The 72,089-nt window shown below is 35.4% G+C and overlaps 3 protein-coding genes across 3 annotated transcripts; all 3 read left to right on the top strand.

Moving 5' to 3' along the window:
- The first annotated feature begins 29,295 nt into the window (after window positions 1-29,295).
- LOC145009461 (uncharacterized) lies at window positions 29,296-29,796 on the top strand. The gene has a single exon (XM_078968152.1). The coding sequence runs from the start codon at window positions 29,296-29,298 to the stop codon at window positions 29,794-29,796; it is 501 nt and encodes a 166-aa protein (XP_078824278.1).
- A 1,900-nt stretch (window positions 29,797-31,696) lies between these two features.
- LOC145009460 (uncharacterized) lies at window positions 31,697-32,161 on the top strand. The gene has a single exon (XM_078968151.1). It carries the CDS (start codon window positions 31,697-31,699, stop codon window positions 32,159-32,161), a length of 465 nt encoding a protein of 154 aa, XP_078824277.1.
- A 3,720-nt stretch (window positions 32,162-35,881) lies between these two features.
- LOC145008857 (aquaporin PIP2-1-like) lies at window positions 35,882-37,599 on the top strand. Its single transcript, XM_078967483.1, has 4 exons — window positions 35,882-36,254; window positions 36,629-36,924; window positions 37,019-37,159; window positions 37,247-37,599. Exons 1-4 carry the CDS (start codon window positions 35,960-35,962, stop codon window positions 37,364-37,366), a joined length of 852 nt encoding a protein of 283 aa, XP_078823609.1. The 5' UTR covers window positions 35,882-35,959; the 3' UTR covers window positions 37,367-37,599.
- Window positions 37,600-72,089: the final 34,490 nt, after the last annotated feature.

The raw sequence follows: 72,089 nt of genomic DNA, 5'->3' as shown, positions 1-72,089 counted from the left end.
CAACGTCTTAATACATAAAGTCACTGACTTGGTGACTTTGCATGACACTAATAAGCCCAAACTCGAAAATAGCATTCCATTCTCATAGAAATAATCTTAACTCATGAATAAATCCAACAAGACATTCAAGATGGCAACTTTTTGCCTTAGGGACTCATTTTGAACTGAGAGTGGCAACTCTAAGTCTAGAAATCGCATTTAAACCACAAAGTTTTATATTTGGGACCAAAATGACTTCAAAATCAAACCAAACTAGATCTAAGCATTATTGAGGAAAGTTATGAGCTTTATACCTCCAAAGAGTCCTAAATAATGATGTTATTCCAGATCTATGAGCTCCAACTTCCCAAGTTCTTCCTTGTCAATTTCTTCTTTCCTCTTCCAAGCTTAAAAATCACCAAAATGGGCTTCTCAAGGTTAAAATCACCCAAAAATGAGGGGATGAGACGTTCTAGGATTTTCTGAGGCTGGGGAGGCTGATAATGGGCTAAGGTTCCAGTCCTCATGTTCTTTATAAAGTGTTTTTCCCTAAAATTAGGGTTTTGTGCCACTGAGCATACGTTGGGCGTACGTCTTCCAACCCTACGACCATTTAACCTCCTACGCTGGGTGTACCCCAACTTATGATGGGCGTACACACCCAGCTGCCACATTTGCATGCATGGTTCTTTCTTGCCACTTCCTTCCAACCAAGGGCCAAAGATGACATAATTAAAACCCGAGGGATGAGTTTGAAGCTACTTGAAAAAAATGGGATGTTACAAGTTGTTAGATGCTTTAAACGGTAAATTTAATAAATGAGGCGATGTGATGATTAAATTTGTAATATTTTCAAATACAGGACATAAGCTCCTTCTCCCTACCCATTTAAGAGAGAAAAACATTTTGAGTGATATTGTAGAGTTAGCGATGGCAATTTGTAGCTAATATATATTTTATATGTGAGATTGAAGTGAATTGGAAGAGCAAGAGCTAGATTGAAACATTTGAGCATTATACGGTAGAATCATCACTTGTATATCTCATAGAATAAACATAAGTTTGGAGAATTATCCAAATCCAAAAATAAAATATAGTATGAATGTAGTAATGATGTTTCAAGTTAGTCTTGGTCATTATGTTAATATACTTTTATTATTCTTAAACATCCCTTGATTTGAAGTTTAAATGGTTTTTGAAAGCTTCCAAGCTCCAATAATGGTGGAATCTGATTTTGATTTGTATATCATGAAATATATAATATTTTTAAGTTTAATTTGATGTTTAAAACTTTAACTGAATTGATGAATCCACCATTGTTTAATGATTACACTAATGGATATGATTTTGGGATTCACTTTGACTTAGGGATTTAATGGTTTTTCAAGCTTTCTTATGACAGAATCTAAGTTTTGATATACTAAAACTTGTTGAAACAGTATACTTAAGATTGATAGATCCTTTAACAGTAAAGTGAATCAAAACAAGAAGAACAATTGATCAAAAAAGGTGTTGAATGATTATATTATCAAAGCCTTAGAAGAGTTCTGTGCGAACTTCTCCGTAAAGGCAATGTAGGGCGCTACAACCGATTACCCTAAAAATGTTGCGTGCATGCACTATTAATATTCTAACCCTAATATCACTAAGTTCCGGGTGGATAGGCCCATCCCGTTACATTATGGACTATTCTTAGTACAAAACAATATTTACACAACACAATAAACACCCCAACAATCTCCCCCTTTGTGTCAATAAGGAATAGACATTCTTCATTGTTGTTGATGTTTCTCAACTTTAAACAAATTTGGCATCATTCAGAGCAAAGTATGTCGAACATCAATGTACCACTTCAGCATATCCGAAAAGCATTTCTTATCTGAGGCTTTATTTGCTTTGCATGCTTCGGTTATCTCTGCAATGTAGTTCAGGCACTTCATAGAGTACAAGTGTTTGTCTAACAGAAAGAACGAACAATTACTTACACTTTCTCATTCTTTTTGTTGAAATGCCATGCTCCAATTATCCTTTCTTATTATTTCCAGATTCATCTTGTCAACATCTTTTGGTTCAGTTTCGAACTTCAGAACGGGCTTCTTCCTCAAAAATGTTGCTATCTCTGCATCCATTTTTCCAAACTCCTATATGTAGCAGACTACAATCCTCTTCAGATTAGCCACAATTGGTTTATATTTTTTTTCATCCTTGGATAAAAGAGAGAACAAGGAAATCTAATCATATGGATTTAAACAAGGTAAGTCTGCAAGAGAAAACTCAAAAACCGAATTTCCTGCTCCTCATAACACTTTTAAACAAATATTGATGAAGCTTTTTGTTTCAACTGGGCCAAAAACCTTTATAGCAACAATCTTCTTTGAACTCCAGGTTTTGTATTGAGGCCTACCGTACTTTAGATAAAAGGTGAAAAGCATGTGATTGACATCATAATCCGAAATCGGCGCTTTCTCAACCTTTTCAAAACACCTGAACAATGCCCTCGAAGTGATTGGTAAATCAAGTTGAGACTCCGATGTATTCTCCAGCTAAAATGAGATAGTTGGTTCCAACCAATGAGTACTTAGGTTTTTAACAACTTAATTTAAAATTATTTCCATCGACCAAGCAGGAAGGAGATTCTTTTGGGTGACCAAAGTTACTTGCTCACCACGAGCTTCAACCTCTTGATTGACTCGCATGAGCTCATCAGGCTCTATATCACGTTTATTCCTTTTGAGCTGTACACCTTCAGACACATCTTCCTCTTCTTCATCATCAATTATTTTCTCTTTACCTTTTGACACAGAAGATTCACTACCCTTTTGGTAGCTTTTTGGTTTTTCTTCATGTGATGCTCGTCAGATTTTTCGTTTGGATTTGGTTGGGGTGGATCCTCGTGAAGATTTTCTTGAGTCTACTCTCCCCCTTGTTTCGGAAAAGCACTACTTCGCGAAACACCCTGTAACTGATAAACCAATTTGAACACAGGTTTGAGCTTTTCTGAAAGATGATGTTGGACTGAAATGGTAAGAATTGAATCACGAGTTTCTAGCAAGCTTTGTAGATACTCAGATACATCAGATATGCAGCTTCGGAAGACAACTTTTCAGATTCAAGAGAATCCAGGCGCATAGTTGTAGAATTTGACTTGGCAGAAATAACTTTAAATTTCTCAGTTTTTTGTGCGAGTTTGTCCATGACGACATTTTCGGTGGTAAGATCCTCCTGAAGCTTTTCAATTTTGGAAACAATTGAGCTTGTTATCTCAACATTATCCACTTTAAGTGTAACTCGAAAATTAAAAAAGCTTCACGCGCAAATTGAAGAGAGGTTTCGAGACCTTCTATTGCTTTGTTCGCAGCTTCTATGTTCTTGTCTGAGGAACTCCGAAAATCCTCCATAAATGGAGTAACATCAGCAGGTAGTTTTTCAACTTTTTTGGTTGTTTCCCTAACTATCTTCTCAGAGTTCTCAAATGCTTTTGTGGATGCATCAAGGCTTTTGGCATGCTCTTTGGTGAGAGTCTCAATTAGCACTTTCTGAGCCTCAAATGAATACTTACTAATGTATGAAGATTTAAAAGAGTCGAATAGAATGTCTAAATTTTAATTTAGAGTCTTGAACTACCCTTTCGTCATTGGTATAGTATCATCGTCACTTTCCTATTAAACGGTGAAGGGACTGATGTTCAAAGCTTGAAAATAATCTTAAGAATCACCGAAGATTGTATCAGGATCATCATTTCACAAAGGTGAGACTGGAGAGAAGCTGAAACCAAATGTAGCACCAAAAGCACTTGCCCCCGTATCAGATATGTTGACAGTTACATGAGGTGAACTGGTTGTAGTTGTTGTGGTAGATTCGGCGTAAAGTGGAGTGGATTGGGCAATAAATATATGAGGTTGCGAAATACCAACATAATGTCTGGACGACTAGCAGTTAGATACATTAATGAACCAATCATTTGTTGATAGAGAGTCATATCAGCTGCTGGTTTGTCCAAGGAAGGTGAAAGCTCTGTTCCTAATGTCATTGGAACCTTGACCTTTAAGCCACCCACCATTCTGAATTTTGAAAGAAGACACTTTATATAGGCTTCTTGATTTATGAATACTCCCTCCGAACGCTGTCTAATATTCAATCCAAGGAAAAAGTTATTAGGACCCATTGCGCTCACTTCAAATTTAGCCTCCATCAAGTTTTGGAATTCATCAGTTAATCTATGATTCGTAGATCCAAAAATGATATCATCAACATAAATTTGAGTGATCATAAAGTAGTCACCATCTTTCTTTTGAAAGAAGGTTGGGTCGACCGATCCTTGTTTAAACTTATATTGCTTTAATAAAATGAGTTAAAGTTTCATACCATGCTCGAGGAGCTTGTTTCAAACCGTACATATCCTTATCCAAAATATAACAGTGATTTGGATACTTCTCATTTACAAAACCTGGTGACTACTCCACATAGACCGTCACTTCTAATTCATCATTAAGAAACACACACTTCATGCCCATTTGATAGACTTTGAAATTCTAGTGAGCTGCGTAGGCAATGAAAATGCAAACAGAGTCTACCCTTGCAACAGGTGTGAATGTTTCTTCATAGTCTATGCCTTCCTCCTGACATTATCCCTTCATAAATTAATCTTGCTTTATTTCTGATTACGTTGCCTTCTTTTTCAAGCTTATTGCGAAAGACTCATTTCAAACCTACAACCGATGCATCCTTCTGAGTTGGAATTAGCCTCCAAACTTTGTTGCGCTCAAACTCATTGAGCTCTTCCTAAATTTCTTGCACCCAATTGAAATGATCGAGAGCAATCTTAATTGTTTTTTACGTAATCTTGGAAATGAACGAGTTAAACATAAAAAATTCCATTTTGGAAAATAATGTAGTATGATTCACTTTTTGCTGAGCTCTAGCGAGAACACCAGGAGAATTTGAACCAATCACTTGCGATTTGGGATGATCTCTGGTCCACTTTTCCAAAGGAGGGTAGTTTAGATCATAGGATGGATCTAATTCGACATTTATATCTTCGAATTCCGACTGAGCATCTAATTCATTATGTTCACCTTCATCGCCCCTGGAATCGTGCATGCAGCTCAAAATTTGGAATCGGGTTCTCCCCCTGGATTGGAGTGTCAAGGCTGACTTCAGGGTCTGCATTCTCCTCCTGAATAGGTGAATAAGATGTTGAGGTTGAAGTTGAACCCTCCCCCTAAACAGGTGCATCTGTAGCTTGTCACGAAGGTGAAGTTTCGGAGGTGTTTGGAATTTGAGGTTCTTTTTCAAGGTCTTTGTCAGCATCATCAATGATCTTTTTCAGTTCATCATCCTTGTTATCTCTGCTTTTGATTCCAAATAGATCACATGTTCTGGCTCATCAAATATATTCATGAATTCCTCGTAGAGATTGGAAAGAGGAATTGTCATTGGATTTGTCGGTGGAAAAATCTCCTCTGATTGACAATCAACCTTCTGATACTTCTTTAGATAATTGTCATCAAACGTGACACAATAGGTTTCTTCTATATTTTTTGACTTGTGTTCAGAAACCTATATGCCTTCGAAGTAAGAGAATACCACAAAAGATCCTTTCGTCTTCTTTCACTTCAAACTTGTTCCACTGATCTTTAGAATTAAGATGAAGCACCTGGAACCAAAGACATGAAAGAACTTGACATTAGGTTTTTGTTTATTTAGAATCTCATAAGGAATGATTGAAAATTGTTTATTAATGAGATATCGATTCTAAGGGAACTATGCAGTTCCAATAGCCTCACCCCAAAATTAAAGTGGCAGGTTCACAAAAGACAACATAGTCCTCGTAGCTTCACACAGAGACCGGTTTCGTCTTTCAACGACTCCGTTCTGCTAAGGAGTGTAAGAAATAGAAAAGTTATGAGCAACTCCTTTTTCTTTCAGGAATTCTCCTAACACTTGTTCTTAATTTCTAAACTGCTACCACTACGAATGTTCCAAACCAGCTTTCGCAATTGAAGCTCGATCTGCTTGATAAAGTCCTTGAGCTTGGAGGTGGCTTCTGATTTATGGTTAAGAAAATAAACCCAGGTAAATCTGGAAGAGTCATCAACAATAACTAGAATGTATTTTTTATCACCAATACTCTCGATGACGAAAGGACCATAAAGATTTGTATATAATAATTCAAGTTGTTCAATCACTTTAGTGTTGATGATAGTCAAATGACTCTTCCGACTTTTCTTTCCCAGCTCGCAAGCAGCACATAGATGTTTCTTCTCGAACTTTAGAAGTGGAAGTCCTTGCACATGATTACCAAGTACAAGTTTGTTGATGTCCTTTAAGTTGCGATGTGAGAGCCTTCAGTGCCATAACCATCTATCATCCGAAGATGCTTTCATAAGAAGGCATATTCAAGGCTTTTCTGTGATCGAATTTATATCCAACGGAAACATCTCTCCCTTTCTTTTGGATTTCAGAAGTAATACCTTTGTTTTCATTTCTATAATTTTAGATCCCTCATCATCGAATGATACTTTTATTCCTATACCTACAACCAATTGAGAAACACTTATTAGGTTATGTTACAGGCCTTCCACATATGCTACCTTGCGAATGGAGGATTCTCCATTTGTGATCATTCCATATCCTTTGATTTCTCCCGTGGCGTTATTTCCATTCTTCACTTTGCCTCCATCCTTCAGTGATCGGAATTCCCTCAGCTCTTCTCTCCTTCCAGTCATGTGACACGAACTAGGGATGAAAGTAGGTCCAAACCCGGACCGGATGGACCCGGACCCGAAAAACCCGGAGCCGTTTAACGAGATTTTTTAGAACCGAAAACAGGACCGGTATATAGGAACCGGTTCCGGGTAAAGTGGGCTAGAACCGAAAAACCCAGAAATAGGAAAGTGGGTAAGGTGGAACCGGGTAAAATGAGTTTAGAACCAGAAAACCCGGATTTTTATTTTATATTATTATTATTTTTTGTAATTACCTCAATCACATAATCTTTCAACCGTTATAAAAAAAATTAATAAACAAAAAATTACATTTAGGTTGTTGACGACATTGATTTTTTTTTTTTTAAAAGTAACGTAGTCTAACAAAGTTGGTTTAATATTACTGTGAAATATGAACTTTTACTTATGTGATTGTAATATATACTATACGTTCATAGGGATGAGTTAATTGTAACATGATTATAGTTTCTAATTAAAAAAAATAGTTAGAATAATTAAACAACAAAATGAATATATAACCTTTTGTAAAAGATTCACTGTAAATAAGCTAAAAGCTTATAGAACTTTAACCCATTAAGCCAACAAAACAAGTTGATACTAAAATTAATAAAACTTTCAATTTCACTTTTTTGATCAAATACACTATTATATAGTCGAATTCACTCAAATAAAACACCATAAGCAAAATTTTCAAAATTTCCTACAAATGAAGAAATCACCCTTGTTAATTAAACCATTGTTTAACATATAAAACCAAACTTATAACCATTTATCTAATATTAATATTACATATAAATTATGGTTCTTACAAATAAAGTTCACTAGAGAGGAGAATGAGAGATAGACTGAGACTTTGTTAGATGAATATCATGTTTCATATCTGCAGTGAGTTTTTCATTACTTCACTTTTTTCTCTTTTATTATTATTATTATTATTATTATTATTATTATTATTATTATGAGAGCCCATATGCAAATTGAGATTATGATAAATACCCATCTCCAATCCAACATCCATTTTCTTTATATCAAAAAATGTATAAATAATATTTCATCTTTAATCGACACTATTTTTTATACAAATTTCTATACAAAAAATATGGTCCTAATATATTCATTTTTTAAAACTTATATAGATTACGCTAAAATATCCATCAACTTATAATCTTTTTTACATATTTATTTATCTTTCCTATATAAAAACTTTATAAAATGTACAAAAATCAGTTCCGGACCATTAAACTCGGTTCCAATTTTTTTACTTATCCGGTTCCAAAAACCGGTTCCGGTTTTTTTACTCGGAATACCCAAACCCGTTGGACCCGTACCCGAAATACCCAGAACCCGGATAAGACTAAATTTGGAACCCAATGCTCGGACCGTTTAAACATTTTCCGATTATACCGGTTCCGGTTCTGGTCCGATTCCGGTTCCAGTCCGGTTTTTTGGTTTTATAACTCATTCCTAACACGAACAGTCACTATCAATATACCATTCCGAGTCATACTGTTCGTCACAAATCACCTACAAAATTTAGAGAGATTTAGGAACCTAAAGTTGTTTGGGTCCTCGTAAGGTTTTCTTAGCAACAGGAAAAGTTATAGATTCATCAACCAAATAAGATCTTTTTTATCAAAATTGAATTCTTTCCTTTTGTTATTTTGAAAACAACACTTCTATTATTTTTGGGATTCTTTTTATTAAAAGAATTTTGTTTTCGTTTTGCTTCAATTTGCTGCTTGGAAACCCTTTTCATGAACCTATTTTCCTTTTTTTGCGAGTTTGCTTTGGATTCCTTAAATGAAATTTCAGGTTCCAGAACAACTTTTCCTTTGTTGTTAACATCTTTGGATGTGTTGAGAGTTTTTGAATCATTTGTTTTAGGAGAAAAATATGGTTTAGTCTTTTCCAAAGGTTTCGTTTGTTTTGAAAATAATGGTTTCTGAAAGACGTTTGGTTTTGAAACCTGTGGAGTTGAAGATTGTGGATTTGAAGACGAATTAGGTTTCGGATTTGGAGAGAATTTCAAATTTTGATATGCAAATCTTTCTGGGTTAACAGAATTGGAATTTTTGGATTTCCAAAATCGCTTTCTTTCTTTTAGATTTATTTGATATCTAGCATTTAGTTGTCTTTTCTTGGCTATATGTTCCTCAACTGATTTATGAATTTTAGCACTAGGCTTTGGTTTTCTAACAGGTAAGCCAGTCTCTTTGGAAGATGTTTTACTAGGGACATCTTTGGTTCCACTCGGACCAACTTTATCAAAACACGAGTTAACACAGTTCAGTGGTTTTGCGACGTATCTCCATTTGGTTTTCCAAGAGGTCATTTCAGAAAGACCTTTGGTTTCATCAGAGTTATTAATTGGTTCTGACTAAAAGAATTCATCACCACTTTCTATATTATCATCATCTACTAAGGACGTTAGTTCAGAAGTTTGATTTTTGTCCAATCTAGTTTTTACAAAAACTTGTTTAGGGACAATTTGAACTTTCGAAAATACAATAACTTTTTCTTTTAAAACATCCGAACCCTTATTTTCAACGGTGCGAACATATTCAACTGAGTTTTTGGGAATCAACTTTTTCTTTGGTGCATCCTCATTTTGCACAAATGACAAGCAATAAATCTCATCCTCTACATAGATCTCACTCATGTCTCTTTCGTCAAATTCGGAATCATTCTCAGTATCGAAAGTGTTTTCCAAACTCAATTTTGTGCATAAGGAGTGAAATTTCTGTATAGTATCAGATTTAGTATTTTCTTCATCATTTTCATCCAACATTTGTTTTAGCATGCTTTTATGATCTTTGGATTGAATATAAGTTTCAATTTTGTCAAGTCCGACTTTATAAGATTAAGAAACATCATCCGAGGAGACTATGGATTCGCACTTGTAACACTCTCCATCGATTTCATCCTCTTTCAATTCCAGAAAGGGTAAAATCATTTTGTATATCTTTTCTCTATTTTACAATCATGATGTAGTTGGGAAATATTAAAATATAATCTCTTTACAATCAAACACAAATATTTCTTTGTTTTAAAAGCGCTAAATTGTATCTTCTCAAATAAACGATGTCATCCCTAGACCTATTAAGCTCTAACTCCAATTTCTCTATCCACATCCGTCTCTCTTCACTCTTGTTTGTTAACCTGCTGATTTGATCAGTTAGGTTAGAATTGTTTACACGTGTTCTTTTTAAACTATCACTAAAACTGGAGACAGTAAAATTCAAACCATTTAATTCAGATCCATAACGAGAGAATGGAGAATAGATTGTACCTTACTGATGACCTACTTACATTCATTGAGCTGTTCCAAAATAGGTCTTACAACAAAACAGTTTTTAAAGGCATGCATGCTATCAGTAGCGTAACCTCTCTGCTCCGAAACATCACCACAGACCATCAAAAATGTTCCCTCGTACTCAGGGGCTCCAGACTTCATAACGAAGCATCCACCATGCAGGGGCTTCCAAACTTCCTCGTCTTCCAAATCTGTTGACCAAGCTTCAACACGTCCAAACTCATCAACATCCTCCTGCACAATCAAAGCAGGCTTAGCACTATCAACCATCTTTTTCTTTCAAATCGGTTCTAACTTTTGAAGATAATAAGCTTCATCATCTTCTTCCTCCTTCTTCTTACTCATTCTTCTTAACATACACTCCTTGGATAAATGATTATTGCCATGACAATAGTTGTAGTCATATTCTGAATCTCCTATCAACTTCTTTTCCTTCATCACCTCATCCTTTTGAAAGTTGTTGTGGCTCTCATACTTTTCTTTATCCGAACTGTATTTCCCTTGCCAATTCCTGTTTTTGAGGCGTCCAAAATTCTTTTTGGCTAACTTTCTGGGATTTGACACCATCAAAGCGTATTCTTCTTTTGTAAGCTCACAATCAGAGAGATGAAACTCCAAGTCTTCTTCTGCTACCTTTTTGCCCTTCGCAACTAGGGCCAACAAACCCATACCAAAAACAAACTTAGCATCTTTTGTCACTTCATCTTCGTGCGATCTCAGAATTCCCACCAGCTTCACCAAGGTGTAGCTCTTAAATTTTTCATGAGCTTTAACGGTTGACACTACTGCTTTCCATTCCGATCTCAAACCATTCATGAACGTCACCTTTTGCTCTATCGGTTCTCGCCTGATCTTGGGTTTTAAAATGTTGCTTAAAAGATGATTAAAACGATTAAAAGTTTGATCAAGTTTCTCATCTGGATTTTGAGAAAAAGCACCAAACTCCAAAAGAAGTAGTGTTTGAACTGAATGTTCAAGATCTGCATCACTCGAGTAGATTTCTTCAACCTTTCCCATATCTCCTTCCTATTTCACAAGAACTCACCAAACGAAATGTGTCTGGATGAAGAGTGAATATGATAATCCTCATTGCCTTGTTGTTACTCATTAACCTCTCATTTTCATCTTAAGTAATCTTCGTTTGTTCAATGAGAAGAGCATTGCATTTTGCTTGAGTTTAATGACTTTCCTTGTGGCAATGTAAGCAAACGTCTGTTGGGTTATTCATTCCCATATCAATGAACCACGTTCTTCAAGACCTTACACGTAGTCATCGAAGTGCAGTGCCCATACTTCGTAATATTGTGGAAACAAAATAAGGATCTTGGTGGTCGATCCGATGCTACTTGATAGATTAAAGTATAGAGAGTGTGGATCTTCTGGTTGCATGATGTCAATTCACAAAAATCTGTTAAGAATCAGATGTATAATATAATAATCGAGTTTAGGGCTCAAAAGAAACTAGATGTATCGTTTGCAATCGATGAAAACGACAAGAACAAATCTTACAAAAACTTAAAAACCCTAACAAGCTCGACAGAAGATATGCATATGAAATTACACAATCTCCTGCTCTGATACCAATTATTCAAACGATAAACTTAATACCGATAGATCCTTTAACAGAAAACTGAATCAAAACAAGAAGAACAATTGAACGAAAAGGTGATGAATGATTATATTATCAAAGCCTTAGAAGAGTTCTGTGTGAACTTCTCTGTAAAGACAATCTAGGGAAATACAAACGATTACCCTACGTTGCATGCATGCACTATTAATAGTCTAACCGTAATATCATTAAATTCTGGGTGGACAGGCCCAACCCGTTACATTATACACTATTCTAGTACAAAACAATATTGACACAACACAATAAACACCCCAACAAAACTCTTTAAAATTTCATAAGTCTAACTCATTATGCCAAATTAAAGCTCAATTGATGATGATCTAGAATCGTTAAAAGATTTGTGAGAATTTGATACTTATAAGACTTATATGAATTTTATACATGTTTTATTGTTCAAATCATTAAATCATCACATTTAAGTCATAAATTCTTGTGTAAATATGTTTTCAAAATATTTAGAACATGTTTAAATCTTCATTTACCTAAAAGAATCCATTTTGAAACAATATTGATAATCTATTAAGACAAATGTAGCTTAGGACTTGTAGATTTGATGTCTTTCAGTGTGTTTAATCAGCTCCCTAAGGCATTAAGCCATTTAGATCATTAGGGTGCGTATGAGTTAAGTTATGTTAAGGTATTAAAACAAATTACTTAGTCTTAAGAACCTCCATGGAAACTAATTGGGAGCTAATTTGAGAAGTAGAAGCCATTTAAATCAATGTACAATGCTCGAAATGAAATAAAACATTATAATGATGTGCAATGTTTATTACATAGTCGTATAATTAGCCAAGCCAATGTTATAAGGACTATGTAATGGCCACGTCACCTAAAATAACTTTTTGTTTAATTTTTTTCGATGTATTTGACCTCTAATTGCATATATTTGACATCTTTTATTTAAGGCTAGCTTAGTATTTATATGTGAAATATATTTGACATCTTTTACTTAAGGCTAGCTTAGTATTCATATGTGAAATATAAGTTTCTTGTTATTCTAATGTGGTACATGTCTTTTATTTCAAGCATCTATTTCAGGAAAGAGACAAAAAGGGAAATGTAAGTATATTCATGTCATGAGAATATAACTAAAAGTGAATCCATATTATGTGTATAAAATTAAAGGCATGTCGTTGTTATATGTATCAGACCACATTTTTCTAAGGATTTGATTCATATAATGTTAAATATCATGTTATTAAAACCAATGTTGCAAAATCGGCCAACTCAGTGGGTACTTAAGAATTGGCCTTGGACTGAGACTAGTTAAAACAATTCGGCCAAAATTACTTAGACTTGGAGCAACTTGGTCATAATCGGGACAACACGGGCCAACTCAATGACTTGGCCAAACTTGGACAAAATGTCAAAATTTAATTAGAATGAAAAAAGTTCAAGAATTACAAGACTAATATTTATATTTTATATATTATATAACATTCTAACCTTAAAACTAAAGTAAAGTATTTAATTAACATATCTTATATGCTTTCCCTTTCTCCCACCTCATATTCAAGAATTTTAAAATTAATATTTATTATTTGAATTAATTTAACGTTCGAACATATATAGTTGTATTATTATTTGTCTATTTTATTATGAGATCACCTTAGTTATGATATTTTAATATATAAATTTCTTTAAAATTAGTTTTCTTTAGACTTTATCCTAGTGGAGTCCTTCCGCCATTGTCGAGTACTTGCTACTCTCAGTTGACCGATTGAGTAGCACCCAATGAGTTTTGCAACATGGATTGAAACAATGTAATTTAATAGTTGTATGGAATTAAGTTCTTTGTTACGCAACATGGATTGAAACAATGTAATTTAATAGTTGTATGGAATTAAGTTCTTTGTTACGACTAGTAAAGAGTGATATATGGTTTATAAATGTTTTAATATATGCAATTCTAACCCTAAACCTAACGTAAAGTATTGAATTAGCGTATCATATATCCTTTCCCTTTCTCTCATCTCATTTCAAGAATTAATCTCTATTATTTGAACTAGTTTAACATTGTATATTATTATTATTATTATTATTTGTCTATTTTTTGTGAATTTAAGCACTTTAATTATGATATTTTAATATATAAAATTTCTCAAAAATTAGTTTTCTTAATAATTTATCATAGTCGAGTACTTCGTGCCCATGTTGAGTACACGTTACTCTGGACGACCGGTTTATTAGAACCCAATAAATTTTGCAACATTGATTGAAACAATGTCATTTAATAGTTGTATGTAATTAAGTTTTATGTTACAACTAGTAAACAATGGTATAAGTTGGGGCTAGCCACTCGACTAACAATTTGTTCAAGAAGGTATTTCTATAAAGAAGGTTATCGGCTTAATCTCCGAGATATAGTAACTTTCCGTTCTAAAAAAATAAAAATGGTATTTGTTGTATAGATGTTTTAGTATATAATGTTCTAATCCTAAAACTAAAGTAAAGTATGGAATTAACATATCATGTTTCCCCTTTCTCTCACCTCATCTTCAAAAAATTTAAAATTAATGTTTCTTCTTTGAATTAATATAACAATCGAACATGTATATTATTATTATTATTTTTCAATTTTGTTATGAACTAGATCACGTTAATTATGATACTTTAATATATAATAATTCTTCAAAAATTATTTTCTTTACAATTTACCCAAGTCAAGTACTTCGTGTCCACGATGAGTAGTTATTACTCACAGTCGACTGATTTAGTAGCAACCTAATGAGTTTTGGAACATTGATTGAAGCAATATCATTTAATAATCGAATGAAACTAAGTTTTTTTTTATGAGAATATATAACATTCTAAGGCTAGATTATAATGTGGATGAACATCTATTGTGCGGACGTTTGCACAATGTTATTTTATGAGAATGACTAATAGAATATGTTGTTTACTATTGTGAATACATTAAACTTTACACAAATATCGTCATTATGATGCATTCTTAGTAATTCTTACTCATTTTTGTTTTCACATATCGTTTGTAACGACCCGACTCTGGTATGTTGCTTTTATATTATTTATTTTAGAAGTTTGCAGAGGGACTCGACGAGTCAATAGCCCGACTCGCCGAGTAGAGTCATGAACTTGAGCAGCGTATAGATCGGCGACTCGGCGAGTCCATATTCGGGACTCGGCGAGTCGGCCTGCCAGGTAGAAACCCTAAATCCCTGGGTTTGCACCCTATTTAGACCATCTTATGAGCCCCCAAACTCGTCTCCTTCACCCTCAAAGCATTATTTAGCAAACCCTAACCATTCCATTGAGTATTTGAGCATTTCTTGAGTAAATCTTGAAGTTTTGAAGAGAAGAAGGAGGTAAGATCCAAAGGAGAAGAAGAAGATCCAAGTTCTTGCACCCATTTCAAAGTTTATTGAGGTAATAATCGGATTCCTCCTGTTTTTATGATTGATTCTCCTTTATAAGCATATTTTGCCCATTTTATCCATTCCTTAGCTTGTTCATAGTAGAGAAATCATATTAGATTGATTAGCTTTCGGATCTAGCCATGTTTCAGTTCCAAAAACGTAGATTTATCAACATTATGGAGCCATTTTGCATGATAGCCCTAGATCTACTCTTCCAAGTGCCTTTTTAGCCTTTATATCCTTTTGTATGCATATATACACGTAAAGTTGGGAACTTTACGTGGTAAACCAGCCTTAGGAACTCAGATCTATATATTGTATGCAGTGGTTTTGAGCAGAATCGAGTTTTTAGTAATTGCATGCATGTGACTCGGCGAGTCATTCTTCGGACTCGGCGAGTCGAGTCGCGAGTCCCCGATCCTTCCCCTTTGAGTGATTCCGAGTGGGGACCAGTGAGTAGTAGAATGGACTCAGTGAGTCGGAGGTTAGACTCAGTAATGGAGGGACTTGACGAGTTGTTCGTACAACTCGGCGAGTCTAAGACAATCTTCATAGATTCAAGAACAACTTGTCGAGTTGTTCATACAACTCGGCGAGTCGGATGCAGATAGTCTGAGTTTTAGAATCAAATGGGAACTCGTCGAGTTTATGCCATACTCGACGAGTAGCAGCGAGCAGGGTTGAGAAATGAGAGTAGAGACTCGGCGAGTTGGTGGCCCAACTCGGCGAGTCAGGTCAACTGTAAGTTGACTTTGACCAGAAGAGTTAACCTTGACAAGGAGGGTTGACTTTAGCCAGGGGTAAAAGAGTCATTTTACCCCAATGTAGTTATTAGTATTTTGATTGAGTGTATTTGTGGAATTGTAGTCGGAGAGATACCGGAGCAGCATCAGATAGCTTCCAGAGCGATACACTCAGCAGCCAGATCACGAGGTGAGTTTCCTTCCAGTAGGAATGGGTCTAAGGCCACAATGCTGACCCGTTTAACTAGTAGTAGTTTCCGGACTTAGGTCCGATGCAGATTCTAGTATGTTTGATGCCTTCGTGGCTCAGACAGGATTTATGTGTTATGTGTTCCGGGTTACAGCCCGATGCAGTATGCAGTTTATGTGTTCATGCTAGTTGATATGTTTATGCTACGCTATGTTCAGTAGTTCCGGACTTCTGTCCGATGCAGTTAGTTCCGGACTTCAGTCCGATGCAGTTAGTTCCGGATTTCGATCCGATGGAGGAGGCAAGGCCTCAGTAGTTCCGGACTTCGGTCCGATGCAGAGGGCAAGACCTTGGTTAGTTCCGGACTGCGGTCCGATGCAGTTTCCGAACTTCGGTCCGATGCAGTGGGCAAGGCCCAGTATATGTTTATATGTATTGTATGGTATGTGGTAGTTTGGGGGAGCTCACTAAGCTTCGTGCTTACAGTTTCAGTTTTGGTTTCAGGTACTTCCGCAAGCAAAGGGAAGAGCTCGGGTTGATGGCATCGCATACACCACAGTTTCAGTTGTCCTGGGAGATGTTTTAGTTTTTCATAAATGTGATTTGATACAGTTTGACACAGTCTACATAACACTTTGCTATTGTTTTGAGATATTGACGTATGAGTTTTATTTTATGATATTATCTTAGTATTTTTAGTAATTGTTAAACAAAATTTTTTGGGTCTTATTTTGGGGATGTTTCAAGTTGGTATCAGAGCCTTGGTTTGAGGGATTCAGATACACTTTCGGGTGTGTCTTAACTCAAACTAAGGAAACGATAATGATTTTCAAAAGAAAAACGTTTTGAAAATGATTTTTGGAAAAAGAACTTAAAAAGAAGAAGAGTTTTTATAAAAGGAAAATGGTGTAGCGTATGCGATCAACCGAGCTCAAGTAAGTACTCCCAAATTACCCATACAAGTTATGTTATGATTACCAGTTGTAATTTCAGTAGAACAGCATGCTAGAATAGGACTAAGGATCTAGGAGGATGAGTAGACAATAGTAGGATAGCCTGTTAGGGTTATGCCTGACAGTATGAGCTTAGCATTGTATGCTAGTACAGTATCTTGTTATGAGAATAGAATTGCTTGAATAGTATTCCTGTATCCGAATGCTGTTTGCTTTGTGCTTTGTGGGATTCTGAGTAACGGGAGTTAGCCATTAGGTGAATACGTCACATCACATGTAATCGTGGTTGGATAATCTCAGAGTGTTGGATTTGGCCCTATTACGCAGCTCTTGTTTGAGTCTAACCGTTGTAGGGACGAGTCTTTTACTCGAAGGATAATCTGAGCCTCATTACATGTGATGGTGTTCAGGTAATGACTAATTAGCATTACAAGGAGGCCTTCAGCAGCTGAGGATTGTTTTGAATGGAGTTAGAGATTTCCTCTAGAGCAAGCCTAGGATAAGAGTAGCGGAGATCAATAGTAGTAGAAGTGACTTGGTGGAGTCAAGGCAGTTCTTGAGGAAAGTACGGATAGATGTGGAAGGTAGTATGGGCCCGTACTACTGAAAGTAGAGGATCCGTACTTGAATCAAGGAAGGCTGAGACAAGATCAGGAAACTAGTATTGGTATCAGTGATCCCTTGAGATATTTCAGTTTTCTGATGTTGCTATGATTTGTTTCAGAATGGTAGTTTTGCGTTCGAGGCCAGCAGTCGGTAGTTTAGGTGCCGGAGGGGGATCAGGATCAGGCCCGGAGGCCGGCCAGTTAGATTAGCAAACCAGAGAGTTTCTTTCTTATGAGGTTACTCGTATCATACTGGAGCAGACTCGTGTGATCTTCGGTTCGATCAAGGAGGGTATTCTAGAGCTGATGGATAAGAGATTGGGCACCTTCCGTGCTGAGGTGGCGCCCATGATGGGGTCGCGCACACTTACGTTCAGGGAGTTCAGGGCATGTGGAGCTCCAGATTACCACGGGGTGCGGGACCCCATAGCGAGTACTAGGTGGTTGGCAGATGTGGAAACGCTTTACGCACGAGCAGGTGTCCCGAGGGGGACAAGGTTAGATTGGCATCCTGTCTTCTGAAGGACAGAGCACGGGATTGGTGGGAGGAGGTCGGACATACCATTGGAGATGGTGCATCGTTAGATGCCATGACCTGGGCTGATTTCTCCACCAGGTTCAGGGCGGAGTTTGCACCGGTTATCGAGGTGCAGCAGTTAGCCCGGAAGTTTCAAAACCTCACCCAGACTACGGAGACCGTGGCGGAGATCACCGCCAAGTTCAGGGAGAGGGCTCTTCTCGTTCCTCAGTTTGCAGCCGATGAGGAAATGAAGAAGGCCTGTTATCATGAGATGATGTGGAGCGATATCCGCAAGTTTGTGAGCTGGTACAACTGTAAAACGCTGAATGACATGATTGCTAGGGCTCGGGAGAGGGAGATTGACCTTGAGATGGAGAAGAAGAGGAACCGGAGGCGGTTTCGGGTTCAGGCAGTTCGGGAAAAAAGCCCAAGGTTTCAAATCACAGATCTAGGAGCCAGCAGAGCCACAATCGATGTGGCAAGTGTGGGAGATTGCACGACGGGGTGTGCAAGGCAGGGAGTTCTGGCTGCTACAAGTGCAGTCAGACTGGGCATTTGAGCAGGGATTGTACGGCTCCTGCTACCGCTATTGCAGCAACAGATCTGATTTGCTTTCAGTGCAATCAGAGGGGACATAAAAAGTCCCAATTTCCAAGTTTAGCTGCAGCAGGGAAGGTGGTTGCACCTGCCCCTGCTACTTTGAGGATTACAGATGGCCGGCAGGGCCAAGCAGAGGCACCAGTGGCAAAGAGTAGAGCTTTTCAGATGACAGCAGAGGAGGCGCGAACGACTCTTGATGTGGTGATCGGTATGTATCTTCCCTTTATCTCTATATTATTATTGATTATTGCTTATGGTTATATGTTTTGTATAGGGTCGTTCTCTGTAAACGGCATTTCTGCTACAATATTATTTGATTCGGGGGCTACCAGATCGTTTGTATCGCTAGCGCTTAGCAAGAGATTTAGTAGAGGTCCAGGGGAGCTGGATTGTCCACTAGAGGTCGAGATAGCAGATGACAGGACCGTGAGGGTCGCCAGAGTGCATAGAGGATGTTCTCTTCAGTTGTTCGACGAGCAGTTCTCGGTGGATTTGGTCCCTATTCCCCTGCGAGGGAATAAGGTTATAGTAGGCATGGACTGGTTGAGTCCAAACGGGGCAATGATTGATTGCGAGTTACAGCTAGTGAGGGTTCGCACTCCCAGTGGGGGAGAGTTAGTGATTCAGGGCGTGAGGCCACAACGTGGACCATCTTTTTGTTTAGCCGCGAGGGCGAGGCGCTATTTTCAGCAGGGTTGCGCCGATTATGTAGCTTATGTCTTGGATGCCCGGGAAAAGGGCAAGGCGACGGTTGACGATGTTCCGGTAGTGCGAGACTTTCCGAATGTATTCCCGGAGGATTTACCGGGAATACCTCCTGAGAGACAGGTCGATTTCGGGATCAACCTAATTCCTGGTGCAGCTCCGATAGCCAAGGCACCGTACCGGTTAGCTCCCCTTGAGATGCAGGAGTTGTCTACGCAGCTACAGGAGTTGCTAGACAAGGGTTTTATTCGGCCGAGTAGTTCACCTTGGGGAGCGCCGATCCTGTTTGTGAAGAAGAAGGATGGGTCATACCGTATGTGCATTAACTACCGGGAGTTGAATAAGGTAACGCTGAAGAACCGTTACCCCCTCCCGAGGATAGATGATTTGTTTGATCAGCTTCAGGGGCGTCTTGGTTCTCCAAGATCGATTTACGCTCCGGATATCACTAGATGCGAGTTAGAGGCAAAGATGTGCAAAAGACTGCTTTCAGGACCCGATATGGTCATTATGAGTTTGTGGTGATGCCTTTTGGGCTCACTAATGCTCCAGCCGCATTCATGGATCTCATGAATCACGTATGCAGACCGATGCTGGATCGGTCTGTGATAGTATTCATAGATGATATCTTGGTGTATTCCAAGACTCAGGAGCAGCATGAGGAGCACATGAGGGAGGTGCTAGAAGTTTTAAGAAGGGAGAGACTTTTCACAAAGTTCTCCAAGTGCGAGTTCTGGTTGCGTGAGGTGCAGTTCCTTGGTCACCTCATCAACCAGAAGGGTATCTTGGTAGATCCGGCCAAGATAGAGGCCGTGATGCAGTGGGAGGTCCCGAAGTCTCCATTCGAGATTCGGAGCTTCCTAGTTTTGGTAGGGTACTACAGAAGATTCATTTAGGATTTCTCCAAGATAGCAGTACCGCTCACCCGACTGACTAAGAAGTCGGTGGTGTTTCGTTGGGGGCCTGAGCAGCAGGCGGCATTTGAGACCCTCAGGCAGAGGTTATGCGAGGCTCCGAACCTTTCCCTGCCAGAAAGAATAGAGGATTTTGTAGTCTACTGTGATGCCTCAATCACAGGTATGGGAGCGGTATTGATGCAGCGGGGGCATGTGATAGCTTATGCCTCGAGACAGTTGAAGCCTCACGAGGCTAACTATCCTACCCATGATTTAGAGTTGGGGGCAGTGGTGTTTGCCCTTAAGATTTGGAGATATTACCTTTATGGGGTCCGTTGTACCATCTATGCGGATCACAAGAGTTTGAGATACCTTATGGATCAGCCGAGTCTAAACATGAGGCAGAGGAGATGGTTGGATGTGCTGACGGATTATGATTGTGAAATCCTTTACCATCCAGGGAAGGCCAACGTAGTGGCCGACGCCTTGAGCCGAAAGGTGACAGCAGCCCCTATCAGAGACTTATGTGTGAGGATGACAGTGATTACTCCGTTGTTGGAACGGATCAAGGAGGCTCAGGTTGAGGGCCTCAAGGAGGAGAGGTAGAAGTGTGAGAGGATAGTGGGCCGAGTAGCTTCGTTTGATTATGATAGTCGGGGGTTGTTGACCCTTCATGGGAGGGTGTGGGTACTGTACGGGGGCGGAGTACGGCAGGTGTTGATGGACGAGGCTCATAAGTCTCGATTTTCCATCCACCCAGGGGCGACGAAGCTGTATAGAGATCTTCGACCCAATTATTGGTGGCCCTGCATGAAGCGGGATGTTGCTTGGTATGTAGAGAGGTGCCTGACCTGCAGAAAGGTCAAGGTAGAACACCAGAGGCCTCACGGCAAGATGCAGCCATTAGACATTCCCGTGTGGAAATGGGAGGACATCACCATGGACTTTATCACCAAGCTTCCCAGGACCGCACGTGGGGTAGATTCGATTTGGGTGGTAGTGGATCGGTTGACGAAGAGTGCTCATTTCATACCATTCCAAGAGAGCGTATCGGCGGAAAAGTTAGCCGATATCTATGTGCGGGAGATAGTTGCACGTCATGGAGTGCCGGTATCGGTGGTGTCAGATCGAGACGTCCGTTTTACATCCAGATTCTGGAAGCAGTTTCATGATGAGATGGGTATTCGTCTCCATTTCAGCACCGCTTTCCACCCTCATACGGACGGGCAGAGTGAGAGGACGCTTCAGACTCTTGAGGACATGCTCCGGGCATGTGTCCTAGACTTCGGTGGCAGTTGGGATACGTCTCTTCCGTTAGTGGAATTTTCGTATAACAAGAGTTATCATGCGAGCATTGATCGACCTCCCTTTGAGATGCTTTGTGGGAGGAAGTGCACGACCCCGATTTGTTGGGGCGAGGTTGGTCCGCGAGTCATTGGGAGCACGGAGGTGGTGCTTAAGACGACCGAGTTGATTCAGCAGGTTCGTAGTAGACTACAGACCACGCAGAGTCGGCAGAAGAGCTACGCCGACAGGAGGCGTTCATACTTGGAGTTCCGGGTAGGCGATATGGTCCTTCTGAAGGTCTCACCTTGGAAGGGTGTCATCAGGTTTCGGAAGAGGGGCAAGCTGGGACCCAGGTTCATTGGTCCTTTCAGGGTTTTGGCCCGGGTGGGTCGGGTGGCTTATCGGTTGGATCTTCCGGCAGAGCTTAGCTAGATCCACAACACTTTCCATGTGTCTCAGTTGAGGAAATGTTTGGTGGATGAGTCAGCAGTTGTTCCCTTAGAAGATATTCAGGTTGATAGCAGCTTGAATTATATTGAGAGGCCGGTCGCGATTCTGGACCGGAAGATAAAGACCTTGAGGAACAAGGTAATTCAGCTAGTGAAGGTGCAGTAGGAGCACCGGAAGGGGTCTGAGTGGACGTGGGAGGCTGAAGATGAGATGAAAGAGCACTACCTAGAGTTATTTGCAGATTCAGCCGTAGCAGACTTTGAGGATGAAGTTTGAGTCAAGTGGGGGAGAATTGTAACGACCCGTCTCTGGTATGTTGCTTTTATATAATTTATTTTAGAAGTTTGCAGAGGGACTCGACGAGTCTATGGCCCGACTAGTCGAGTAGAGTCGTGATCTTGAGCAGCGTATAGATTGGCAACTCGGCGAGTCCATATTCGGGACTCGGCGAGTCGGCCTGCCAGGTAGAAACCCTAAATCCCTGGGTTTGCACCCTATTTAGACCATCTTATGAGCCCCCAAACTCGTCTCCTTCACCCTCAAAGCATTATTTAGCAAACCCTAACCATTCCATTGAGTATTTGAGCATTTCTTGTGTAAATCTTGAAGTTTTGAAGAGAAGAAGGAGGTTAGATCCAAAGGAGAAGAAGAAGATCCAAGTTCTTGCACCCATTTCAAAGTGTATTGAGGTAATAATCGGATTCCTCCTGTTTTTATGATTGATTCTCCTTTATAAGCATATTTTGCCCATTTTATCCATTCCTTAGCTTGTTCATAGTAGATAAATCATATTAGATTGATTAGTTTTCGGATCTAGCCATGTTTCAGTTCCAAAAACGTAGATCTATAAACTTTATGGAGCCATTTTGCATGATAGCCCTAGATCTACTCTTCCAAGTGCCTGTTTAGCCTTTATATCCTTTTTGTATGCATATGTACACGTAAAGTTGGGAACTTTACGTGGTAAACCAGCCTTAGGAACTCAGATCTATATATTGTATGCAGTGGTTTTGAGCAGAATCGAGTTTTTAGTAATTGCATGCATGTGACTCGGCGAGTCGTTCTTTGGACTCGGCGAGTCGAGTCACGAGTCCCCGATCCTTCCCCTTTGAGTGATTCCGAGTGGGGACCAGTGAGTAGTAGAATGGGCTCAGTGAGTCGGAGGTTAGACTCAGTAATGGAGGGACTCAACGAGTTGTTCGTACAACTCGGCGAGTCTAAGTCAATCTTCATAGATTCAAGAACAACTCGTCGAGTTGTTCATACAACTCGGCGAGTCGGATACAGATAGTCTGAGTTTTAGAATCAAATGGGAACTCGTCGAGTTTATGCCATACTCGACGAGTAGCAGCAAGCAGGGTTGAGAAATGAGAGTAGGGACTCGGCGAGTTGGCGGCCCAACTCGGCGAGTCAGGTCAACTGTAAGTTGACTTTGACCAGAAGAGTTGACCTTGACAAGGAGAGTTGACTTTAGCCAGGGATAAAAGAGTTATTTTACCCCAATGCAGTTATTAGTATTTTGATTGAGTGTATTTGTGGAATTGTAGCCGGGGAGATACCGGAGCAGCAGCAGATAGCTTCCAGAGCCAGATCACGAGGTGAGTTTCCTTCCAGTAGGAACGGGTCTAAGGCCACAATGCCGACCCGTTTAACTAGTAGGAGTTTCCGGACTTAGGTCCGATGCAGATTCTAGTATGTTTGATGCCTTCGTGGCTCAGACAGGATTTATGTGTTATGTGTTCCGGGTTACAGCTCGATGCAGTATGCAGTTTATGTGTTCATGCTAGTTGATATGTTTATGGTATGCTATGTTCAGTAGTTCCGGACTTCTGTCCGATGCAGTTAGTTCTGGACTTCGGTCCGATGTAGTTAGTTCCGGATTTCGGTCCGATGCAGGAGGCAAGGCCTCAGTAGTTCCGGACTTTGGTCCGATGCAGAGGGCAAGAGCCTGGTTAGTTCCGGACTTCGGTCCGATGTAGTGGGCAAGGCCCAGTATATGTTTATATGTATTGTATGGTATGTGGTAGTTTGGGGGAGCTCACTAAGCTTCGTGCTTACAGTTTCAGTTTTGGTTTCAGGTACTTCCGCAAGCAAAGGGAAGAGCTCGGGTTGATGGCATCGCATACACCACAATTTCAGTTGTCCTGGGAGATGTTTTAGTTTTTCATAAATGTGATTTGATACAGTTTGACACAGTCTACATAACATTTTGCTATTGTTTTGAGATATTGACATATGAGTTTTATTTTATGATATTATCTTAGTATTTTTAGTAATTGTTAAACAAAAATTTTTGGGTCTTATTTTGGGGATGTTTCATCGTTTTTCACTCATTTTCGTTCTTATAGAATACGACTCAATAAACATTCTGACAACATTTTAACAGAATGAAAATCATAAAAAAATCTATAATAACCTTATACACGATTTAATTAGTGAGAATGTGCGATAATGACAACAGTTATATAAGATTGAACGTATTCACATTAACAAATAACATATTTTCTTTGTGATTCTCACAGAATAGCACTGTCCGCACAATAAATACTCATCAACATTTGAACCTAGCCACTCGACTAACAAGGTGTTTAAGAAGGTGTTTCTAAGAAGAAGGTTATCGGCTTCATCTCATAGATATAGAAGCTTGTCATTCTAAAAAAAATAAAAATTATATTTTTTGTATAGATGTTTTAGTATATAATATTCTAATCTTAAAACATCTTAAAACTAAAGTAAAATATTGAATTAACATATCATTTATGATTCCCCCTTTTCTCACCTCATCTTGAAAAAATTTAAAATTAATGTTTTTTCTTTGATTTAGTTTGACATCGAACACGTATATTATTATTATTATTTATTAATTTTGTTATGAACTTGATCACCTTATCTATGATATTTTAATATATAAAATTTTTCCAAAAATTATTTTCTTTACAATTCACCTAAGTCAAGTAGTTCTTGTCCACGTTGAGTACTCGTTACTCTCAGTCGATCGATTTAGTAGGAACCTAATGAGTTTTTGAACATTGATTGAAACATTGTCATTTAATAATCGAATGAAATTAAGTTTTTTTATTATAACTTGTAAACAATGATATTTGTTGTATAGATGTTTTAATATATAATATTCTAGGGCTAGGTTATAATGTGGATGAACATCTATTGTACGGACGTGTGGACAATACTATTCTATGAGAATGACTAACAAAATATGTTGTTTACTATGGTGAATACATTCAACATTATACAACTATCGTTATTATGAGGCATTCTTACTAATTTTATTCATTTTTGTTTTCAAGCATCGTTTTCACTCATTTTCATTCTTATGGAATTAAGATTCAATAAGCATATTGACAGAATGTGAATCATTAAAAAATCTATAATAACCTTATACACGATTTAATTAGTGAGAATGCGCGATAATGACAACAATTATATAAGATTAAACTTATTCAGATTAGCAAATAACATATTTTCTTTGTCATTCTCACAGAATAACATTGTCCGCACAATAAATATCCATCTACATTTGAAGCTAGCCCTAACATTCTAACCCTAAAACTAAAGTAAAGTATTAATTAACATATCACATATGCTTTCTCCTTCTCTCAACTCATCTTCAAGAATTTCAAAATTATTGTTTATTATTTGAACTAATTTAACATTCAAACATGTATATACTATATTATTATCTGTCTATTTTGTTATGAACTTGATCACCTTAATTATGATATTTTAATATATTAAATTTCTGCAAAATTAGTTTTCTTTATATTTTACTGTAGTCGAGTATTTCCCACCCATGTCTAGTACTCGTTACTCTTAGTTGACCGATTTAGTAGCACATAATGAGTTTTACAACATTTATTGAAACAATGTCATTTAATCGTTGTATGAATTTAAGTTTTTTATGCTACAAATGTTTCGGACGTGTATTACCCAGGCAGAAAGGGGAAAAACGGACAATTCTATCTTTTCATCAGGTTTCTAGATGTGGAGGATAAACTTGCTTTAGAAAATAAGATTGATGGTGTAACACACAGAGGGAGAAGACTCACGATCAATCTCGAAAAGCATCGTCGAGGGACTATGGCCTCGAAAAACAGTAAGGGAATTTATGGGACTTAATATGTAAGGGAATTTCCACGGACTGGGTTAAAAAGGTAATTATCGGATTAAATTGAAGAAGATTTTCAAATCCAGGGTAAAAGGGTAAATATTAGATTAAATATGAAGAAATCTTATGGGGAGGGACCAATTCTGCCATTATGGAAACTTGGTTATGGAGTCGGGTATATAAGTGTAAGGAACCCTAACCCTAAAGAAAAGATTCAGCCGTCACCCTCCTTATGCATTCCTTGCCGGCCGCCACTCCCATTTCTTTACCTCCAGTCGCAGCCACCTCCCGTTCCCATCCTCCCTTCGCCACAGCAACCCAATCGTTGCTAGGTGCCGCCACATCGCTCTTGCTGGAAGCGAATGAGAAGCCGGAAAGTCGCTGAGAGAGGCCGAGATCGTCGCAGTCGCCGCCCATGGCCGCCGGATCCTTCTATCGCTACTCCTTCGTCACCGAGGAACCACGACATTGCTGCTGTTGGGTTTTAGTCAGAGGCAAGGCGCATTTTGCTGTCATCGTTCGTTGCTGTCGTTCGCAAATCACTACACCCCGCCGATGCCTGCATAAGCCACCTGCCACCGTGAAATGGTGGCTGGGTTGGTGGTCTCGTGAAGCTGTGTGTGTGTTGCGATGTTGTGCACGAGTATTGGGATGGTTTAGAGCTACATAAACGTTTTCTGGTCGGAGATCCGAAGAAAACCCCACCGCCACCACCATGAGGTGGTGGCTGCCACTCGCTACCGCCACCTGCCGCCTCAAGGTGGTTGCATGTGTCTATTTTATTTGTCGTGTGTAATTTCTGCGATGTAAGGTTGGGTTTGTGTGGCTAGAAAACCAAGAAGGCCATCACCACCACCGTGAGGTGGTGGCTACCACCATTCGCCGCTGCCGGCCACCATAGGGTGGTTGTGCATGTTTAATTAGTGTAGTGTGTGTGTTTATTTGTGGGTTCATTGTAAATTGTAAAGCAATTGGAAAATGAAAGGAAAAATCAAACCACCACCATAGGGTGGTGGCTGCCGCCTTCCGCCGCCACCGGCCGCCGTGTCGGGTGGCGGTGTGCCTTGTCTCGATTGTGTTGATTCGTTTGGGGTGCTTGAAACCCTAGTGGGCCTTGTAAGCCCTAATGGGCCCAATAAAGCTTAATGGACCCTAATTGACCCAAATAAAACCCTAATGGGCTTAATGATATTCTAGTGGGCTTAATAGGCCCAATAAAGCCCTAATGGACCTAAAAGCCCAACAAATTGATAAATGGACTAATATTTGGGTTGGGAAAACCATAATGCAAATAAAACCCTAATTTGTGGAAATTGCTTGGGGCACACGAGAATTAATTATTAAATCTTAAATAATTATTAATCATTGGCAAACTAGCGTAAGGCATAATGGACTTAATGGATTAAGTTCTTAATGGGTTAAGAAAGAAACACTAAACCTTAATCATCATTGCATGTGAAAACTCTAATTTGGGATTATGGGCTTGGACTTATCGAGGCCCATATTTGGGCCATTGGAATGGAATTGTGTGATTAAGCCCAATCACATCATATGACTTATTTAGAAGAATGATGGACTTAATGGATTAAGTCCTTAAAGAAATAATTCCTTAATGGGTTAAGTAGGAAACTTAACCCTAATCGACATTTTATGTGAAACCCTAACTTCACTTGGGTTTATTGTTGGGCCTTTCTATTGGGCCTTGATGATTGGATTATTAATGGGCCATCCAAGAATAATTATATGGACTAAAATAATTTAATGGGCCTTGGGTAAGTCCCATATAAGAGGTTGGGCCTAATTTTCCAAATTGGGCCATAGATGGACTATAGTTGGGCCTTAATGATTGTATAATGTTGGGCCTTAGAATAAGACCACATATAGGCTTGGGCCCAATTTGGAAAATTGGGCCATATGCTAGGCTTTGATTCCTAGTTCGCTTTGGGCCTATGGATCGGGCCTTGGACTTATATAAGCCAAGCCTGGGGTAATGTAGTAATTATCCAAGTATGAATTTATGGTTATGTGTTGGGACCCAATTATTAATTGGGTGTTATTTTGGTGTTGACAGTTCGGGAATCTGTCCTCCAGCAGCTGGGGTTGAGTCTGCGGGACTTCAGCAGTGTGGGGTTGTGTCTACGGGACTTCATCAGTATGAGGTGAGTTTCCTTCCAGTAGTAACGGGTCTAAGGCACCAAGGCCGGCGCGTATAGACGAGACGTTAGTATTAGAGTGTGGGCCGAGCCCGTATCTCTTAGTTGAGTTGATTATGATATATGCCAGTATAATAGAATTATTTACACTTGTTGTCTGTGCGATACTTGTATGATATGAGTTGGCGGTTGAGTGTGGGCAAGGCCCGTATCTCTCCGAGAGTGGAGTGTGGGCTAGGCCCGTATCTCCCAGATAGCAAAGTATGGGCAGGGCCTGTATCTTCACGAGTGTGGGCGAGGCCCGCACCTCCCAGAAAGCGAAGTGTGGGCGGGGCCCGTATCTTCACGAGTGTGGGCGAGGCCCGTATCTCCCAGAAAGCGAAGTGTGGGCGGGGCCCGTATCTTCACGAGTGTGGGCGTGGCCCGTATCTATTAATTGAATATTGTTTGTTATATGCTTGCATGGTATGAGGTATTATGGGGGAACTCACTAAGCTTTGTGCTTACGGTTTACAGTTTTGGTTTCAGGTACTCGTTTTCAAAGGAAAGGAGCCGGCTTGATCGCAGCGCATCACACTATGGTTTTCCGCACATGAGATCCTTGGGATTACACTATGATATTATTTTATGATAATATGTTTGATTATTTCTACTTTGGTTTTGACATGACATGATATTATAGATGTTTTATTACAATGTTGGTTTTATCATGACGTATTTAAAAATGAAATTTTTGGCCTGTATTTTTGGGATGTTACAGTTATAAAAAATAGGTACTTACTAATCACAATTGGCCAATGGAAGGGCACACAAGGAAAAACTATTTTTGCCAACGTTTATGGGCCTCACTCTAATCCAGAAAAAAGAAGACTTTGGGAGAATATAAGCAGGCTAAAAATGATAAACATGGAACTTGGATAATATTTGGAGACTTCAACGTGGTGAGGTACCCGGAGGAACGAATAAACTCGCAATTCTGTCAATCCAGTGCTAGAAGCTTCAATCAATTTATTCTCGAAGCAGACCTCCATGAAGTCAAGATGGGTGGTCACAGATTTACTTATTTTAGTCGACATGAGTTAAAATTAAGCAAATTAGATAGATTTCTAGTTTGCTCAAACTTCACTGATAAATTCCCCAATACATGTGTCACTGCCCTGCCAAAAGAGTTATCTGATCACTGCCCATTACTGCTTTCCACTGATCTCGCTGATTTTGGGCCCAGGCCATTCCGATTATTTAATGGTTGGATGCAAAGAGCAGATTTCAATTCGGTCGTAGACAATGCTTTGCAATGTTTCAGGGGATATGGTACTCCTGATTTATATTTGGCTGCCAAACTCAAACATCTCAAAGAATGCTTGAAGAAATGGAGACTCACCTCATTGTCAAAAGAAAAAATAGAGTTAGATCAGATTAAAAAGCTTGTTGACTCGTTGGACATGGCAGCTGAATCAAGAACCTTGACGTTTGTAGAGACGAATCAACGCAAGGACGGGAACCAAAAAATTATTGAGTTGGAGAAATGGGGCAGCCCTTGATCTCAAAAAAAAATCATGTGTTCGATGGACAGTTGATGGGGATGAGAATACCCGATTCTTTCACGATCACGTGAAAAATAAGAACAGGAAAAATACCATATATTACCTAACAATCAACGGTGCTTGGTCGACAGATGTGAAGGAAATCAGGGATGAAGCATTTAGATTCTATGAACAAAAATTCAAGGAACGTTGGCCCGAAAGACCTAAACTAATCAGTCTCAGTTTATGACCCTTTCTGAAGAGGATAGTGGGAACCTGGAGAAACCTTTCACACTTGAAGAGATCAAGGCAGCCATATGGGCTTATGGAAATGAAAAAGCCCCAGGTCCGGATGGTTTTACTTTCAAGTTCATCAAAAATCAGTGGGAAAGGCTTAAAGATGATATCTTCGCTTTTGTCAAATATTTTGAACACAGTGGCAAATTATCAAGAGGGTGTAACTCCTCATTTATAACACTGGCGGCTAAGATCAAAGATCCTTTATCCCTAGGGGACTTTCATCCTATAAGCCTCATTGGATGTCTTTATAAGATCATTGCCAAGGTATTAACCTGTAGACTCAAGAAGGTGGTGGGACTCACTGTAGATGAAGTTCAATCTGCGTATGTAGACGGAAGAAGCATTCTTGATGGTCCTCTGATTGTAAATGAAATTTGCTCCTGGTCAAAGAAGATATTACTCTTCAAGGTTGACTTTGATAAGGCGTTTGACTCCGTTTACTGGAGTTTTCTTGACTCAAATATGAAGCAAATGGGGTATGGTATGAAATGGTGTAATTGGATTCGTGGCTGCCTGAATTCATCCAGGTCATCGTTTCTTGTAAATGGCTCTTCCACAAAGGAATTCTCACTTGAGAAAGGGGTAAGGCAGGGAGATCCCCTATCCTCATTTCTGTTTATAATTGCTATGGAGGGTCTCAATATAGCAATGAAAGCTGCCTGCAACAAAGGGATATTCCAAGGTCTTAAAATCCTAAAGTCAAATAAAACGATCTCACATCTGTTTTACGCAGACGATGCCCTCTTCATAGGGGAATGGAATGAAAACAACATCAAAAACTTGGCACGGATACTTCGTTGTTTCCATATCTCATCGGGACTTAAAGTGAATTTCCATAAATCGAGGGTGTTTGGGGTTGGCTCAGAGCTACGTGAGATATCTCGAATGGCAGACCCACTTGGATGTTAGCCTGCATCTCTCCCGTTTACGTACCTTAGAGTTCCGGTAGGCGCCAACATGAACCTTCAGAAAAATTGGCCACCCGTAATTGACAGGTTTAACGGAAAATTAACATCCTGGAAGGCAAAATTACTGTCGTTTGGTGGAAGGTTAACTTTAACCAAATCAGTACTTGGGAGCTTCCCTACTTATTTTTTCTCCCTCTTCATGGCACTAATGGGTGTCATTAATTCACTTGAACGAATGCGTATGAAATTCTTGTGGGGAGAAATGGGAAACAACAAAAAGATAAATTGGGTGGCATGGGAGAAAATTATTCAACATAAAGAAGTAGGAGGACTCGGACTTGGCTCTCTTCGGGCCTTTAACATAGCTCTTATTGCGAAATGGTGGTGGTGATTTAGAGTAGATTGAAACACACTATGGAGACAGGTCATCAAAGGAATTCACAAAACAAACTCAAAGGAAGACTCACGCCTAGCCAACCGATCGATTACCGGAGTATGGAAGAATATTGCGTCGGTTGATAAAGAACTAGAAAAGGTAGGCGTATCCATGGAGATTATAATGAAGAAAAAGGTAAACAAGGGTGATAAGACATTATTTTGGATAAATATATGGGCAGGTAACGAAACACTAAAGGAAAAAGTTCCCGAATCTATATGAATTGGAAAGGAAAAAAAGATGTTCTGTGGAGGATAGAGCGAAGATTACTGGAATGGAATGGAATTGGAAAAATAGCCCAAACATCACTGACCTTGCAGCTCTCTACTCTTCCCTCGGACAATTCCAACCATCAACAGCTGAAGATAAATGGAGTTGTGAATTATCAAGCGACGGCATTAATCATGTTGATATGGTCAGACATTTGATTGATTGGCCTACAAATCTGGTACCTCAAGTTAAAGTGGAATGGTTGAAAGAAATTCCTATTAAGGTTCTCTGCTTTATATGGAGAGTAAATTTAGGAAGGATACCGGAAACCACTGAACTAACCAAGAGAGACATAACCGTAGAATCAACACAATGTGGGTATTACAAGGCAATGGATGAAAGCCCAAACCATATCCTGCTTAACTGCAGCTTTGCAAAAACTGTTTGGGAATGGGTCTGGAAGTGGTGCAACATGCCTCAAGTTCAACTTAACACAGTGGGAGAGCTGATCGAATATGCAGCAAAATAGGGCACATGTAAGAAGAAGAGGAAGGTCATAATCGGCATATGCTACGGTACAATTTGGGGGATTTGGAAGGCTAGGAATGAAAGGATATTCAAAAGACTTATCACTAACCCCACACGAGTAGCTAATAACATCCAAATGATGGTATACACTTGGATGAAATATAGGAGCTCGGCAATAGTTCATGACTGGGCCACTTGGTGCTCATGTCCTTTTATTTAACTTTTCTAATTGTTGCGCAATTTGATACAAGAATTATGTAAACAAAAATGTACCGCTCCTTCTAGCTCCTTGCTAGTTGGGACTTTCTTTATTTTATTATAATATATTTGCCGGTTCCAAAAAAAAAAAAAAAAAAAAAAAAAAAAAAAAAAAAAAAAAAAAAAAAAAAAAGAGGTATTTATTGTATATAAATAAAGTAAAATATTAAATTAACATATCATATATGTTTTCCCCTTCTGCCTTCTCCCTCCTCATCTTCAAGATTTTAAAATTAATGTTTGTTATTTGAACTAGTTTACCGTTTCAACATGTATATTATTATTATTATTATTATGTGTTTATTTTGTTATGAACTTGATGATCTTAATTATGATATTTTAATATATAAAATTTCTCCAAAATTAGTTTCTTTATAATTTACCTTAGTTGAGTACTTTCTGTTCATGTCGAATACTCTTATTCCCAGCCGACCGATTTAGTGCATCCAACGAGTTTTGCTACCTATATTTAAACAATGTCATTTAACGATTGTATGGAATTAAGTTATTTATTTATTTATTTTATAGCTAGTAAATAGTGGTATTTGTTGTATAGATGTTTCAATTTAGTGGTCATATAAATTTTTTAAAAACAAATTTAATTATGCTAGAAAGTTTTCCTGTTTAAATCATTGAACTTCTGATTTTGTTATAACAAAAAATTTTCGTAGAATATAAAATTCTATAAAAGAAAATACAATAATTTTTAATTTGCCTAATTTAATCATATGAACTTTTTCCTTTTTAAAATCCAATCATATAATTTTGAACTTTTATTTAAAAAACTTTAACCAATAAAAAAAAATTCGATGGCTTTTTGAAATTCATTATCAGATTTATGTTTTAATTTTAAATAAAGTATTAATGAGAAATTTCCAATGGTTAAATGGAAAATGCAAAGTTTGGTATTTGTTGTATAGATGTTTCAATTTAGTGGTCATATAAATTTTTAAAAACAAATTTAATTATGCTAGAAAGTTTTCCTGTTTAAATCATTGAACTTTTGATTTTGTTATAACAAAAAAATTCGTAGAATATTAAATTCTATAAAAGAAAATACAATAATTTTTAATTTGCCTAATTTAATCATATGAACTTTTTCCTTTTTAAAATCTAATCATATAATTTTGAACTTTTATTTAAAAAAACTTTAACCAATAAAAAAAAATTCGATGGCTTTTTGAAATTCATTATCAGATTTATGTTTTAATTTTAAATAAAGTATTAATGAGAAATTTCCAATGGTTAAATGGAAAATGCAAAGTTTGGTATTTGGTGTATAGATGTTTCAATTTAGTGGTCATATAAATTTTTAAAAACAAATTTAATTATGCTAGAAAGTTTTCCTGTTTAAATCATTGAACTTTTGATTTTGTTATAACAAAAAAATTTCGTAGAATATTAAATTCTATAAAAGAAAATACAATAATTTTTAATTTGCCTAATTTAATCATATGAACTTTTTCCTTTTTAAAATCTAATCATATAATTTTGAACTTTTATTTAAAAAAAACTTTAACCAATAAAAAAAAATTCGATGGCTTTTTGAAATTCATTATCAGATTTATGTTTTAATTTTAAATAAAGTATTAATGAGAAATTTCCAATGGTTAAATGGAAAATGCAAAGTTTGGTATTTGGTGTATAGATGTTTCAATTTAGTGGTCATATAAATTTTTAAAAACAAATTTAATTATGCTAGAAAGTTTTCCTGTTTAAATCATTGAACTTTTGATTTTGTTATAACAAAAAAATTTCGTAGAATATTAAATTCTATAAAAGAAAATACAATAATTTTTAATTTGCCTAATTTAATCATATGAACTTTTTCCTTTTTAAAATCTAATCATATAATTTTGAACTTTTATTTAAAAAAACTTTAACCAATAAAAAAAAATTCGATGGCTTTTTGAAATTCATTATCAGATTTATGTTTTAATTTTAAATAAAGTATTAATGAGAAATTTCCAATGGTTAAATGGAAAATGCAAAGTTTGGTATTTGGTGTATAGATGTTTCAATTTAGTGGTCATATAAATTTTTAAAAACAAATTTAATTATGCTAGAAAGTTTTCCTGTTTAAATCATTGAACTTTTGATTTTGTTATAACAAAAAAATTTCGTAGAATATTAAATTCTATAAAAGAAAATACAATAATTTTTAATTTGCCTAATTTAATCATATGAACTTTTTCCTTTTTAAAATCTAATCATATAATTTTGAACTTTTATTTAAAAAAACTTTAACCAATAAAAAAAAATTCGATGGCTTTTTGAAATTCATTATCAGATTTATGTTTTAATTTTAAATAAAGTATTAATGAGAAATTTCCAATGGTTAAATGGAAAATGCAAAGTTTGGTATTTGGTGTATAGATGTTTCAATTTAGTGGTCATATAAATTTTTAAAAACAAATTTAATTATGCTAGAAAGTTTTCCTGTTTAAATCATTGAACTTTTGATTTTGTTATAACAAAAAAATTTCGTAGAATATTAAATTCTATAAAAGAAAATACAATAATTTTTAATTTGCCTAATTTAATCATATGAACTTTTTCCTTTTTAAAAATCTAATCATATAATTTTGAACTTTTATTTAAAAAACTTTAACCAATAAAAAAAAATTCGATGGCTTTTTGAAATTCATTATCAGATTTATGTTTTAATTTCAAATAAAGTATTAATGAGAAATTTCCAGTTTGGTAGGGTTTATGGAATTTGATCATCTAAAATAGAGGGGCCAACTTTTTATTTTGCCTGGACCCCAAATATATGTGGACCAGCTTGAATGTATGTTACTAACTTCGAACTATGTCATTTAACTTGTTCTCGAACCCTTCTCGAAAACAAGTCAGGCTGTATAACTTGTTACCATATGTGGTTGGTAGATGGGAATGTGTCATCTACTTCTTGGTATACACCTTTAATTGGTTACTATTATGCAGTTATATAATCATTATTAAGCACAGTTTTACTACAAGCACAATATCATGTTGGTGTTATCAGATGCTGTTGTAAACCGAGTCATATAAAGGGCTCATATTCATTTATGCATATTTGACATGATTATGAAATTAGGTTCTATATTTTATTCTTCCCGGGTTAATTATGCAAACATGTGATGTAGTACACATTTTTATTTGTATATAGTTATATATAAAGAATATGATAAATTTAATAATAGTTCTGAGTTTGTTTTCATGTACAAGTACTATACAACTATCACTATAACTTGCTGTTCTTCCAATAATAACAAACGATAAAATAGAAGAAATATAGGGGCGAAAAAACGATAAAACATGAGAAGGTGGTGGGGTAATAACGTAAATAGGGTCCTTCAAAACGATTTTTTTTTTTCAACCCCATCATCTTCCTCGTAAATTACATTTCTCCGCTGCTAGATATAGTCTTTGTACACCTCACCCCCTTCTATCCCCACCTTCCCTTGCCTTTATATACACCGCCCTCTACACCAATTTTATCACTCCTTTACTATCTCACCACCACCACCGCCGTCTCTCTCTCTCTCTCTCTCTCAACATGACAAAAGACGTGGCGGAGGAGGGGTCCTTCTCGGCGAAGGACTACCACGACCCACCACCGGCGAAGTTCATAGACCCGAAGGAGCTGACGAGGTGGGCTTTCTACAGAGCTCTGATAGCGGAGTTCGTTGCCACCCTTCTCTTCCTTTACATTACTGTCTTGACAGTTATCGGTTACAAGAGCCAGATCGACAAGGGCTCCGACGCCTGCGGCGGCGTTGGTGTCTTGGGTATTGCGTGGGCCTTCGGTGGCATGATCTTCGTTCTTGTTTACTGCACCGCCGGCATCTCCGGTCAGTTTCCACTTCCTCTTTCCTTTTCTTTCAAGTGATAAACGATCTCCTTAAGATACTTAACCAAATATAAATATATATTTTTTTAAAGAAAAGCCTGCACAAAAATACGTAAACCATAAATAACCCAGCTAGCCTTGATTTTTGGAATTTTACTACTTATTTTTACGTTTGTTTCTAAAAGTGAAGGTTAAAAAAAAACTCACTACTTAATTTTTTTTATATCTTCTTTTTATATCATTACCATAATTAAACGTTCTAGAGTTGTGTGGTCACAAAACAATTATTGCATAGTGCATATATACTTCTTTTGGTCTAAATTTCCAGACAAATTAAAAAGGGCAGAAATTAATATTTGTGTGAGTTTAATGCAGGAGGTCACATCAACCCAGCCGTGACTTTCGGTCTCTTTCTGGCTCGTAAGGTCTCACTACCTCGAGCCATCATGTACATGGTGGCTCAGTGCTTAGGAGCCATTTGTGGTGTGGGTTTAGTCAAAGCCTTCCACAAGACTTACTACACCAACTACGGTGGTGGTGCCAACGAGCTAGCCGACGGCTACAGCAAAGGCACCGGCTTGGGTGCGGAGATCATCGGCACCTTCGTTCTTGTTTACACCGTCTTCTCCGCCACCGATCCCAAGAGAAATGCTCGTGACTCCCATGTTCCTGTACGTACACCCTCTTATTCTTTAGTTAATAAACTTTATGAACGTATGTGTCTATATTTCATCATGTTGTTTTGTGTGATGTGCATATATGTAGGTGTTAGCACCTTTACCCATTGGGTTTGCTGTGTTCATGGTTCACTTAGCCACGATTCCCATCACCGGAACTGGTATTAATCCGGCGAGGAGTTTTGGAGCGGCGGTTATTTACAACAAGGAGAAAGCTTGGGATGATCAAGTGAGTTTAATTTAGTTATTCTTCCTATTGGTTTTTGAGAAAAAGATTTGGCTTCTTATAAACTTGTTTTCTGAATCGATTTTGCAGTGGATATTCTGGGTTGGACCCTTCATCGGAGCAGCCATCGCCGCCTTCTACCACCAGTTTATCTTGAGAGCAGGCGCAGCCAAGGCCCTTGGATCTTTCAGGAGCAGTGGCCATGTTTGAGATACGGATGCATTGTTCGAAAAAAGATTGGGGAAAAATTGTTTAACTGTGGATGAAAGTATGTGGTGTTTTGGTGTTACGAGTGTCTGTATGTATTGTTTAAGGTTTTATTGCGAACCATGGAAATGCAATGTAAATTCTTTTTTAGGGGTACCCCTGCCCCTCGTGTTATTCTTGCCACTTCAGAAACTTTGTATTTACTCAAATTATTTCCAAGTTTTTTTTATGTGTTATTGAGAATGTTGTCTTATGTAAGAATTAAAAGTTTAATTCTGAGAATGTTACTTATTACAATATAATATGATATTAACCTATAAAGTGTAAATAAAATAAAACTATAACTAAAGAAAAACATGTAATGTTTAAAATGTCTTCATCTTGCACATGATTATGTTTCTTTATGGATCAAAATTTTTAATTCATATCCTTGTTTATAAATGCATAACACTTTGTGACCTAATAATTAATATTGGATTGAATGGAGTATTTTGTGTCAAAATGCGACCTCACAAAATATATTAAACTTTGTATTGTAAAAATATTAAATATTGACCTATTTATTTTGTTAAAAATAATTAAATAGTTGAAATAATAATATTTATATTTATAAAATATTAAGTATTGACATATATATTTTTTAAGTAATTAATTATTAAACAATTATAATATTAACTTTTTTTTTTTGGTTGGCTAAAAAGATACCTTATTTTTACCATTTAGACAACTCTAAATATGTTATTATAAACTTAAGATTTTGTTATGGGGTTGGCTAAAAAGGCATCCTATTTTACCATTTAGACAACCCTAATTAATGTTTGAAATATTTTTATTGGTTGAAATTTCATTGTTTTCCGATAAAAATGATTACAAGAAGTTGATTATATGTTGAATTTTGTTATATTTATCTTTAAAAATAAACTGAGAAGTTATAATAACGAGGACCTTGAAAAATTTATAGGTTGAACATGTTTATTGACATTTACCCCCTTTAATTGCAAAAAAGTAATCTTTTTTTGGTTTTGGTGTCATGTTTGAAGAAGTTGAGGAAACACCTTAATTTGGTGAACTGTAAAGGGGATAAATCCCCTTTTGATTACATCAGTCTTTCAGTGGGGTTGAACATGTCGAAGATGGGTAATGGAGAATTGTAATTGATTGATTTTTCAATAAACACTCGTCGTGAAAGGTGAAAGTGTTACTCATTAGTAGTCGTCTTAAGTTTTAAAAATATGTTTTTAGAAGTTTTAGCATTTATTTCTTTTTTATTTTTCAGGCTTCAATATTAGTTCTGAATTTTCTTGAATCGTCTTGTGCGTGCAATGTTCTTTCTGGGAAGTAAGATTCATGACAGAAATATTAGTTGGATCAAACAGAGGAAGGTGTTCGTTTCAAACGTTGAGGGTGGATTAAGTATACGTAGATCACATGCATTAAACAATGTGTTGCTTTTGAAATATCCTTGTAGGTTTTTAAATGGACCAAATCATTTGTGCGTCAAGGCCATTTCGGCTTATTCACGAACTTAAAGGTGGATTTGAAGTGAATGGTTTCGTAAGTACAGATCAACGTCTGGAAAAACATTGGTGATTTTTTGCGAAACCACGAATCAAAGACATTGATTAAGAGGTATTCTAAAAAGAAAACAATTTACTACTTTTTTTAAAAGATGATCGAAGTGGGTGTAGAGGTGTCAAATGGTCAACCATATCATGTTATTATCTGACATGAGACAATAAGAATATGACTGAAAAACAACTCTGACTTCGGTCCAAAGATCTAAGAATATGACTGAAAAAGTGAAGTTCGAAATCACTCGAAGGATCCAGTGGCTACGTGAAGTAAGGAAATTTTGGTGGCTAATTATCGTTTTCCGGAAGCTCAACAAATGAAGAAAAATTGAAGATGTCACTTTGAGGGAAATTGTTAAAGCAAAAAGTGACCCTTTTAAACTTAACGATCCGCAATCCATTTTGCTACCATATCTCTTTTGGCTACCGTAATTAGTTTTGCCACCACAACGGATGTTTATCTATCACAATTGAAGATCTTGTTTGGATCCGGAGTTGAAGCGCAACCTCTATACCGTAGTGAAGACTTATTGGTTCCATCAACTGACTTAGCGTGTTTGCATTACATTGTCTAGTGAACCTTGCATGGTCACTTAGAGTTGGTAGTTTGTTATTGTTTATTCAAGATGTAACTTTATGGAAATTAATCTCTAGTCTCCATCTTTATGTATTAGACACCTCTTTACTACTACTTCTTATCATATCACTTAAACGATATTTCTGAACTTTCACTCTGAAATACTAAGATCATTCTCTCATCTCTATATTACTTATTATATTCGAAGATACACTTCACTTTAACCTGATCACACATATTAACTTGGGTTTGAATGCAAACCTCTTTATGAATCCGTTTGGTGTATACTTGATATAACTTGTTGTCATTTAAATTTCCTTTACTTTTTAGCACTTTATAATACCGCAACTAACCATCTAACAAATCTAACTTATTATTGTTGAGCTTGTATGATCCTTTGAGATTAACTTATTCCGCAACTATTATATTGTACTAACGTTTATCAAGTGTTTCTCAAAAGTTTTTCTCTACACAGATTTTGTTAACGATTTTTTGTGAAATTATTTTTCAAAATACACTGTTTTTACAAATTTAATTCGGAGTAAAATTATTTGCTCAAGCTTTGTTTGACATATAATATGAATTTTGAATCTGCAATAAAAGTATCGACACTGTTATCTAGGTAGTGATTTCATTGGAGCTTCCTTCGGTGTGAAATATGATTATGTGCGAAAAAAAGAGTGAAATATTTTTAATTCAAGTTTTTAAGTTTTCTTTCATTTATTTGAGTTTTTATTCTAAATGCTTTTTAGTTCATCTACACATTTCCATTTGTTCATAATGTTTTAATCTTTTTATTACTTGAGGGCAACTAATGTTTAAGCTTGGGGAGATTTGATAGATGTCATTTTATACATCTTTTAGGGTAGTTTTTATTAGCATTTTGCATCATTTTTTTTTATGTTTTTTCATGTGCATTAGTTTAAATAATGTTCAGCTCATGTATTTCGTAAGAATTCTCGTACAACTCATGTTTTAGTGTATTTTTCAGGTGATTTGAAGTGGAGTGGTAGTTTGATAGTCTTTGAAGCATATCTGGAGCATAACAAGAGCTTATCTGGATCTAAAACGCTAAAGAAGACCAAATACATGCTATTTCTCAAGAAAAACAGGTTGTTCTTCACTTACGAAACATAACCGGAGGATTTCTGATTTTTTTTAGGCATTTGAAAATTTCATCCCTGAAGCACAGGCCGTGCCTCCTAAGCACGGGTTCTGCCTACCTCCTAATGCCATTATTTTGGGTATTTTAACCTGTGAAGCCCAAGCCCGGGCCGTGCTTCCATGATTTTGATTTTTTCTGATTTACTTTGGATTTTAAAGTGGCAATGATGTGGCATGGGTCGTACCCCCTAATCATGGGTCTTGCTTACCGCTTGAACCCTTATTCTCTGTCCAGACTGGTTTATAAATACCATATACCCTCTAGTTCGATTCTAGAGACAGTTCCACACAACGAAAAATCCTTTTGAAGACGATTTTATGCACTTTTCATCACTTTATGAAGATCTAAAGGTTGTGGATCATCTCGCACGTTCAATTTAGTAAGATTTAGTACTTTAATGTTTCTTTTTATTGTTCTAGATTAGACTAATGTGATTAGTTTTCATATATGGTTTTTGTTTTTTTGTTTTTATCTAGATTTTTCAGTTTTGAGATTAATGTTTGATCATTGTTAGTTTGATCACTTAGCTAGGGTTTAATCATTCTAGTTAATCAGTTTACAGAATCTGTAATTGTTCTTGTCAACTGGTAATAAGTAACAAGTATCAGATTGGTTCCGTGTTTGAGATTTAAGTCCGATATTAACTACAAAAATCATATTGTTATGCCTTTGAACTTGTGAGAAGTATTGGGTATTGCTGGGAATTTTACACAGATCATAAAGATGCTTTTCTAGTTTAATTAAGAGTTTGTTTAATTGAACAGTAAAATGTTAGGGTTAACTCAAAGAGTTTTTTTTTATTAACTAATTTAGGTTAAAAAGATTGTACCAGAGCTTGTTAGTTTTTCTTAGTATCAGCTTAGATATAACGCATTATGAATAACAAGATTTGAATTGATTGCATGATTAGGAAAATCACAACAGAATGAAATCGTCTTTATTATTGAGTTTTATTTTCACTGCAATTTTTAGTTTAGTTATTAATTAAAAATACCCCTTTTATTTTCTGTTTAAATGACTAGAATTTGCTTGAGGCAAAAATGCATTAACCATTAGGTTGTGTCGTTGAGGATTCGACCCTGGTTCCCTGTGATATCCATTAGTGTAACCAGCCGTGAAATTTTATTTTCTTAAATCGTGTGCAAAAAAGTTGTTAACATGCCCTGACCTTGACATGCGATGTAGTCATCTACCAGAGTATAGATAGCAACCACTGACTAATCTAAACAAGTCACGTGGAAACAATGGCAGTCTCATAACTTGTAGGTGATGATATACGATTTCAGGTGATGTCGTAACTATTTATTCTTGCGATGATACTCTAACCCTTACTGGACACATAGTGGGGGAGTAATTCCCGAAACAATATTGTATATGCGATGTACGCGATGATCCATAGGAAAAGTCCTTAGACACAAACATATAAGGAAATGCGATGTAGGCGATGATAGGTAAACGCGATGTAGATGATGGCCCTTAGGATGACACCTTAGGGGATAATAAATAAGAAAATGGAGATGGGTTGATTAAACACATTAACTATATTGATGTGGGTAGAAAACCTTGTATAGTCACCAGGTTTCCCCACCTGACCTACTCAGCTTCTTTGCATCACAAGTAACAATACAAAGTTGCATGTATGATGGGAGACTCAAGGAGATGTAGTCTATTAGCCTAAGGTAATTTAAGGCTCATTTATACTTATGTTTCTATATTGACGATGACATCTTGAGTTTTATAAATAAAACAAATTTCTTTGAAAATTTTTTGATAACATTATTATCATGTTTTTGGGAAGGATTCCACATAATCAATCTTTTTTAAAAGAATACACTGATTTAAAAATCATAAACAAATCGGCCTTTTCTGGCCGTAAAAATGGGAACGTCACAGTCTAAACTTTAGAAACCATTCCTCAAGACTGATGATTATCCATTTATCGTACCTACCACTAGTTCCCTAACTAGGAACACCACCAAACATTTGTGACATCCCCATTTTCACGGCCAGAAAAGACCGATTTTGTTTGTGCTTTATGAATATCAGAGTGCCTCTTTTAATAAAAATGTTGCAGAATTTGTTCCCTAGTAAAACATGATAAATACGTTATCAAAGCATTTCCGAAGAAAAGTATTTTTAATTCGTTTTAAAACATTTGGGATGTCAATACAGAAACATAAGCATAAACAGAACTTACATTCATTATCACTAGTGATCTATATCTCCTTAATCTCTCAGTGTAAGGTATCTTCACATCGTCACCTGTGATATAAATAAACAGAGTGGGTCAGGTTGGGAAACCTGGTGAGTACATAGGGTTTTCAACCCACAATAGTATAATTATTATGTTTAAACAATCAAACAATCAACCCAATTACCCATCCCCATTGTATTCTTTACTCTTAAGGATCTATTCTAAGAGTCACTTTTCCTGCATTCGTTTATTCCGAAGTCCCTTGCTTCCAGGGTTATAGGACTGACACTAAATCCATAGCTGCCAATGTTCATTCATAAAGCACTAATTCTATAGCTACTATAGTCTATTCATCGGGTACTAAATCCATAGCTACCAGTGTTTATCTAATAGGTACTAAGTCCATAGCTGCCAATTCCTTAACAAGTACTAAATCCATAGCTACCGGTGTTTGTCCAATAGGCACTAAGTCCATAGCTGCCGATGTTTATTAGTTAGGCAATAAGTCTATAGCTTCCAATGTTTACTCACATCATCTTTTATCTCTCATCATTCATCTACCTATATCATACCCAATATATTCGTGTATATATAATACGTATACAATTTAAATCATCTAAAACATGTATAAAAACGTTCATCCAATATAGACAGCAAGTATACAGATAATATGCACACATAGCACGTAGTTTATATAAAATACTTCATATCTATGTGTAAGATGAAAGTAACTATGCACTCACCTGAGAAGGTGGTGACTCGGTACTCGGACAACGCTTCGTTTACTTTAAAATAATTTCCTTCGACGAAACCTAGTATTATCACCAATAGATTTTAGTCTAATATTTATCGTGACTAATTATTAGTCTAACTATTATTACTATTATATAAGCGTTAAAAAAACACTTATATAACCCATAATAATAGCCCAAGTATTTATTATAAGTTCCTAATAACGTTACTATATCTAAATAAAAGCTATATTAAAAATAGCGTAAGCGTAGCTCACTTACAGCGGGTTTTATAGAAAACCAGGCTTTGCTTGGAGCAGCGTTTCCGAGCTGAAAAGCTCTTCTTCTCGGAGCCTTCGAGCACTCCGGGGCTTCCGCCTCATGCTAGGGAGGTTCCCTAGGCTTTTCGGGGGGTTTCGGGGCTAGAGAGAGGTTCTAGAGAGAGAGAGTAAATAGAAGAAAGAATGAGAAAGGTGTGAAGAAAATGAGGGTGGGAGAGGTTCTATTTATAGGGTGAAAATGGCTGAACTTGGTGCCACATGTCACCATCTAGTGGCAAGACTTGGGGAGAAAGCAATGGCCAAGATTGTACCACATCACCCATTTTCGCACAACACACTTCCGACTTCTAAAATCCGTAACTTTCACATACAACCTCCGTTTTTGACGTTGTTTATATCCACGCGTAGGTAAAAATAATATATACAACTTTCATTTTGATTCTTTCGGCTAATTCTCGACCGATCTTGAATTTAACAGTACGAGGCGTTTAGACTGTTAAATGACCGCGAAGAATTCGTAACTCCTTCATACGGACTCTGTTTTCGTCTGTCTTTTTACTGTTAAGTTCCTATTAATGAGATATTAAACTCTCATTTAAGTCACGTAAGCCAAAAACCGCTTGAACTAAAATTCGAGTTTCGGGTCGTGCACTACTAAGCCGAATCTTAGAAAAATCATAACTTCTTCATACGAAGTCAGATTTGGGCGTTCTTTTTATGGATTTTCTAGGTTTAACATATTATACTAATTTCTTTTAGATCACTAAGGCTAAAAAGTCCTCCATCGTAAAATCACTATTTACGCTTCCTGGTGTCGTGTAGGTTCCGTCGCGAAACTTCGACGGGTCATAACTTCTTCGTTATAACTTGGATTTCGACGCTCTTTATATGTACAGAAACCTTGTGACATATTCTACAACTTGGTTAAGATTATTTATTCTAAATAATCTTTTGTCGAAAAGTCATTTTCGACCCCTATTACCTCTAAATTGACTAGCCCGGATCTACGGGCGTTACAATTATCTCCCCCTTAGGATGATTACGTTCCGGAATCATCAACGAAACAATGCTCGTATAATGACTCCATATGTCATCTCTTCATCCTAGGTAATAATTGTAACTTCTATATTCCTTCAAGTCTATCTCTTAGACTCATTGACTGTAAGCGGTACTCGATCGTGCACCTGCTGTCTACCTCAGGCGAGACTCCAAATTATGACCTTCAAGTCACAATCGCGATCCTTACTAGATACGAACTTAAGATAAGTTCTTTTATTACTACTATGGATCTATGTGTCATATTCTAATGACCTATCATCGTATGTTGCAACGCTTTAGACTTAGGTCTCTTAGAGTCAAACTCCAAAACAGAGTATACTTTCCTTCATGTTCTAATGTGATACAATCACATTTCAATATTTAGCATTTCTACCTACCAACTTCTTTAACAATCATCACGATACTTCTACTGATCGCCCTGGGTTAGCTTTCATTTCAATCTTTTGGTTTAAGTTAGATGCTACATCGAACTTGGTTCTCTGAATCACGTAACATACTCATCGTATTCTGACTCAATTTGATATGACCACTAGGGTCGGAATAACAACAATCTTCTTAGTTATTACCGAAACGATGGTAACGACATGCTTGAATAAAACAGACTCAATTATTGGCTTCTTGGTAACATTGTGACTTTCCCTGATCCAAGCGTGAGTCATGTGCTTCCGGTAGTATATGCATCTACTACCTTTCACACCTACTCATACTCGTCCCAAGTATTGTCTTGTAGTTTTCCAAGTCACCATACAGGAAAAATCACATAACAGTTTAACACATCAGATAACAAAATAAGGGCTTTATTATTTCTCGAAACTATTACATAGGTGTTCAAGTTCACCCTAGACTATGCCTCTAAGAGGCTACCTCATGTGGTTTTATCTATTAGGCTACCTCGTAACTCGATCTTCGGGTATAGATTCCTTATCCTTGGTTTCTTGCATTGTTTTCCGCTTCGTCGAGGATCATGTGGAATGCCCTTGGCCTTGGTGGCGTTTCTGGTCTTGCTGCTTTATTTTTCCTCGGGCATTCTATGGACATGTTCCCCTTGCCTCCACATCCGTAGCATACTTTATCATTATGTATGCAATCCTTGGAATAGTGACCAGTCCTTCCACGCTTGTAACAAGTTACTTCTTCGTTGCACTTCCCACAATGCTTCTTCTTGCATTTATCACACCATCTCGCTTCACCTCCATTTCCTCCTCCAAGCTTTGAGAATTTGGTTTCCTTGTCGGACCTTGAAGGTCCTTCAAACTTCCGCTTCTCTCCTACCTTATCTTTTTCTAGACCCTTTTCTCTTATCTGGGCCTCTACGTTCTTAGCTGCCCTAACAACTGTTTTCAAAGTAGTTGCTGTTTTGACCATTGGGCCAAAGTCTGTGGGTAATCTGTTAGCAAACCTATCAATCTTGGAGAGTTCATTAGGCACCAAGTAGGGGAATAGCTTCATCCTCTTGGTGAATGCGGTGGCATACTCATCAACACTCATCTTCCCTTTCTTCAGGTTCTGAAACTCAATGTTTAGGTCTATCAGATCTATCTCCGAGCAATACTGCATTTTCAACTATTCCAATAACTCTTCCCATGACATCCTTAAGGCTTCTCCTCATGGCATCGTATCTGCCAATAGCTTCCACCAGCTCAAGACTCCAGTTTTTAGTTGTCTTACAGCGAAGACGGTTTTCTGTTTCTCGCTACAGTCGCAGCTCTCAAACACCATCTCCATCTCAGAGATCCAATCCATAATCTCAACCAGCTTTAGGCTTCCTAAGAGACTCAGTGGTTTCGCACCCAGGAAATTCTTGTACATTCGCCCATCCTTGTCGTTTCTCCCCTCCGGGCCTTCCCTTCGTTCGCCTTGAGTCCCCACTTGACTCGCTTGGCGGCTGTAGTTCCCTTCCTCAGATTGTTCGGGAATTGGCTCGGTCGGCTCAACATGTATGGTAGGTTCGTCCCTATTTTCGTGGAACATCTGTCTCATTTCTTCCCTTTGTTCAGCTAGCATAGCCCGAATCATGGCTTGAACTCCAGCCATGGTGACTGGCTCAGGTGCAACTTCTTCTACAATAGGTATTTGCTGAACCACTAGGGGTTGAGGGGGTTGGTTCCTATTTCCATTTACGTTTACGTTTCCACTACGGGTCCTTGCCATCTTGATCTATACACCGAATAAGGTGAATCTAGATCTTTATTTAGGATTGACGTTTAAATCATCCTTATCACTCTGAAACGTTTATATGCTAGTTCTAATATCGTATTCGTACGTTTAGAATCCTAAACACATAACGTTTCTAGATCCGGTCGACAATAGACCATAGATCCGATCAAACTATAGCATAACAAATCATTTAGCACATAAAAGCAATTTAGGCATCATTCCTAAATTAAGCTAGTGCTCACACCTCACAATCATCGCTTAGCATTCTAAGTTTAAGTCTAGAAATAAATCCATATTCCTAGTTCGCTTAAACTAATGCTCTGATACCAACTGTGACATCCCCATTGTCACGGCAAGAAAAGACCGATTTTGTTTATGCTTTCTGAAAATCAGAGTGCCTCTTTTAATAAAAATGTTGCGGAATTTGTTTCCTAGTAAAACATGATAAATACATTATCAAAGCATTTCCGAAGAAAAGTATTTTTAATTCGTTTTAAAACATTTGGGATGTCATCGTCAATACAGAAACATAAGCATAAACAGAACTTACATTCATTATCACTAGTGATCTATATCTCCTTAATCTCTCAGTGTAAGGTAACTTCACATCGTCACCTGTGATATAAATATACTGAGTGGGCCAGGTTGGGAAACCTGGTGAGTACATAGGGTTTTCAACCTACAATAATATAATTATTATGTTTAAACAATCAAATAATCAACCCAATTACCCATCCATATTGTATTCTTTACTCTTAAGGATCTATCCTAAGAGTCATTTATCCTGCATTCGTGTAATCAAAATATATTTTTATATATTAGTAGTCAAACAAAGCATGAAGCTTTAGGATAATATACCCATACATACTCTGCCTAGTTGTAAGCTATGATATTATGCCTAAAAGGTATAATGTCTGATATTCTAGGAAGAGATTTTACCTAGAGGTTATACTGGGCAATTTACTAGGATAATATAGTACCTAGAAGTAATGATGTTCAATTACATGGATATGCACTATACTTAGTTGTTATTCTGACCTAATATCCTATTTTCCAAATTAATCATAATTAGTGTATAAATATTGTAAAAGAATATATATATATATATATATATATATATACACACACACACACACACATACACACACACACACACACACACATATATATATATATATATATATATGGGGGGAGAGAGAGAGAAAGATAAAAGTCCTAAGGTAAATGTGTTAGTGAGCTTTTATTATTCATATTTTGCTTGTTTAAATTCGGCTACCCCAAACCAATAATCGTTAATCTTAAGAGAGTCATATATATATATATATATATATATATATATATATATATATATATATATATATATATATATATATATATATATATATATATATATATCTTTACTATTATATAAAGCATTTTAGATATTTCTTGAAATTTAAGAGGTACCATACCTACTACATCATGTACAATCAATTTATACTTACCCTTTAATACATTAGGTTTTAGAAATTAATCACATTAAACATTAATGCTTCATAAATTAAATCAAACCATACTCCTCCATTAATTAAATGACTTTCCTTCTTTATTTTCCCAATCACGCACTGTTATCTCTAACATTCCCCATTAAAACATAAATTAAATCTATCAATTAAATTAAATCAAAACATACTCTTCCACTAATTAAATGACTTTCCTTCTTTATTCCCCCAATCACACATTGTTATCTCCGACCTTCCCCCACTAAAACATAAATTAAATCTATCAATTAAATGATCTCCATTTTATTATAAACAATTTTTTTTTGAAGAAAACGAAGCATTTTAAAATCAATAATTAGTATCAGACCTATAATCATTGTATCATGGTGTTTGTATATTTAGTAGGTTGAAAAACTTAAATATGGGTGAAATACGTTTTTAGTGGTTGTTATCACAACATAACATTTTCCAGAGAGGTAATCATAAATTTTTTTTTGAAAAACACATTGATAATAAAATGAAAGTAAAATATTATAATAAAGAAATAAATGGATAAACATTTACGTTAACTTTATAAATTAAAATGGTTTCAAGATTACAAAAACAATTTAAAATAGATTGAAAATAAAATCGGATTTAATTATTGCAACCCACCAAACCGGTCAAAGTTCTGAAACAAATTAAAATGTTACCGTTATTAGAAATTAACATTATGAATAAGTGATTCATTGCAATTTGCAAGAAAGTGATGCATAAATGGATTTATCAACGTTTGAGGATTGTATAAAATGAAAGAATTATAAATATTGTAACTTGATTATACTTAAAGGTTTTATGGTTTGATCTGATAACCGCAAAAAAACTATTCACCGAAATAAATTAATCAACATTTGGAAACTATTTTTTCGCCGCCGCTTTGCGCGGGCACACCACTAGTATATATATATATATATATATATATATATATATATATATATATATGTATGTATATATATATATATGTATGTATGTATGTATGTATGTATGTATATATATATATATATATGTATGTATGTATGTATGTATGTATGTATGTATGTATACGGGGCTGAAACCCCCGCTTGCAATTGCTAGCTAAAATCCCTGCAGGATAACTTTCTTTCTATACAAGATTTATTTGAAGTCCGATGAAGCGTTGTGCAAGGAAAATATCAGTCCATATCGTCGATTGTAGGGGCTCATGGTAGTACAAACCCGAAAACCTTAAGGAATTGAACTGCCTAACGGGACACCTTTCAAGTATTGAATTTTATAATAGATTTGGTTTGGTAAATATTCTAAGACATTTAAATTAGGATTGGTAAAATATCCTATAAAGTATTTAAGTTAGGATTGGCAGACTAAACTAGAAATATATTGATAAGTTAGGATTGGTAAAATATCCTAGAAGTATATTAAAATAAGTTGGGATTGGTAAAATATCCTAATAGTTTAAGAAGAAAGATATAGAATATTACGATTGACTATACATCCTAAAAGATAAGTTTTAAGAAATAAAAGGATTTCCATGCAATGAAATGGAAAACCTAGGAATAGATAAATGAAAAATACTCTTATTCATAAAGAAAGATACTAAAAAGTTTTCAAAAAGAGTTTTATCGATATCTGTTAAACCTATGAACTCTCCAACATCAAGTTGACATTTTCGAAATCTCATGTATTCCTAAAGGAGAAGAAATCAATGCAAGGAAGGACAAGCAGCTCGATGATAGATAGGTTTTTATTCATCCCATGTAATAGACATCATTTATTAATAAAATGTATTTATAGTTTATACTCTATCATCTAGGTAATCTACGTACCGTCATCACCCCTTGGCACTTCCACCGTCGGCCGAGGGTATGATACAAGGACTTCTTTCAAACTCGAGCCTAATACGAAAAATATTTCTACAACCAAAAATTAAGGGTACCCATACCCAGAAACCAAAATGTATAATGTACATATTTTGATGATAAGTTGACGCTTCCATTGAACATCAAGTGATAAAGTTTGAAACTGCGAAGAACCTCACCTATTGACGATGAATGAAATGGCCAATGATCGGGAATGAATTGAAAACTTATCCAATGATAGAATACATCACTAAACATACCCAATGTGGAACTAAACATACCAACCTCTGAAGTTGAATTCCTGATCAGAATTGTCCATCCTTGATTGTAGATAATAATTTATACAACAATCTGAGACATCCCTCAACAACTGATACTCAACCTGAGCGACCCAAACTCCTCTTAATATATTCATCTGCATGCCGAAAGGAACCACTAGATAAAATGAGCTCTTTGTCCAACAGCTTCCTACCTCGATGAAAACTCATTCATTCCTGAGCACATACATATGATGGGAAATTGCTCTGCACCCCCGACTTGAGACAAATTGGAACCAAAGTGTCGCATACCCATACCGCAAATCCCTATGATCCATTCTTCTGAAACCATAAACTCGAACATACTGATGATCCTCCAAGTAGAATACCGAGTTCTCCCCCACTTAGGGTTCGAACCACTACCAACTGACATTGCAAACAAACCAAAACTCAAACCGGCTCAACCATATACCTAGCATCCCTGACCCTGGGAATGTATAAAACCACGCAAGATGATCTTCCAGATAGAGGCTAAGCAAACACAAAGAGATGATGAAACTAAAATGGAGACCTTGGAAACTCTGAATCATAACCACCTCTAACATCAAAAATCCCATGCAGATGCACAAGCAATAATTCTAACAGTCCATTCATAGCACTCATTCTCTATCTAGAAACAAATGGTCTACCACACACATCGCCTACAAATTCCCAACCATCAATTCATCGTGTTAGTCATTCATAAATACAAGAAGCATCCTTCTCATAGCCGGAACAAATCAGAGACAACAAAATTTGTCGTCCCCTATTCACTTCCCTACTCACCTGAAACAATCAACTAGCACCTAACCTAACTATATTCAAAGAAATCATACCCTCGATCTCATCTTAAGGTGACCATACAATAGGATTCATCTTGTGTATTCCCATACTACCATACATGCCGCCAAAACCGCAACTATATTTCCCTGTGTTGGGTCTACATCCCAACACTAAAATTCAAGTTTTCGCTCTCTCTCTTTCCTCCGAACACGAAAAGATGGAAGAACATAATCTCCATCGAAGATAGTGACATCCCAATCCATCTGCCAATCAATCAGCATCCGGCTGCAATCCTAGAGCCTATTATCACAATCAATCCCTTGTTGAGTCCCACGACTCAACTTGCACTACCTCGAGTAAGGCCATCAAGATCACAAAATCAACTAACTCACCTAGTTCTGCACTATTTAAACCCAAACTGACATGGCCACTAAGGCCCAAACAATCACCATGCCCATCCTCAGTCTAAACAACTAGAACCGATAAACCGAATAAGATGGAAACATATTGCAAAGAACCATGGTGCCAAACCATACAATCTACCCTCAATTGGCTTCGTGAATCCCCTAAATTTTCATTGATTCGAGTATGGATCCTGTGCTTTCACTAGTACGGGCCGAATACTACATTCCACACCCATCCATACTTTCCTCAAGAATCGTTATGGATCCTCTAAGTAACTATTTATGTCCACTACCAACCAATCCAATCACAAATACATGTCCTTAACAATTACACACTGCTAATCTTGCTAGATTCTCCTTTTAGGATCTCTCTTTCGAAAAAGCTAGCATAAGCACACTCTAACATTCTTCCTAGGCTATCCTAGGGTTCCCTTAACACCAATCTCCGTCATCAGTTGCGAAGAGACTCCCTTTAATATATTCTAACTACCTCACAAATATAATTACAGGTTATAAACACTAATTAATTCTTTGACCGCAAGGTCTCAAACTACAACGCTTGAACTCAAACAAGAGCTGTGAAATAGAGTTAAACCTAACCTTAAAAAATTATCTAATCCCTGCAACATCTAACCTAACACATTCACTTAATAGTTAGATTATATTATTGGAGACATCTAAAAGCACAAAGCAAGTAGCATTCGAGCATCGTGTAATCTAAACCAGTGCTTCATTTAATGAGTCCATTCTATCCAACAATTTGAAATCCATACTAGCATGCAGTTCTAAAAGCTCAATGAACAGGAATATAAAGGAATCTCTCCTAGTATTCTATCATGCAAATCCAGAGCAGATCCTTAGCCCTAATCTAGCATGAAATTTTAATATACTCATACCAAAACAATAAGTATAACACATGTATGGGTATTTTGGGAAATACTTACTTAAGCTTGGCTGAATGCTTGCATTGCACCCATTTTTCTTAAAAACCTTTTTGGAAAAATCATTTTCTTTTAAAAGCTCGTATTAATTCCTCAATTTGAGTTCAAACACACCCAAGAGTGTGCCCAAATCTCAAACCAAGATTCAGATAGCAACTTGTAACGTCCCAAAAATACCGAGTAAAAAATTCATTTTAAATAAGTCAAAACCATTAATTCATTGTTCCAAAAGATGATCAGAGTCAAAGTATTCTCAAAACATCAGAGTAAAATCATAAACAGTAAAAGCGAAATAAATCTCTAAGGGGTGGAATGCAATCAAGTCGACCCTTCCTTTTGAAACCAGAAGTACCTGAAATCATTTTAAACATAAACCGTACGGACAAGCTTAGTGATTTCTCCCAAAATACCACATACTATACATACATCGGGACTCGCCCGATATTCATCGGGCCCCACGCGGTAATCATCAGGCCCCGCCCGGTACTTATCAGGCCCCGCCTGGCTAATAGACTGTTTGTAATACTTAGTGGGCACCTCCCAACACACATAATCATCCTCGCCCAACATACATACAAACAAATGTAAGAGTCACAAAGATGGACAACATCCTACAAACATAATCCAATAGGTCGACATTGGTGCCTTCGACCCACGAGTACAGTGAAGAGACTCACCTAACCCGCTCAATAGAAGATCAATGGCTATCTCAACAACAACACCGCCAAAACAAGCTTCCTAAAATTAAAACTGAGACTAATCCTTTGTCAAATACTCAATTTTATGCAAGTTTGAGAAAAAGTTAAACCGGTCAAAAATTCAACTATCAAAACTAAGGTCAAAATTGTAGCCCTCAATGTTGTGACCTTCCTTGGCCATGTCGTTGTCACAAAATGCCAAAAAGGGTTGATGGTTTCCTAGTCACCACACCATAGCAACCTAAGGCTACACCGTAGTCTTTAATTTGAAAAGATTATCTTCAATAAGATCTTATACCATAATGAGTAAAGCTAAAATCATCAAATCTAAATCCTAGTAGAATCATAAAGGATAAAGTTTCCAACTTTATCCATTAGGAATGTCCAAACCACCATGATCTAGACTTTAAGCCTCAAAGGGAGCCAAAAATGCATCTTTCTCTACTTAATTCGTTAAGTCCATGTCTCCAACATTTATATCTGAATCAACATAATGTTTATATGGATAAAGTTTCCAAATTTATCCATAAAAAGTTCTCAAGCCTCTAAGATCTAAACTTTAATCCACAAAAATGACCTAAAGGACCATGATAACTTGGATTGCTATAAGGGAAGGAAAAAGATCAAAACGTTCCGAGTCCATGAGGCATTCTAAACTGGTCAAAAGATATTAGAGTCCACTCAACTCAAAGATCAACCATAAAATGGACCAAAAGTGCCAAAAATCTCCAAATGACAAGATCTAAAGAACTACATAGCTAGATTGGAACTTTATACTTACAATAGTACAAAAATATTGTGTCTTTGATGGATCCAAACTTGAAGCATCATTCGTTGCAACAGAAATAACCTTTTCGATCTTTAAACTTCATTAAAATAACATAAAAAGCATCCAAAAGAAGAGAGAGGAGAAGCTCAAATATTGAAGGTAAGAGGCTAGGGTGTATCCCAAGGTGTTTTAGAGGTGATGGAGGCTGATCAAATGGACAAAAAGTCGGAACCTAATTCTTTAAAACATTGTAAACCCTAAAAATCATGGGCTTGGGCCTAAGTGATCTTTGTGTCATGGCCACGCTTCGCCGTTCTTGCGACTGCCAAACTGTGGGCTCTGATCCCTAGTACATGGCGACGGTTTTCACCCAAATCCACCTCAACTTCAATAAGCCATAACTACTTCTTTTCAACTCCATTTTTAGGAATCTTTATATCAATGAAAAGCTATTCACGAGCCTCACACTTTTTTTATTTAATACTGGCTTAACATATATTGATCTAAAATCATAATCCATGCAAGAAGCCTAACATATAACTTTTCCAATTTTACCCTTTTGGCTCCAAAACACAAACCAAGGGATTAGATCACATAACAAATATTATCAGAGAACTAGTACTGAATTGACATGCATCAATATCACCTCATGAATCTCTATCATGAGTGATACTTGATTAAAAGGTATTATCTTTGTATCCTTCACACCTAAGATACATAGTGGGACTTAAGTATAGGGACTGTTGTGCTTTAATATGGTCAAATACTGGTCCTTAAATTGGTAGTTATAAAAGCCATTATCAGGTATGGTATGATCTATGTCAGAGGCTTATATAGTCAATATTGGATTTGTTCTTCTTATATGTTTGGAGTTTGACATCTAAGGCACTTTATCAAAAGTTGAACACTAGATGAGGTTTATTGTGATCCATATCTCATGTTCAACATGATGTCTGTGACAGAAGGATAACTGATAACCTACCTTATACACCAATTGTAGCTTTGAGCTTCTAGGGAATTGGGCATTGATAGAATGGCACGAAGTCGTATGTTATGGGTAGTGAAATATTGATAAACGTTCATCATTATCTATATATCAGTCTAATATGAGACTTAAGTAAGTGGTTAATTGAAAGATATGGCATGATCAAGAGTCATATTAAAGTGATATTGTTAATTAAAATATGATCCTAAAGGTGACACTGACAACAACTTGATACAGTTGCTTATTTATCAGAAATTGATTTTAATAAATATTTAATAAACTCTTATAATTAATTGGGAATTATTTATTTCTTGGAAATAATAATTTTCATTAGCAAGTAACATAATATATATCATATGATATGCTTTATTAATTCATGTACAACATTTTGGACTAAAAAGACACATTTATCTTTTACCAAAAAGTTGAGATATATATTTTATAAAAGAGTTTATAAAATTCACAAGCTTTTTATTTCTTTTATTAGTCAAAACCATGACTTCTTATATGCTAGACAAGTTATGGTCTTTTGATTAAACAAATGGGAAGTAAGACATGTCTAAAGGCATGGGGGAGCACTTAGACTTAAGGGGACATGATATGCTTAAAGTGCTAAGGATCTAAGGATAAAGAATTGGCTTTATTTTGTGAGAAAGGTTTTCATTTTGGCATGCAAAATCCAAAATCCTCTTTATCTCTCTCATTCTCTCTTGCTTTTGAAGATTAAGAGTTCAAGTTACTTGCATTTTTACTCTCTTAGAGTTCATACTTTGGTTATTAACTTTAAGCTTAAGAGTTTTAAGAGTTTTACAAGACTAGCATCTTAAATCAAGTTGAGTTATTGTTGGTGTCTCAAATGTTCCATATTCTCCATGAACTTCCAGGCTTGCCTTAGAGGATCCAAAGTCTACAAAAGTTGTTAAACTCTTCTTCTTCTTTAGTGCTTGTTTCATTTCCAAACTTTGCAAGAAGATCCATCATTGGTTATAACTAGTTTATAATTTTTAAAAAATGCTCAAGTTTTTCATTGCTAAAATCTTGTTTTTGAAACTAATTTTTGAATAAAAAGCCAACAATTTACCCAACCGACTGGTAATAGCCCTACAAAGGTAGAACAAAATGGCTTCAAAAAATCAATATTTTTATTTGGAGGGATTTTCTTGACCATCTTCCAACCATATATTAATTGTCTAATGAATGTGTTGATTTGGAATGTTTAGTTTCTCCAACATGCCAGGCTAGTGACGAACTATAAATCTTGTGTTGACTAAATGTCATATTTCATATAATATATGGGTAAAGAGTATATGGTGGTGGGACCTTACTATACTCGTTGCCAACTCGGTAACCTAGTGGTTATTGTAGGTGTACTTGGTGAAGGTATGCAAATACTATTCAGAGCTCTTATTTGAAGATGGTATGTTTCACAACTTTATGAATGCCTTGGAGATATAAGAAAACCAATGTTGTAAAATAAAACCAACTCAATCAAGTACTCGAAATCAACCTCCTACCGAGACGATTTAATCCAACTCGGCCAAATAACTCAAAATTCGGTCAACCTCAATCAATATCGGAAAAACTCGACCAACTCGGTTAAATGGTCAAAATTGACTTAAAAAGAGAAAAAAAATTAAGATTTTCAAGATTAATATGTATATTTTATACCTTATCTAACATACAAAACCTAAAACTAAAGTGAGATATCGGATAAATGAATTGTATATGCTTTCGTCTCTTTCGTTATTATTTTCAAGATTTTCATGATTAAAAATATTTATTTTTTTGAACTAGTTTAACATTAAAAAATATAACTTTTTTATTGATATTTCACTTACAATTTTAATAAACTTATGATTTCTCATATATATATATATATATATATATATATATATATATATATATATATATATATATATATATATATATATATATATATATATATATATATATATATATATATATATATATATATATAATTTCCCCAAAATTGATTTCTTTATGAAATATGATATCCAAGTACTCTTTGAATACTCCTCGCCAAGATCGAATACTTGCTACTTCCCAATTGACCGAACGAGTACCGAATAGTGAGTTTCGCAACATTGAAGAATACAATGCTATTCGGCACCACTAAAGAGCTGAATAGTAATATTTTTGATAGGATTATCAAACATTCTTTTTGATTGGATAATTTATAGAAACAATAAACTTAAAATCAACTAGATTCTTCGGTTGCAAAACCCAATGTTAGGTTTGATCTATTTGTAATTTTAGGTTGTTTTTTGACAAAATTACATAAATGGTCCTCATGGTTGACAAAATCGATCAATCATAGTCCTTATGACGAATTCTTTACACAGATGGTCCCTGTGGTTTCAAAATCTTGCAAACACGGTCCTTTTGACTAACGGTGTTAACTTTTTCAGTTAAATCCTATATGAAATGACATATTTGCCCTTCATACATAAGGACGCTTTATGTAATATGTTTCTACCACAGGGACCATTTATGTAATTTTCTCATTTAGTTATTATTTTTTATTTATTTTAATTATATATTTAAGTATTTAGATTTGTTTAAATTTATTGTTTAATATATATATATATATATATATATATATATATATATATATATATATATATATATATATATATATATATATATGCTAACATTTTTGAACAGTTTGCTCAAATTATTTTTTCTAATCTTTTTGACATTTTCTTCAAGTAATTTTTTAATGTTTTTTATTTTGACGTTTTATTCAAATATTATTTATTTATTTATTTATTTATTTGTCGTTATGTTTGAATACATTTTTCAACATATAGTATGTTTATATTTGTTAAAGTATTTCACCGCTATTGTAATTATAATTTGTAACTTAATTCACTTTCAATTATGTTTTCATTTTTTTTCTTTTATCAGGTTATATAATTATTATTTTTTAATTCAAATATTTAACTATATAAGGTTGTATAATTATTATTTTTGTAAACTAATTTATTAACATTTTTATAAAAAAGTGTAAAATGGTTGTTAAACGTGAATACCATTAATATAGATTCGGTAGACATAGGCTACGCTAAGACCGTCTCACAACGTTGCCGAGAACGACTGGGTTATTTCACATTGGATTTAATTGTAATTATTTCGAGTTATTTTTTTTGTTTTTTTAGCAGTGTTGTAAAAAATCACAACTAGGTCTCGATTAATCCCTAAGCGCTATCTGACCGTTTAGAGGCTCTTGCGTTGTATTTTTTACAACACTGCTAAAAAAAAACCCCGAAATAATTACATTTAAATCCAATGTGAATTGACCTGATCGTTCTCAGCAACGTTGTGAGGCGGTCTCAGCTTTGCCAATGTCTACCTAATCTATAGAGTAAATTACACGAATGGTCCCTATGGTTTTGGGTAATTTGCACGTTTGGTCCCTAACTTATTTTTTTAACTCGGAAGGTCCGTAATGTTTGTTTTTGTTACACGCTTGGTCCTTACAGTTTGTTTTTGTTAAGCGCTTGGTCCCTATCTTACCTAAAAAGACTATTATTTAAATAGGGAAAAAATGTGAGGTAGGTAAGGTAAGGTGAGGGGGTGAGATTGAGAATGTGTTTATTTAAAGAAATTAGAAAATCAATGGCAAAATAGTATTTTTAGGTAAGAAAGGGACCAAGCGCGTAACAAAAACAAATAATAAGGACCTTCCGAGTTAAAAAATTAAGTTAGGGACCAAACGTGAAAATAACCCTAAACCATAGGGACCATTCGTGTAATTTACTCTAATCTATATTAATCATATTCACGTTTAACAAACATTTTACACTTTTTTTATAAAAAAATGTTAATACATTAGTTTACAAAAATAATAATTATACAACCTTATATAGTTGAAAAATGTATTCGAACAAAACGTTAAATAAATAAATAAATAAATAATATTCGAATAAAACGTCAAAATAAAAAACATTAATAAATTTACTTGAAGAAAATGTCAAAAAGATTAGAAAAAATAATTTGAGCATAACGTTAAAAAAATGTTACCATATATATATATATATATATATATATATATATATATATATATATATATATATATATATATATATATATATATATATATATATATATATATATATATATATATATATATATAACATCAAAATAAAAAACATTAATAAATTTACTTGAAGAAAATGTCAAAAATATTAGAAAAAATAATTTGAGCAAAACGTTAAAAAATGTTATTATATATATATATATATATATATATATATATATATATATATATATATTAAAAAATAAATTTAAGTAAATCTAAATCCTTAAATATATAATTAAAATAAATAAAAATATAATAAATAATAGAGAAAATTACATAAATGGTCCTTGTGGTAGAAACATATTATATAAAGCGTCCTTATGCATGAAGGGCAAATATGTCATTTCACATAGGACTTAACTGAAAAAGTTAACGTCGTTAGTCAAAAAGACCGTCTTTGCAAGATTTTGAAACCACAGGGACCATCTGTGTAAAGAATTCATCGTAAGGACCATAATTGGTCGTTTTTGTCAACCATGAGGACCATCTATGTAATTTTGTCTATATATATATATATATATATATATATATATATATATATATATATATATATATATATATATATATATAGTATCTTATAAAAGAAATCTCACTATTTCTAAAAATAGATTGAATATAATAAAATTATTTTTTAAAAACGTTCAAATCATTAAGCTAATAGTACAAGTAGTTATCAATAAAATAATATTAAAATTTAACATGTGTTTTGAATCCATATATTTCTCAACAAATTCTATCTCCTTTCCTGAATTTCGGATAATTCAAAATTTGAAATCATCAGAAAATACATGTTGGTTCAAATAATCCTCTTGCAGATGACTATTTCTTGACAAGTTTTTATTTTAATCCTTACTTGTAATTGATTTCATCATTTTTAACTTTTTGTATTTTTATCTTATAAATATATTGGGTGAAAGCTTTATTATATTAGGTTTGTTCCTAAATAGGTTTTTACTGTGTTTCTTTAATGTGTTGAGTTTACAGGTTCAAAGAACTCAACCAAGAGGGCCAGTTAGAGCATTGTATTATCATTAGTTTGTATATTTTGGCATCTTACTTTTGCAATAAAGAACGGTTAAACACAAGATTTGACATGATTAAGGTAGTTTGTATATTTTTCATCTTGTTTAGTCTAAAAATGAAACCTTTTTCATCATTGGTCCTTATAATATCAAGTTTCATCACATGGACTTCCTAATTACGGTGATTATTGTGCTTATTATAAGGTTCTATATAGATTTTGTTCAATATTTTAAGGTTTCGAGAACCTAAATCAATATGAATCCTTAAATTACATACCATCGTTGAAAATGTTTTAATTTGTGACCAAACTTGGTTTAAAATCACAATGAACAAGTTGAAACATGAGTATTTTGGCCTTCTCAAAGGCCTATTTATCGACTTTTGAATCACAACACCTGATATTCTAAAGGTTTATTTTTATAAACTATAATTTATATATTTTAGCATTTTACTTAGTAGGACATTAAATTAATAAAGGAATTAAGGAAAAAAAAAAGAGGACAATAAACAGTACAAGTGGTTTGGGTATGTATAAATGGAAGTAATAACCATTTGGGGGGGTTTGGCAAAAAAACTTATTGCTTATTAGTTTATTAGCTTATAAGTTAATAAGTAAGTGTAGGGTAACATATGAAAAAATGATGTATTAGAGGTTCCCCATCGGAATAAGTTATTTTAATCCAAACATTTTTTTTAACTTATAGTGATGTGGAACCTAATAAGTTGTTTTAAAAAAAGCTCAGCCAAACACCCCCTTAATATGGTATGATAATGCTTTTGAAAAATATATGTTATTTAATATTTATTTATCGAAGTGAATGTAAAATGGTTTTAACTCTAAAAAGATCAAATTATTCGCCGTCCGCCGCTTTGCGCGGGTAGACGGCTAGTGTGTGTGTGTGTGTATATATATATATATATATATATATATATATATATATATATATATATATATATATATATATATATATATGAGTTTTTCTCAAATTAATTTTGCGTATTTGAAAAGAAAATTCTTTAAAATTTAACATATTAACAAAAAAGCTATATATGAATGCTTATTTACAATTGGGAATAAGACTAATTAAGGTAATTAACTTTTCGGTTTGTTCACATGTAGGTAACTATCTTTTTTTTTGTATACATCTAGGTAACAAACTTTTTGAAACTGTTCACATATGATCATTATGACCTGCTGTAGCAGGTTACCTCTGGTTACAGTAGGTCATAATGGTTACATGCGAACACTTTCAACAAGTTCGTTGCCTAGATGTGTACAAAAGAAAAATAGTTACCAAAATATGAACAAACCAAAAGTAAGAGTAAATTACACGAATGGTCCCTGTGGTTTGGGGGAATTTATGCGTTTGGTCCCTAACTTATTATTTTTTTTTTTAATTTGGATGGTCCCTACTGTTTTGTTTTGTTGCGTTTGGTCCATATCTTACGTAAAAAGACTAGTGTGTCCGTATTAATTTATTTTTTTTAAATTAATTTTCTTATTTATGTATTTTTTATATGTTTAAAAAAACTAATAGACCTCACATATCTGTATCTCCTCACCATCCTATCTTTCATCATCCTAAACTTTTATTTCTTTTCCATATTTAATGACAATGAAGTCATCACCATCTATTCTTTTTTGGTCCTTCAACTTTAGCGAACCAACACCACAACCCAATAAAGTGAAGAGACTGTGGGTTATGGTGTTTGTTCGCCAGAGTTGAAGGATAAAAAAAAAAGATGGTGAAGACTTCCATGTCACTAAAGATTGAAAGAAAATAGAGGTTGAAGAGGATGTGAGATGGGATGGTGACCGGTGGGACCCAAATTAAATTTCTCAAATGTGGTTTCAGATTTACGGTGAGGAGATACAGATATGTAGGGTCTATTAATTTTTTTAAACATATAAAAAAACATAATTAAGAAAATTAATTAAAAAAATAAATTAATAAGGGCATAATAGTCTTTTTAGGTAAGACAGGACTAAGCGCGCAACAAAAATAAACAATAGAGACCATCCAAGTTAAAAAGAATAAGTTATGGACCAAATGCACAAATTCCCCTATACCATAGGGACCATTCATGTAATTTACTATTACTTTTGTTTTAGTTCATATTTAGGTAACTATTTTTTTTGTACACATCTAGGTAACGAACTTGATGAAACTATTCACATATAACTATTATGACTTGCTGTAGCTAGATGTAACCTGCTACAGCAGGTCATAATGGTCATATGCGAACAGTTCCAAAAAATTTGTTACCTAGATGTGTACAAAAAAAAGATAGTTACCTATATGTGAAAAACCCGAAAAGTTAATTACCTTAACAAGTTCTATTCCCTTTACAATTAGGCCATGACAACCGGCATTAACCGGATATAAGAGTTATTTTGTAAGTGTTTATCGGTTTTTTAACTTAATTGTAAAAATAAAATGAATCATAACTTTTATGTTGATAGCGTCAATCTTTATGGATTTTTTTTTTAGATTTCCTTTTGCTAAAAACCTAAAACGTTTTAAATTACTATTACAAGATTAGGATGGTGTTCTTCTGTTTCGATGACATGTTAAACAAGTAACCAATATTCCAACTTAAAGACATCTTAACTGTCATTGCACAACTTAACTTTTTCATTTATTTTCGATATCAACATCTTTCATTTTTTATTAATAGGATTCAAATGCATTATCTTTATTCGTACGGACTAGATTAGTGTACATTTTTTTAAGATAGGCTCGATAACATAAAGCAAAACCACCTTGTTCGTTTTGAACGAATTATTCAAAATAAATGTTAAGATTCAAATCGTTGTCGATTTATCTGCTTAACACATGGAGGAACCTCCTTTGATCACTGTGAATCTACAAAATTCAACCGTAAAACATATCGTATTTTTGCCGGTTTAAAGATTAATCATTTCAACTTTTTTATTCTATTTTATTTTATTTATTTATTTATTTATTTTTATGATTAAACTTGTATGTTTTTTGGCTTATTAAAATGGTAAGTTGTGTTTTCTATATTTCGCAAATTAATTCTTAAATATTTTAGATAACATTTTATATTTTTGTATAAATATAAATGTGAGAAAACGATGCATATCAAACTTGTTAGGTCAAAACAGTATTTGGCCACAAATCTCAGTTTCAATTTCATTTGCATATGGAACTTTTGATGAACTGGATGCGTTAAGCACGTCTAACGAACCAACAGCTATAACAAGTGTGGATACAAATGTACCTTTGGTCGTTGGCTATTTTGTAATCATCTAATATGTATATGTTTGCATTCGTATATCATTACTCTATAGCTACTAGAAAAATAGTTATTTACACTTGAAAAAAGTCCTCCCTCTCTATGTACCCCTGATGTTCTTGATCTTGTATCCTTAGCAAGGTTGTTGTTGTTACATGTTAGTTTTTCTAAAGGACGCGTTGTGATCAATATATGTATTATAATAGGTTTTTACACTAGCCACATGTCCTCGCTATAAGTATTTTTTTTAATTAATATTAAAATGGTGTTTGATATTGTTTATTTAAAGTGCTTATTGTGGTTTAATGTGTAAAGGTATTTAAAGTTTTTGGATAATGAGTTTTTTGATAAGTTATCTCATCATTACGCATAAAATACTTTATCAAACACTAAAATATAACTTCTCAGCTTATTATGTTTTGGTAGAAAATAAAATTAATTCAAACATTTCTTTTAAACTCTATTTTAACACCATACAAAACTAAGAGAAATAAAACATCCTCCTACTTATTCTTCATATCCATCTTCTTACATGCTTAGGATTGTATTCAATAAAATTAATAAACTTTTATTAGGTTTCAAAAAATACGTAAAGCAAGGACATGTCGCGAGAGTACACTTTGTTTTGAATTATACTTGTGGCTTTCTTTTGGGGATTCCATGAGACCCAAGGTTCATGTATTGAAACTCGCTTCTTCAAATTTCCCTCTTCTCTGTTGTCGTCGCCTTTTTCATTTTTTTTGCTTCTTTTCTTATAGGTAACGCCTTCCTCGATTTTCCATCCTTTGTAATTTCCATTTGTATGTGTTTTGATTTTCTTTTTTTTTTTTTGCTTCTTCTCTACATTTGTTAGATATTGTTTTTATTGTTATCTGATGTACATTTGTCTATTTGTTTGTTTTTGTTGAGGTCTGGTAGTTGGATATATTGCGTTTTGGAGTGTTGTTTGTTAAGTGCAAAGATGTGTAAGGTGTTGTTGTAGCCAACAACTGCAAAGAATGTTACGAGGAGGAAACCTTCCAACATTGAATCCTCAATTTTCCGTTCGAATATCTGATTTCATCTCCTACGCTTTTTGGTTGTTAGAGTTAATTTGTTGTGTTTTTGTGATGTACATGTCGTCAGAGATGATGAAGTGCATAAACGCATACGACGATGTTGCTTGTGGTTGTGGAGTTGCCTCTTCCTTCTTTGATTGAAGCTTCAAATACAACAAATTTGGTGTTGTTTCCTTATGAAGAAATCCGTTATATATATATATATATATATATATATATATATATATATATATATATATATATATATATATATATATATATATATATATATATATATATATGTTCAGGTTCATTTGAAACCATTATAATTTTCTGAGACCGTAAGATCAAATCTAAAAATAATTTTAAAATGCAAAATAAATGGAAAAATCCAAAAATTCTTTTTTTTTTTTTAAATATTATTTTCGGAACTTGAATTAACTAAAAAAATAAAAAAATAAAAAAAAATCCTGTTTTTTTTTTTTTTAAAATACGTGAAATATTATAATAGAATATTACACTAACATATTCTAAAAACTAATTTTAAAATGCAAAATAAATAGAAAAATCAAAAAATTCTTTTTTTAAATATTATTTTCGGACTTGAATTAACTAAAAAAATAATAAAGATTCCATTTTTTTTGAAAAATACGTGAAATATTCTAATAGAATATTACACTGTACATATTCTAAAAAATAATTTTAAAATGCAAAATAAATGAAAAAATCTAAAAATTCTTTTTTTAAATATTATTTTTGGAATTTGAATTAACTAAAAAAATAAAAAAAAAATGTGTCTCACGGTCTCACAAAATTAGGTCGTCTCACATGAACATAACACTATATATATATATATATATATATATATATATATATATATATATATATATATATATATATATATATATATATATATATATATATATATGTTTCCATTTGATTCAAGGTTCTTCTTGTTTTGGTTCTCAGTGAATTGATACTTTTGAACGAAATTGATATCGATTTTATCGATGCCTTTTCTCCTACATATATGTCAAAGCAAAACTAGCAACAAATTGTCAATTCAATTAATGTAGTTCATATCTGTCAAAGAAAAACTAACATCATATATGTTTAATTTTGTTTCAAGAATAGTTACGGTTTAAGTAAATGTTTAAAATTGTTTAGAAGTAGTTATAGTTGTCAAGTGCTAATCAAATTGATTAATCATAATTCATGTTTTATGTAGGCCTCATGTACATAAATCTCCAGGTAAGATAATCAAAACATCCACCTATGTATCTCGTTCAACCTGGTTATGATCAATCTATACTTACAAATTCAAATAGGTGGTGGATATGCAACTCCACAGCCACAACCATAAGCAAGTTATGTGTTGTTTAGCTTTTGATAAAAACGCTCTAGTTTAAACAAAACTTTACAAATCTAAAAGCTACTTCATGTAGCGTTTAACAAAACGCTACTAAGCTTTTAAAATCAATTTCCAAAAGTGCCCTTATATATATATATATATATATATATATATATATATATATATATATATATATATATATATATAAACCAATTTTCCTTTACGTAAATTTATATATTTCTATAGCTTCCAACTATTTTTACCAAAGACTTATATAATAAATAAAAGTTACAGCTTTCAGATACCACCTTCCTACTACCAGCTACCAGTTTCCAACTTCCATCTTCCAGCTACTTTTACTAAACATGCCAATAGTATGTATGATTGTAGTTAGATGTGTTGTTAGTTAATGTTGTTTTTAGTTTTTAGATGCTAAAGAGAGCAATCAGACACATGAGCTTTCTAATAGGTATTATGTTTACTTCCTTCTGATTGTTTTTGTACCCTTTGAAGTTTGACATTTTTTTTTATTTCTAACATGGAGTGTCGCTTCATTATGTTTAATGATTTATTAGTAGTGTCTTTTTCCCATCTTATTTCTTATATCTTTAGGGCTTTGTTAGTAGTGTTTTTTTGCCATTTGTAAATGTTTGGTGGACTAGGTTGGATGTTACATATGAAGACTCTTATATTGTGACATCCTTATTTTCACGGTTATTTTAAAATTTTAATGAAAATCAGAGTATCCTTTTTAAATAATAATATTGCGGAATTTGTTCCCAAAAAACATGATAAATATATTATCAAAGCGTTTCCTAAGTTTAAGTCTAGAAATTTCCTAAAATTCTTAATTAGCTTAAAGTAATGTTCTGATACCAACTGTGACATCCCCATTTTCACGGTTATTTTAATTATTTTACTTATGCTTATTTAAAAATCAGAGTATCCTTTATAAAGAATAATATTACGAAATTTGTTCCCAGAAAAACATGATAAATATATTATCAAAGCATTCTCGAAGAAATGTATTTTGTTTGTATTAAAACTTTGGGATGTCATCGTCAATACAGAAACATAAGCATAAACAGACATTACATTCATATACACTAGTGATCTACATCTTGTTTAATCTCTCAATGTATTGTAGTTTCGTATCGACACCTATGATACAAATAAACTGAGTGGGTCAGGTTGGCAAACCTGGTGAGTACATATGGTTTTCAACCCACAATAGTAAAGTTATTATGTTTCATCATCACACAATTAACCAAATTACCCATCCCCATTATATTCTTTATTGCTTAAGGATCTACCCTATGAATCATCTATCATTCACTCATTTATTACTAAGGATTCTCCTAAGCAATAGGCACAAAGTCCATCGTTGCCTATGGAACAGTTGCCAACGTTATCTATTAGGCATAGCTGTCAATATTATCATTTAGGCGCAGCTGCTAGGATTATGACATTCTCTATTAGGTACAACTGCCGATATTATCATTTAGGCGTAGCTGCCAGGACTATGATGCTCTCTATTAGGCGCAGCTGCCCGGATTATGATGGTCTCTATTAGGCGTAGCTACCGATATTGTCCTTTAGGTGCATTTGCTAGGATGTTTAACGTACATCGTGGTTCAAAAACATCTACTGGATGTGGCGCAACTTCCAATATTATCATTTATATCATCTTTCATCCGTCATCATTCATCCACCCATGTTCTACCCAACATAATCGTAGATATAAAATACATATATAGTTTTAATTATTTAAAACATGTATAAATCGTTCATCCAACATAGATATCAGGAACACAAATAATATTCATACATAGCATGTGATTTATATTAAATACTTCATATCCATGTGTAAGATGATAGTAACTATACACTCACTTGTTAAAGTGATGATTCCAAACTTGGACATCACTTTGCTTCTTAACAATCTAATTTCTTTCGATGAAACCTAGTATTATTACCACTAGATTTTAGTCTAAAATTTATCGTGACTACTTACAGGCGATATTTTTTATAAATGTTAAATAATACTTTTTAGCAACTATGTACAAACAGGGGCCAGACATGAAACACCGGAGGGCAGGACAATTTTGGCATTATTGCACTTTTGAAATCCAATAACCCTATGCGGCCCTTCAAACCAGATTCCCCGTACCGCAAGTTGTTAAAAAATATTATAATAACACTTTGTATATTATATTTTATAATATATTTATTTTTTATAAGTTCATAATAACGATATTGAACTTAAACATAAGTTATACTTGAAGTAGGGTAACTCACTTACCGGGAGGTTCGGCTAAGATCTGGGCTCTGCAGGGGCAGAACTTCCGAGCCTAAAGCTCTTCTTCTCGGAGACGTCTGCCACTCCGGGACTCGCCTCAAGCACTCGGGAAGTGCTAAAGGTTGGGATGGGTTTAGAGAGATGTTTGAGAGAAAAAGAATAGGAAAGGTGTGAGTTTTTTGGGTGATTTTCACCTCTATCTATAGGTTGAGTATGGTTGAAACACAGGGAGTTCCCTTGTGAATATAGGGCGTTCATGGCCAGGTGTCACCATCTGGTGCCAAATGGTGGTGAGGAAGCAGTGGCTCATATCGCACCACGTGTCGACTCCTAATTAATCCAAAAACTAATTATCTTCTAAAATCCTTAAATTTTGCACACGAGCTCCGTTTTTGACGTTCTTTATATCTACACGTAGGTACTGACAAGATCTACATCTCTCCTTTTCACTTCATCGGCTAGTACTCGACCGATTTCAAATTTAATAGTATGAGAAGATTATGCGGTTAACGACCGTGTAAAATTTATAACTTCTACATACAGACTCCGTTTTCTACTGTTTTTTTATCGTTGAACTCCTATTAATGAAATATTAAATTCTCATTTAGGTTGTGTCGGCTAAAAATCAATCGATCTAAAATTCGATTTCCGGGTTGTGCACTGCTAGGCTAAATCTTAGAAAAATCATAATTTCCTCATACGAAGACAGATTTTGACGTTTTTTTATGCACACTCTCGGTTTAAAATATACTATGATGTTGGTTTACATCGCTATGGCTAAAAAGTATTTTATCGCAATCTCACTTTTTACGATTCCCGGTGTCGTATTGGTTTTGTCGTAAAACTTCGACGAGTCATAACTTCTTCGTTATAACTCGGATTTCGGTGTTCTTTATATGTACGGAACCCTTGTGACATATACTATAACTTGGTTAAGATTATTTACTCTAAATAATCTTCTATCGAAAAGTCATTTTTGATGCTCATTGTTTCTAAATTGACTAGCCTGAATCTGCGGGCGTTACAATTATCTCCCCCTTAGGATGATTATGTCCCGGAATCATCAACGAAACAGGGCTTGTAAAATGATTGCATGCTTTATCTTTTCATCCTAGGTAATAAACACAATTCCTATGTTCCTTCGAATAAGTATCTAATTCTTGGATTTCTTTACTGCAGGCGGTGCTTAATCTTGCAACCGCTCTCTATCTCATGTTGGACTTACAATTGTAACTATAACACCCACAGTTGGAAAGCCAAGAAAAGAAAGAAAACCCCAATTTTAAGGAGAGACTCGGCGAGTCCAAGGAGGGACTCGGCGAGTCTAAGCGAGGTCCGGGTCGAGGAGTAAGCGACCGACTCGGCGAGTCGGCCAAGGTGACTCGGCGAGTTTGGTCTGGGCAAGGAAAACCCTAAATCCGGGACTTGGAGCTTATTTAAACGCCTCATTCTCTTCCCTAAGGCTCCTTTAGTGCCTCTTTCACTCAGAACAATAAACCCTAGCCGCTATAATCGTTTTGGAGCAAGATCTAACCCTTGGTGAAGCTTTTTGGAGCTTGAGAGAGAGGATAGTCATTGTGGAGCAAGAAGGGGGCCTTGGATCCAGAGTTGGTGGAGCATTTCTAAGCATTTAAGGTAATAAATCGTTACCTTCCCTCTTTTGGTTTAACAGATCAACCTTGGCTATGAGATTTGGAGCTTTTATGCCATGCTTAAGAACTATTTTGAGTTAGAAGCCCAGATCTGAAGTTGCTACTTCAGATCTGAGTGTATCTTGGCCTGGAAAGTCATAAAGCATCTGTTTTTGGGTGGATAGTGAAGCCTCTTTGTCTTAAACCCTAGTTTGGATTGTTTTAAGCTTAGATCTCTTGATCTACACGTAAAGTTTGCCACTTTACGTGAGGGATAGGCCTTACAAGTATGGATCTATAAGTTGGAAGCCCTGTTTGGCTCGAAAAGCCACTGCATGGATTAAGGACTGAATGGACTCGGCGAGTCCTTTGAGTGGACTCGGCGAGTAGTATGAAGATGGAGGCTAACTCGACGAGTTGTGTGAACAACTCGGCGAGTCTGTTGAGGATTGCCTTGGACTCGGCGAGTTTATTCTTGGACTCGGCGAGTCAAGTCGCGAAACCCCAAACCCTTCGAGTCAAGGCTCAACTTAGTGAGTTGAGTGGGAACTCAGTGAGTTGGACAGGACAGAAATCGGAAATCAGTGAACTCGGCGAGTCAGTAGGCTGACTCGGCGAGTATGGTCAACATGGAAGGTTGACTTGGGCCAGGACTTTGACTTTGATCAGAGTTGAGTTAGTTGACTTTTAGAGGTCTGTCAAGCTAAGTGTCGCTTTGTTATTGGTAGCTCGGAGAGTTAGAGGAGCAGCATTTCAGAAGGTGGTTGGTTAGCAGTCCGAGGGTTACCAGCAGAATTCAGCAGTTCAGGTGAGTTTCCTTCTAGTAGGAACGGGTCTAAGGCCACAATGCCGGCCCGTTCAGTTAGCAGTAGTTTCCGGATTTCGGTCCGATGCAGTAGTTAGTATGTTTGATGCCTTCGTGGCTCAGACAGGATTTATGTGCTATGTGTTATGTGTTATGTGTTCCGGGCTACGGCCCGATGCAGTATGCAGTATATGTGTTTATGCTAGTTGATATGTTATGCTATGCTATGTTCAGTCAGTTAGTCCGGACTTCGGTCCGATACAGGGGACAAGGTCCCAATCAGTTTCCGGACTTCGTTCCGATGCAGGGGCAAGGCCCCAGTTAGTCCGGACTTCGGTCCGATGTAGGGGACAAGGTCCCAGTCAGTTTCCGGACTTCGGTCCGATGCAGGGGGCAAGGCCCCAGTTAGTCCGGACTTCGGTCCGATGCAGGGGACAAGGTCCCAGTTAGTCCGGACCTCAGTCCGATGTAGTGGGCAAGGCCCAATATGTGCTTTATATGTTATTGTGTGGTATGGGGTAGTTTGGGGGAGCTCACTAAGCTTCGTGCTTACAGTTTCAGTTTTTAGTTTCAGGTACTCAGTTTTCAAAGGAGGAGCTCGGGAAGATTGCAGTTCACACACCATAGTCAGCTAGCCTGGGATGTTTTACTCTGATAATAAGTTTGTATTTCTAATTAATGCTACGAAATTATGTTATGATTTATGATACGGTTTTTATGAATATGGTTTTAGTAATGTTTTAAAAGAAAATTTTAGTCGTGATTTTTGGGACGTTACAAGTTGGTATCAGAGCCTTGGTTTGAGGGATTCGGATACACTTCGAATGTGTCTGAACTCAAACTAAGGAAATGGTAAAAGGTTTTCAAAAGAAAGATATTTCGAAAGAAATTTTTAGGAAAGAAAGGGTTTTTGGAAAAAGCAAAAAGAAATTTTAGAAAGAAAATAACTTTAAAGAGAGAAATTAGTGTGGTGCATGCAATCAGTCGAGCTCAAGTAAGTACTCCCAAATTACCCATGCAAGTTTATGTGATAACTATCAGTTTCAGTTTCAGTTCCAGTTTCAGTTTCAGTTTCAGTAGAACAGCATGCTAGTATAGGACTAAGGATCTAGGAGGATACCTTATGTGCCTGCTTTATGTGTTTCAGCTTTACAAGATTTGCATGCTAGTATTGAGTAGATAGTAGTAGGATAGCCTGTTTAGGTTATGCCTGATAGTATGAGCTTAGCATTGTATGCTAGTACAATATCT

This window comes from Lactuca saligna, chromosome 8 (genome assembly GCF_052625555.1).
Source record: "Lactuca saligna cultivar CGN05327 chromosome 8, ASM5262555v1, whole genome shotgun sequence".
Classification (NCBI taxonomy): Eukaryota; Viridiplantae; Streptophyta; class Magnoliopsida; order Asterales; family Asteraceae; genus Lactuca; species Lactuca saligna.
The sequence above is the reverse complement of the archived record's forward strand: the minus strand, read 5'-3'. Positions and strand labels throughout refer to the sequence as shown.

Bases quoted from the DNA above. Each gene is read 5' to 3' on its own strand.
- LOC145009461 (XM_078968152.1), top strand. From the start codon at position 29,296: ATGGGTGGTCACAGATTTACTTATTTTAGTCGACATGAGTTAAAATTA.
- LOC145009460 (XM_078968151.1), top strand. From the start codon at position 31,697: ATGGAATGGAATTGGAAAAATAGCCCAAACATCACTGACCTTGCAGCT.
- LOC145008857 (XM_078967483.1), top strand. From the start codon at position 35,960: ATGACAAAAGACGTGGCGGAGGAGGGGTCCTTCTCGGCGAAGGACTAC. The intron at 36,255-36,628 runs GTCAGTTTCCAC...AGTTTAATGCAG, and splicing joins CTGCACCGCCGGCATCTCCG to GAGGTCACATCAACCCAGCC. The intron at 37,160-37,246 runs GTGAGTTTAATT...TCGATTTTGCAG, and splicing joins AGAAAGCTTGGGATGATCAA to TGGATATTCTGGGTTGGACC.